This window comes from Podarcis bocagei (assembly GCF_964188305.1).
Source record: "Podarcis bocagei genome assembly, chromosome: 2".
Taxonomy (NCBI): Eukaryota; Metazoa; Chordata; class Lepidosauria; order Squamata; family Lacertidae; genus Podarcis; species Podarcis bocagei.
Window position 1 is genome coordinate 95,230,602 of NC_138126.1, and position 72,089 is coordinate 95,302,690.

The 72,089-nt window shown below is 43.2% G+C and overlaps 2 protein-coding genes across 4 annotated transcripts in view; both read right to left on the minus strand.

Annotated features, from left to right (window-relative positions):
• Positions 1–44,457: 44,457 nt before the first annotated feature.
• Positions 44,458–51,556, minus strand: LOC308579979 (urotensin-2 receptor-like). Of its 3 annotated transcripts, none has more exons than XM_081181081.1 (2): positions 51,330–51,556; positions 44,458–46,509 (listed from the first exon to the last, which is right to left on the minus strand). In XM_081181081.1, the coding sequence occupies exon 2, from the start codon at positions 46,339–46,341 to the stop codon at positions 45,232–45,234; it is 1,110 nt and encodes a 369-aa protein (XP_081037207.1). In that variant the 5' UTR covers positions 46,342–46,509; positions 51,330–51,556; the 3' UTR covers positions 44,458–45,231. The 3 variants fall into 3 exon arrangements, with proteins under 3 accessions (XP_081037207.1, XP_081037206.1, XP_081037208.1); XM_081181080.1 differs by having other exon boundaries at positions 51,145–51,556; XM_081181082.1 differs by lacking the exon at positions 51,330–51,556 and adding an exon at positions 50,959–51,114.
• A 4,934-nt stretch (positions 51,557–56,490) lies between these two features.
• The window catches only part of LOC308581997 (sulfhydryl oxidase 1-like), a 17,732-nt gene continuing 2,133 nt past the window's right edge, over positions 56,491–72,089 (minus strand). Inside the window, exons 3-12 of the mRNA XM_081184788.1 lie at positions 71,237–71,285; positions 70,129–70,234; positions 69,559–69,640; positions 68,486–68,631; positions 67,441–67,575; positions 66,531–66,660; positions 63,880–64,002; positions 61,509–61,653; positions 59,290–59,445; positions 56,491–57,898 (exon numbers count right to left, since the gene is read on the minus strand). Of these exons, the coding sequence (XP_081040914.1) occupies positions 57,741–57,898; positions 59,290–59,445; positions 61,509–61,653; positions 63,880–64,002; positions 66,531–66,660; positions 67,441–67,575; positions 68,486–68,631; positions 69,559–69,640; positions 70,129–70,234; positions 71,237–71,285 (1,230 nt within the window). The 3' untranslated portion in view covers positions 56,491–57,740. The remainder of the gene's footprint in view (positions 57,899–59,289; positions 59,446–61,508; positions 61,654–63,879; positions 64,003–66,530; positions 66,661–67,440; positions 67,576–68,485; positions 68,632–69,558; positions 69,641–70,128; positions 70,235–71,236; positions 71,286–72,089) is intronic.

A 72,089-nucleotide genomic window follows, 5' to 3' on the forward strand; every position in this document is an offset into this window, starting at 1 on the left:
TCTACTAAGGTGGTGGTCATATATTAAAAAGCCCTATGTATGTCCTCAGCTTTCGTGTGCTTGGTTTGTATTGCAAAAAGCCTAACAAGCCCTGACTGGGAGCGCTGCACAAAATGTGTTGGAGGGTAAATGTGCCTCCTGTGTTAGACTGAGAACTTCAGTAGTCCGAACCTCTAAAATTTATGGAGCAAATAATGGTGAGAGATTGTACTCAGCTTTCTCTTGCATGCTTGATTCCTCATTACTGATCAGGCTTGCTTTAAACACAATTGAGAATGACTAGCGAGGCTCAATGCAGTGAACCATGAAAAAGGTTCATTTGTCCCCTTTTCTAAGGAGTGATTTTTCTAAGGAGGGTTTTAAAGGGAGTGTTGACTCTTAATTCAATAAGAAGCTCACATTCTTTTTTTGTGTGTGGGTCTGATAAGCTTTTATTAGCCTTCAGAGCCATAAAGCATTTCTGACTTTTTAAAGCAATTGCACTGCAGTTATGCTTCCTGTATGCAGCCCCGGAGATACATTGTCCAAACTTCTTGTCTAGGCATTATATTTTCTCCCTTCTCCTCTTCCCCACATCTTTGGGATCTAGTTTATATTCACAGTCGTTGGCTCCCTTTTTCAGTTATTGAATGATACCTCAAAAGGCCCTTCCCCGATATTAATGTGGCAAAAGACTCATGCATCTTTCAGTTTCATAAGCCACAAAATGATCATTTGAACACAGGCACTGTGCCAAACAAAACCAGGATGCTTGTCACGTATGGAGGTACGGTGGAGTAGATATCCTCAAACGAAGGCTGAACTGTAGCTATTGCAATTAATGTAGCATGTATTCCAGTTGCTTGATTCTAGGAAAAGAAAATGTAAGCAGCTAACTAGACAGCTATGTCCTGTTTCTTCTTCTTCTTCTCACTCTTTCCATAGCTACTTTTTTTTTAATGAGGCAGATGACTAGCTTCACAGTGGAACCACCTCAGGGTCCACTTTAAAGAAGCTTTAGCAGTGCTCAGGTTGGCCATCTTTTCTCTCATTTGTGTAGTTCTCAGATTCTTTCTGGGACCCTTCACATGAATGCTGTAGACAGCATGTGTCTGATTCTGTGGTGAATTGTTTTGTGATTTGTTTTCTGTTTCCTGTCCTGTCCCGCCCCCAAAAGAAGCTCTCCTTTACTCTGTCCTGGAAGGAAGAAGAGGAAATGGGCACTGTTATCAGTCATTATTACCGTGTAACATTGTGCTACATTTTAAAATGCTACTGCTGCTACAAATAATCCTCTGGATTCCCCCCCCCCCGAATTTGCCTCATACTGTGCCTGAGGAGGAAGTGGAGACTTAACCATTCATAGCTTTTAATTCTTTTTCTGTGTTTCATTCTCCCAGAGCTCTATTTCAGTCTCCTGGACTACATTTATCATCTTTTATGCATGATATTCAAATGGGTTTTCATTCTACACCTGATCCAGGATGACATGTTATCTCAAATCTACTGCGTCTATAATTTAAGCCTCAATATTCTGTTTTCCATTACCTTCTATGGCTATGTTGGAAATAAAATATTTCTCTCTGGCTTGTTGCTGCCACATAGATCCTAGCCTAGGATATGGCTCTACGTATATGAATGACAGAGTGAAGGGTAAACAACACATCATTCTAAAAAAGAAAAGAACTACACTACACTACCAATTCCTGTTAAACAAAACCAAAAACACCATGAAAGCTCCAGAGGCTGTGACTGTGGAGCATGCATAGGACAGAGCTCCTATTTTATGTGCAAAAGAGGCATTTTGAGGGAGCTCACTTCCTCTCTGATTATCTCAGCAAAACTTAAAATCCAGCAACAGGAAGGTCCCAAAGGGTACTTTAGGGTAAATATGCAATAACTGATTATTCAAGCGAGAACTTAACCAGCAAACTACTCTTTGAGAAGCTGCATTTTCATGGTTGCAACATTTCCTACAGGAAGACAGCTGGCCCTGAAGACAACAAAAGGTGTTACAGTGGTACCTCGGGTTACAGACGCTTCAGGTTACAGACTCCGCTAACCCAGAAATAGTACCTCGGGTTAAGAACTTTGCTTTATGATAAGAACAGAAATCGTGCGGCGGCGGCATGGCAGCAGCAGAAGGCCCCATTAGCTAAAGTGGTGCTTCAGGTTAAGAACAATTTCAGGTTAAGAACGGACCTCCAGAACGAATTAAGTTCTTAACCTGAGGTACCACTGTACTTCTCAAAATACCACCATACAGCAATCTTCAGTGAAGATTGGTGCAAAGGATTCATTTAGCTTTCCTGTGATTCCCTTGTACTCTTTCAGTGCTCCTTTTGCAATATTATCCTCTTAAGAATCCTGATGGCTGGCTGCTTTTCTTGCTTTTCCTGGATTTAAATAAATCATTATTAGCTTTCATATCTAGGAACCTGCACCTTGTGACTTCACATCTGCTTTGGAGAGCCTGTAGTTTTAATTATTTTTCCTCATTTGGGGGCATGACTTCCACTTTTATAGAACTGTTACCATTTTTTTTACTTTACTATTTAAACACATTGTTATCTTTTTAGACTCATTCCTCTTAAAGAACGGAACATCCTATTTCTACCCTTTCAAAGAAATCCACAGCAGCCTTTATAACCTGGAGCTCCAGTAAACATTGGAGCCAAAGTAAGTGACCATCTCTGTTAGCAGCAGAACTTAAATTCCAGGCATTTTAGTGTGTAAATGGGGGACAGGAATGCAATTGCCCTGAATGTTAACATTTTATTCAGTGGGCATTTAAAGAGGAACATATCAAAACCATTAACTGAAGCTTATTTATTAGCTATTAAAATGTTAACTAGTAATGCATTACAGCCCCTAGTTACATTTCCAATTTCAAGTGCCTTCGCATTCTGTGGATTTGTCAACGCTTGGTGAATTAGGATGTGATATATCTACAGCCACCATCATGAGCTGGAAAATGGACTGAGTGCATCAGAGCTCTCAGGTGGGGTGGCAGCAGTGTAAAAATTAGAAGTCATCTACCCTTTAAATGCTATTTTTTGGGGGTGAATCTTACAGCTGTCTGTGATATATTGCCCATTCGTTTTGGTAGAGTTGGGATTCTGTCCTGACTTTGCATACTGTGGGAACACTAATTGCAGCCATTCAAATATTTCAACCAAATGCCTTTAATTTAGGGTTAGGGTTTATTTTTAACTGGAAATGAAATTTTCAGACCACCACAAAACAACTTGATTCCCCGCCCCCCATTTCCAGCCCCAGAATTCATTTTATGTATGATAAATAAATGAATTTTGTAACAAGCAGCATCAGAAAAGACATTCAATATGAATGTAATCTCCTTTGAAGTAAATAGGTTTTTCAATAACAAACAAAATACAGAATGCTGATGACAGACCAACATCTCATTTACTAGTGTAAATTCATGCAAAAGTTTGTTCAAATCAATAGTCCAACAAATGATAGGGGAAGGAATATTTTATACAGTGGTACCTCAGGTTACAGACGCTTCAAGTTACAGACTCCGCTAACCCAGAAATAGTACCTCAGGTTAAGAACTTTGCTTCAGGATGAGAACAGAAATTGCACGGTGGCAGCGCGGCGGGAGGCCCCATTAGCTAAAGTGGTACTTCAGGTTAAGAACAGTTTCAGGTTAAGAACGGACCTCCAGAACGAATTAAATTCTTAACCCAAGGAACCACTGTATTGCTTATACAAAAAGGGCTACCTATAGCAAGCAAAGTGTCATGGAATTATGTGACTCCCACCCTCAACCAGTCTGCACTTTTCTGGTAGCAATTCAATACAATCAGGAACGGCTAAATTTATTGTAAATAAAGCACCCCCTAGTGCAGAAGAGTCTCCCATCTAATAGGAAAGTTGGATGTTCTGTGGCAGTGGGCAAGATACACCACATCTCTTTACCCAAACAGAACATGTCTCATCCATAGAGTTTCATACTGCGACAATTGAAATCAGAACTACACACCATTGTGTATATCCAGGAGGCATTTAACCCTTCTCTCTGATAGCAATTGCAGAGTCCTAATGAACACTCGCTGCTCCCCACAGGTGGTGAATGGTGCTGTGAGGCTTAAACTCGAAAGCATTGCAGGTAAGCACTGACTCTTCTCTGGGGCTGCTGGTTGGAAGGAGAAAATGCAGGCAAATTCCAGGTGGGCACTCTTGCTGCAGCCCCAAATATTCCTATTCCATGCAGTCTGGTGAAACTAGGAGGTCAATCCAGTTCTTGCCACTTAGTAGCTCCTAGATCAGCTGGTGGGCAACTTGTCACTGAGGGAGGCTGCTAGGTTCTTCCACTGTGTTGCCAGACTACTTTGGCTTGTCCACTGCCCAAAGTACCGTATTTTTTGCTCTATAAGATGCACCAGACCACAAGACACACCTAGTTTTTGGAGGAGGAAAACAAGAAATTTTTTCCCCCTGAATCTCAGAAGCCAGAACAGCAAGAGGGATCGCTGCGTGGTGAAAGCAGCAATCCCTCTTGCTGTTCTGGCTTCTGGGATAGCTGTGCAGCCTGCATTCGCTCCATAAGATGCACACACATTTCCCCTTACTTTTTAGGAGGGAAAAAGTGAGTCTTATAGAGCAAAAAATATGGTATTTACATACCCTTCAGGCAAGCACTTGCCACAGCAGAAGATTAAGCTAGCTGGGGTTTTTTTCATTTCTCTGTCTCTTCCAACTTGGAGTTACCCAAGATGCATAGCGCATGCTCTGTGTTTTTTTATCTTTTTTTTACAGAGTGCAAATAAAAACAAAAAGGTATAGAAAGATTTTACAGCACTTCCTGCCCTGGTGTCATGTCCTTCCCTGGAGTTGTGCGAGTTGCTTTTATTCGTTCATTGAACCTGCACTCTGTGATGCACAACCAAGCACGTTTCCCCCCAGACCTTGCGTGGCGATCCATTCATATAAAATATCTCAATGGTCTCCATGGGAACTGTGAGCTGTGCAATGAGAGATGCTCACTGAACAAATACAGAGCACATCTGCCTGGGATCAAGAATGAGAGCTGCCTCCACAATGAACTGTGAAGCACAGCAGGTCAGCAATGAGTATGAATCTTCTTTAGGAGTCAGAGCTGTACAACAGACTTCATACAAAAGTTCCACTCTTTTCTCTCCAGTGGCATTTGTACCAGGTTAGAATGTGACCCTCATTAGCCCTCCTTTCTGAAAAGAGACAAATTAGTAAAACTCATTTTATCAAAGTGTCCATAAATTTTCATAATTTCAGGCTGCTGCTTCTGCCACATCTGACTGCTTGGGTCTACTAGAAGAGGGCAGAATGTTCCAGATTTTTCTGGCTTTAACACAAAGAATCATATACTTCAGTCAAAGGATTCTGAGGATTCTCCACTCCCCTGCATTTTATTTTTTAGTTAGAAGTAACGAAGAATAGGAAAGTGGCTAACACATACTGATTTATAACCTTTGTTGGCCAGTCTTTTCTCCAGCTGACCTCTGTTGACCTGAGCTGGACTCTTCAGAAGTTCTCACTTCACCCCACAATCCTTAATCCAAACCAGTTTTACTGTCCTCTTTTCGATACAAGGAAATCGAAGTATGAGGGCTTTCCAGAAGTGTAGATCATCTACATGCCAGGGCAGACTTTGGTCTTTCAAATTTCAGCATTGCCCTGTGGAAGGCTAAAATTTGGCTTCTCTCCCATCTCTCGCCTTCCGTTCTGCTCAATTCACTACATAGTTGTGACACCCTGCAGCGCCCCCTAGGCTCAGCACCAGTGTGGCAGAACACTGCCCTAAACCTGCCGCTGTACATACTTATATAAAATAAATGCAATTTAAAGCTCAGTCCTTTTGAGTGCTGGGCCAGAACTCCCATAGCAAAACTCCTTTTTCCCTAGGCATCCTCTTGATAAGGGTCATCATTTAAGAGAAAGCAATCAGATTTATTCATTCCAGGGACATTTCTTTGGATCTAAAGCAGAGGTGGGTAACGCCCAGCCTGATCTAGCTGTCTTGGCAATTTTTTCCTGGTCTCCCAAGACCAGGAACTCACCAGAGCTCAGTTCCAGCACCTCTCATTATAAGAGAACAAGGGAGGTATTCATGGTGAGTTCCAGCACCTCTTTTTCTAGAAAAATAGCACTGGGAGTTTCTATGATTATCTTCTGAGCCTACCTCTCATGCTATCACTGGCATGAATAATTCAGGGTTCAATTAACCCTGACAAAAATCGTTCAGCAGTTGAGCAAAGTTATTTTCGTGTTTGGCTGCTTACAGGCCTGATTTTAATTTGACAAATAAGCTAGGCTGATTTGCAGAAAGAAAAGCACACCATGAACTTTACTATTTGGCAAGGGAAGGATTCACCAACTATGGAGCTTTTACCTATTGATGCAAAACTGCTACCCCCTGAAGGTTCTTCAACTGAGGTGGAATAGAGACCATCAAAGAAACATCCACTCTAGAACTAGAATGAATATTTAGGCAAGCAATGCACTGATGATGAATTATAGCTCACGGAGTTTAATCCCTCACCATCCCTGTAGCAGTTCATTGTCAAATAGATATGTACAGTGGTGTTATACTTTATATAAGTGCTCTTATTTGAAAAGTGACTTGCCCAATTCAACAAAAGGCAGCTTTTCCAGCCAATAGAGCACCAACACAGAATCTGCAGAAGACATTTCTCAAATAGTAGAAGAGGTGTGCTTCTCAGGGGCTTGCAGCTATGGTTTTCTAATCCTGCTAATTTGTTTGTACTTCCAGTGAGAAGTGGGGAGAAGATGTAACTCAATATCTTAGTTACATAAAAATCTGTCGGTGATAACAGATGTGACAATTCACTGAGATCATGTGTTAGCCATAACTTGGAGCACCACATTTCACCTGTCCATAAATCAGACTTGATATTCTTGAAGTCAAATAGGCATACAAGGGCAGTCATGCTGAAATACATTAATTTTTCTCCCTCGTCCAATACTTGACATTTGCCAAGCGTACAGAAAGCACAGGAATTATATGCCTCATTCCAGGCAACTTACTAATATTCTCATTTTCCCACAGTTACAGAAACGATAACTGCTTGGCTGTTTTCATACTGCATGCAAGCCATTATAACCTGGATGGATGGAGACCCAAAAAAGAGCTTAGCCCAGAGACCAGTATGCTCTCCATGTGGTGGTGCTCTCAAAAACATGCTGCAGCAGAGCTTCAATTTGCTGGAATTCTGATCTGTAATGCCCTTAGGCGGTGCACACACTACAACTGCAAAGTACATTCTAAACTCATTCTGTCTTTCAAATAATTCTGGGCACTGTAGCTTACCCCTCATGGATTTACCCCTCCTGGCAACATTTAACAAACTACTGTGCCCAGAATCCTTCAAGTAAAAGAATGCGCTCCAAATGTGCTTTAACGTTATAGTACATGCGTAGCCCGAGTTTAAGATCTGATTGAATGAAAGTGATGATGATGGCTGTTTGCACCAGAGGGTTGGCCGTGGAATGGCACCAAGGATTTCTAATAGAATGATGAGGGGAGGAAGAAAGAGGGAGTACATTCACGTAAACTGCATCTCCATTGGGGAGAAACCAGGGGTATCAAATATTTGCAGTACAGCATTACTTTTTGTTATCTGCTGCCTAAATGTAATCCCCTCCGCAACTGCTTTAAAGGGATGCAGCCACAGGTTGGAATTCAACATCTGTGCTATTATAACGGCTCAAGTATTAATCCCTGCCAGGTGGAATAATCACCCCTCTTCTCTCCCTGAGTGCAGGTACATTTTACAGCCAGGTGTGCCCTAAAAGCTCATCCATCAACACCTAAAGCCCTCACATGGATGAGCTTTAAGAAACTGTTCATGCCGACCTTTACGCTTGTTTGTTTTTTAAGTGAGGAGCAAAGAAAATCCCACTGCACCCATCAACCTTATGCAAGAGTCTCAAACAACAGAGTGATCTAGCTCTCTTTCACCCATCTAGACTTGATGGGTGGTCACGAAGCTTCTGTGTGGCACTGTCAATCAGAGGTGGCTTCTTCATCTACAAAGCTGTCATCCTCCAGTGTCTTTGCAATACTTCCGTGCCAATTATAAACCTCCGTGGTAGAAATATTCTGCCCTGTTTTACCCATTAGAACTGTTCTCCAGTGAATTACAAAATGCAGCTCAGCTGAAAGCAATTATTATCCTATATGTAACCTGAGTGGACCATAATTACACTTGTCACTTAAGAGGCGGTATATAAATTGCTCCTTGACTGCTACTCTTCAGGTTAATAACTACCTAGTTACTCCCGCCCGCCCCCCTTTGCTCATGCAGGTGCACATATGCACACACCTTATGTTAGTGGCCTTTCTCTTTCTGACAGAAAAGTTTCAATTTGCCCTCTTTTAGTCCTGAAATTGATGAAATTTAGTCCTGAAATTGATGCTTTTGAATTATGGTGCTGGAGGAGACTCTTGAGAGTCCCATGGACTGCAAGAAGATCAAACCTATCCATCCTTAAGGAAATCAGCCCTGAGTGCTCACTGGAAGGACAGATCATGAAGTTGAGGCTCCAATACTTTGGCCACCTCATGAGAAGAGAAGACTCCCTGGAAAAGACCCTGATATTGGGAAAGATGGAGGGCACAAGGAGAAGGGGACGACAGAGGACGAGATGGTTGGACAGTGTTCTCGAAGCTACTAGCATGAGTTTGACCAAACTGTGGGAGGCAGTGGAAGACAGGAGTGCCTGGCGTGCTCTAGTTCATGGGGTCATGAAGAGTCGGACACGACTAAACGACTAAACAACAACAAAGTCCTGAAACATAACTATCTGTGATTACACTTCCTTTAAAATGGTCCACATGGTGCTTTACCAAACTGGATCAGTAGCACCAAGGGTGCCACTATAAATTTCAGTGACGGTGAGCAAACAGATTTCAGGGGAGATAACAAGATCGAGGGCTGCTACCAGGCTGCAGAAGTTGCTTTAAAGCCCAGGAGCCCAGACCAGTAAAATGATGGCAATTCTAGCAAGGTGTTGTTGTTAGATGCACTCATGATGCAATGCATGTCTCTGTGGTCCATGAAGGAGTCCCTAAGCCTCCAAATATCCTTACATGGACATTGGCAGATGAATAACTTCTCTCCAGCTAACATTTCTCTCTACCCAATTCATTCTTTCCGCCTAAGAACTAACCTTTGTCAGTTTGGGGCAGTCAACATGAAAAAAGAAGAAACTGAAACTCTCCTGTACCTGCCCTGTCTAGGCAAACCATTTTAGCAGAGATTCTTATGATCAACTTGAAATGGAAGGGGTATGTGGAGAACTGGGGTGCCTGAATTGTTCTAAGACAAAATGGCAGGAAATTGGTGGTCTCTTTGTCTAGAGGTTGAGGAGGAGGCAAGTGCCGCACACTGCTAAGAAGATTAGAGTGCCTGTAAGGAATTCTATAGCAAGTGCCTGGGTCCACTTTTATTTCCTTTGTGTCCCTTTACCTTTCAATTAAACACTTTATGTGATTTTGGCTTGAAGAGGTGATTGCATTACTTGGAAAGTACATTTTAAAAAGGAGCTGGTTAAAATTTATCCCTTCCAAAAATGAATTAGTTCCAGTTAAAAGTCTGTACTTTAAGAAAGTTAACTAGTTCTGCTCAAGGTCATCAAAATGACATATTTTTTTTAGTTCGTAGAAAGGTTTATTCTCAGTAATTTCTCCCCAGCATTCAGAATGTTATTAGCTGCTGTATGGGATCCAAAAGTAAATCAGGACCACACACAAGTAATTAAGAATGTCAACAAGTGAGGCTTACCCTGTTTAAATTTTGTCTGCTGTCAGCTGTTAGACACATCATTCCTTTTGTTCCAGTACTTGTATTTCTCACTGCAAGCTGCTCCTGTTGGAAAAAAATGTATCTTTTCATCAGGGAAGAGACAGGATGCTGTTGCATTCTTTACAGGGGCAATGCTCCTTTTCCGATTCTCCTCAAGCACACTGAGAGACTTGGGAGAAGGGCACCACAGGTACTGCTGCAGTCCCTGAGCAGCGTTTGCTTGCACTCTGAGCACCTGAGGGACAAACAAAATCCCTGATCAGATCTGGAGATGAGTTGGAGAGCTGAGTAAATGTTGCTGTTTTCCTGATCTAAATGCCCCCCATAGCTTAGATTTGCTCCACGGGTGGGGTATCCGATAGCTATATGGGGTGGGATTCAACTAATGAGTCCCAATAGCAGAGGTCAGTGCAAGATCTTCTGCTAGCACAGTGGGGCTTCACCCCTCTCCCCTGCCTCCCTGAATTTGGCTTGGGGTCAGGGTGGGGGTTGGAAGAACTTCTAGAACAGTGCATGGGGAAGGAGAGAGGATTGTTCTGACTGGTAAGCTTAAAAACATGCACTGACAGAACCATTTCCATGGTCTGATGTTGAATCCCTCCCATGGTGTCTTTATGCTTGCTCTTGAAATTATATGGCTTATAGTGTGTTTACAGCTGTAGTTGTATTTACAGTTGTAAATGTGTTTATATACATACAGTACAGATGATGAGTTAATGAACAGCAGCTGATCAAGTTCAGTAGCTCCTGGAATGAGTGCCTCTGGCCCAGAGATTTCTTTTACGCTTTTGTATTGACAAGCCAACCAGCTGGTATGATTATCAGTCTGTGCCTCAGAATTCAGATGAGAACCAGATGTGGTAAAAGACAGCATGTTCTTATGTGAGAAATAAATGCATGGCTTTGTGGATAGTATATAATATGGAGGGATGTGCTACTGTTCACTTCCTATGACAGGCCAGAGGGCCACGTGTGCTCAGTAAAGTGAAAAATGGGAACAGGGGTAGTTGTTTTGTTTTGCATCTCAGTCTCGGTTTATTTTCAAAAATAGGCCCACCCCTTGGCAATGAGACTATGGAGTAATCCTGTTTTTAAATTCTAAGCAAGCCATTTTCATGCTGGCTTATGTCATCACAGGTGGACAAAGTGTTCTCAGCAACAAGGCAAGGTTTTGTGTTGTAGCCAACCTCTGACAGTTTGCCTTTACCTTTGCACAATCATGTTCAAGATACGGATGCCAGCATTCTGTGTTTTCCACAGAGTTGGGCTTTTCTTTGTCCTGAAAAGCTGGCTTAGGAAGTTGAATCACAGGTGTATAATCACATACACATGCACGACACTTGTGGTGGGTACCAGCACCCTCAAGACAGGGCTGACATTTTGTACACACAATCTGGCATTAGGGAAGTCTGAAAACGAAGGCCTCCCTGCTTCAAATGAGGCCTGCCTCACAACAGCAGCCAACACTTCAGAGCAAGCCAAAAGACAGATGGCAGAACATTGCACTGCTGTGGGAATTCTGTTCCACCCTTTCCTACACTTGAATTGGCTTGAAATTGGGGACACAGGGATGTTTCAAGTGGCAGCCAGGAATGTAACCATTTGTAGGGAATGCAAACTGAATTTGCTACTCTGCAACTGTTGGCCTGTACACATATGTTTTACATACTGTTACCTAACCATCCTAACCTAACCATCCATGCCTAACCATCAAATCCCCGTGACGGGGTGAGCTCCTGTTGCTTGGTCCCTGCCCCTGCCAACCTAGCAGTTCAAAAGTACGTCAAAGTGCAAGTAGATAAATAGGTACCACTCTGGCGGGAAGGTAAATGGCGTTTCAGTGCGCTGCTGTGGTTTCAGAAGCGGCTTAGTCATGCTGGCCACATGACCCAGAAGCTGTACGCCGGCTCCCTCGGCCAATAAAGCAAGATGCACGCCGCAACCCCAGAGTCGGTCACGACTGGTCCTAATGGTCAGGGGTCCCTTTACCTTTACCTAACCATGCATGGGATGTGACAGTATTTAAAGCATGTCGAATGTGGGTGATTCTTGAAATGGAAAAGTGCTAGAGTCCACGCCTGCATGAAAATCTCAAATGCATAGAAGTTATCCTTTGTTTACTTCCCAGAGAGCGATTCTGAATAGGCTCATAAGCACAAACTTCACATAGTCTTAACACTAAAATATGTCACCAAAGGCCAATATTATGACAAGAGAGAGAAATCTACATTTTTATGATTAACATGATGTTGCCAATTTCATGAACCAAAGAAGCATAATATAATTTTTAAAAAATGGTGTTAGGAGTTTGGGGGTGCCAGACTCCTCTAAATTACCAGATCCAGTAAGTGCTAGAATTTAACCAAGCCTCTTGAACCTCTGGATCCAGCAAGGGTTCAAATAGAAACCAGGACAGTTTCCTGATAAGGTAATCATCTGGGAGATAAGCCATTTAGAAAACAAAGAAAATGTAATTGGCCATTTAAGAAAGCCAAGGAGAGTGGACTCTGTGTTACAGGGCAGCTGGGTGGGGCCCCTTCTCCAGCTTAGAGATAGAAGACAAAGTTTGAATTAGAATATTTGGAGTTGGCTGTGAAATGACCTAGATTAAAAAGGTTGCAGGCTGGTGTTGGCAAACTGGATAGAGAGTCAGAGCTCGATGGTGGATTTCTGTTTGCATTCAAAGTTGCAGCTATGGGAGAAGCAAGACCCTCATGGGGTGCCAATGCTATGAAACCCTCCATCATAGGCTCAGGTTGTATATATGAGTAAATAAATCAAATATCATAAAGACACCACAGTCTCTGCTATGCCTCTTTTCCAACAGGAAACATGAACCCTGAGCGAGTACCTGGAATCTTGCACCACTTGGAGATTGAGGTGGCACACAAGAATAGTATGCTCTAATTCAAACAAAAATGCAGTGTTCAGGAAGTTCAATGCACACTTCCACAGCTTAATGAGGAGCAACTCATACAGATGTTGTCATGGACTCAGATGGAAGATAATACTAAAGGGACAATCAGCTAACACTGAAGCTCATCTATTGCAATGGCTCAAGTCTCTGAGGTGAGGATACACAAGCAATTTCCCCCTTTCCCCCTGGGTACCACAGACAAAAATTGAGGAACTATTTCATGTACAAAAGGGAGCATATTTGCCAGTCATCTTTTTCCCCTGTTTGTTTGTTTTAAATCCTAGAAACAGCTTTGAGAACTAGATCAGGACACTGATGGAACATCATTGTTGTCTGCAGTGTTAATTGATGGAAAACCTACATATTTGTAAAGGTTTTTGCAGCAAGAGATAACACCACAGACAACATTTCCCATCTTCACTGCCATCTTTCTACCCCATTAACATAGTAAATAAAAAAAGCATCTACACACTGACAGAATTTCAATAGAATATGCCTCTTCTAATCAAGTCTTAATGGAAGTGCTGAAATTTCCATGTCAGTAGCACTAACTACCAAGCCAGTTCTATATTTTCCTTCCTCCCTGATTCATCCCATCTCTTATTAGCTCAGGCATGAGGGTTAAAAGGCAAGAGATGCTTGTCTCAGCAATTAAAATAATTATATCCGTTTCTGCTTTGAACTAATTTTGATGAATTTATTTAGAGAAGAACAAATTGGGAGATTAAGGACCATGAGCACCGGTGGGGGGAGGTTTGGGAAAGAGGAGAGGGAGGGTGCATGTGACAGTTTTAATGATCCTATTAAGAAGCCATTCATTCCAACATCCAAACCGATAGCCCAGCAACCTCATTAAGTTCTCTGGGAAAGGCAGATGTGAATGAAGATACACTAAGAAGAAATTATATTGCGCCAATGGAAGCTCTAATGTTTGTATAGATCTATCCGTGCAAATGCAAAAGCCTATTTCAATTAACGCTTTGAAGAGCAATGCAGAGACTACTAGCTAGAGACATTTATACCACACAGAATGTGCTCTGTGTGGGTGTTCCATAGCAGTACTGGAAGCATGATGAGATGCTTGCGGTAAGTTCAACGTGTGTTGTTAAGTGACACTGGTTTTCAACAGTCCCATCTGCACCATGATAGGTGGTAGTTTCTTGGGGTTTTTTTTTGTTTGTTTTGTTTTTTAAAGTAATTTAGTAGAAAAGATCCTTCTCCATTTATATTCAAAGAGCACAAGAGTCCCAACAGTGGGATGTTTAAAATGCAGTCAAACTAATAATTCATGTTTTGCTGATAGGCACGTGATAGGAGATGAAGCTCAGAGTTTCCCTGTAAACTTGCTGGAGAGAACTCTGTGAGAAATACTCCCACTGTCCCTGACAAGAAAAGGGTGTAGCCATATATTCTCCTACCTACCTAGGAACAACTTCTTCCTCTTTCCGCTCTGCCAGCAATGTGAGAACATCTAAGTCTGAACTCCATGTTCAGACTACATTTTAAACTAGAATTAAGTAGGTCTTCGTAACTGAATTACCATTTTAAGCCTGCCTGAACAAAGCTGCTGTATTTGTTACTCTTCAACAAGTATTCTGAGTGAGTCAATGTTATTTTTGCCTTTTGCAGGACTGTTTGTGTGTGATTGGATTTTCCTGGTATTTCCCCCTTTTCTCCACCTTAAAATAACAATCTGCCTTAAAACATCCTGGAATACTTAAACCTAAAGGCTAAAGCTAATCTAAGCTTTCTTTTAAGCGGCAAAGGGATGCACTCTGCTAAACTCACAAACGTGAGCAAGGAAGGTTAATATCTAATAAATATATCCAGTGCTTTTTTCTGGGGGTACGCATACCCCTAAATTAAGTTTACCAGATTTTTTTCAATGAATCCGGGACACTTTAAATACATACATACATACATACATACATACATACATACATACATACTACATGTTTGGGATGTTGGTGCTGCAGTGATGGCGGTGGCAGAGGGGTGTCCGCCACCTTGACCTCAACCACCCCGTTTCCCTTCCTCCGAGGCTTCTATCTCCCTTCTCCATGAGCCTGGCTAGCCCCTGAGTTGTTAGTTCTTCGGTGGTGGTGGCGGGGAAGCGGTGCATGGTGGGTCAGACGTGGAAGGCAGAGAAGGAGGGCCGAGAGCGGCAGCGGCGGGACTCAGGCAGCACAATGCCTCCCTTCCCATTGGAGCAGCCCCAATCCCATTCCTACTTGTGTGCAAGCAGGAGTGGGGCGGGGATCTCTCAGCTGTGAAGGGAGGCTTCACGCTGCCTATCAGATCTTGCGTGCAAGCAGGAGGGGACAGGGATCTCTCAGTCAGGCAATGGGAAGCCTTCCTTCCCAGCTGAGGGATCCCCACCCTGCTCCTGCTTGCACACAAGTAGGAGTTGGGAGGCTGCTCCGATAGGCAGCATGAAGCCTCCCTTCACAGCTTAGTTGCTGGGGTCAGGGAAGGTGGAGGCAGCCCGGAAGCTGCATCTTGGAGGCCCTGCACCACCATCATATGGGGACTTCCGAGCAGCTCCTGAAGCCAGCCAGAGCCAACAGCTCCGGGCTGCTGAGACTGCCGCTGGTGCATTTCCTGGGGACATTAGATGAAATCTGGGGACATTCTGGGGATGGAATTTGTCCGGGGACTTATTCACAAATCTGGGGACTGTCCCCGGGAAACGGGGACTTCTGGTAACCCTACCTTAAACAATTTGTGAATCTAAGTTTGGCCTCATTGAGGGGTAGTATTTCAATATGAGTAGGAAAATGAGAGTACCCCAAAACATTTTTTTTAAGAAAAAAAAGCACTGAATATATCTTCTCCTAGCATCTATTCACATCCCAACACTAACAGTCCATCTACTCTAGCATCTTGTTTTCCATGGCAGCCAACCAGATTATCTCCAGGAAGCAGCACATAGAGGCACAACTTTCTGCAGCAAGTGGAGATCAGTGGCACGCTGTTTAGCTATCATGGCTAATGGGTATTAAGCCTCTGCCAATTGATCTAACACCTTTTTAAAGCAATCTAATTCAGCAACCATCAACACATCTTGTGGTCATTTATTGTGCTGTGAAGCAGCTAGAAAATGCTGTATCTTCTGGCTGCAGAATGGGCTTTTTAATGAATGTGAAAGGTGAAAAGTAGAAAATAGAAGAAATTCTATTGTTTTTCTACACAATATTTAATCAGTAAGCAGAATCTGAAGCAGCCAAACACTCTCGGAATGGGGATGATAAACAGAGGCAATAAAATATTGAGACGTGGCTAGAAATCTTATGCTTTGTAATGAGACACATGGTGCATGAATAAGGCCATGACTATGTATCTTCGAGGATGGGTGTGATCTGTGGCTATTAGCCTCCAGTTCAATATCATATCATTTGTTTAGTCATTGTACAGAGATAGCACTGTATTATCACATCATACAAAAGCTAGGACATTTAAACCACAAAAGAAGGGCTACACTTTACCGAATGACTTGATAGTTCCAAAGTAGAGATGAGTGAATATGTCGATTTTGATTTACCGTATATTATTATTATTAATTAGATTTGTACAACACCCTTCATCTGGAGATCCCAGAGCCATTCACAATATAAAAATGCAAAATGAGAATAAAAAATAATAATAAAACAAGAATAAACCAATAACCTTCCTTCCATAAGCCGTATTTAAATACATTTAAAACACATTTAAAAAGCCATAGAATGTTAATCAGCCAAACACCTGGTTGAAGAGAAATGTTTTCGCCTGGCACTTAAAGATATATAATGAAGACACCAGGCAAGCCTCCCTGGGGAGAGCATTCCACAAACAGGGACCCACCTCATTTCTCCCTGTTTCTAAGATTTCCATTAAAGTTCAGTTTTCTACCTTTCCACATCCAGTTTGCAATATTTATTAAAAAGTTCTCATGAAAATCCATCAGCTTCTAAGACCAGATGAGACATGAAGGATGAAGAATGGAGGAAACACAAAGGGCAACTAGAATATGTGAGGTAATGTATGTATAATAGTCCCTCACAGTTGAAGTGAGCCTAGTTACAGGCTCTACCTGTAACCAGTTATCTCTTTTTAGGTGATTCCTAGCTAGGTAGACTTCAGTATTTTTTTAATCTATCGTTAGGAAGCTTGGATTAATTTTGCACCCTTTATACTTGGAGCTTCATACCCAGCATTGCTCAGGTATTCTAAGAAGGCCCCACCCTCAAATCAGTGCAGTTTTGAAATATCTGGTCCACCATATTGATTCAAAAGGGCACCCAACTGTGGAGAAACATAGAAGAGTTTGGATTTGATATCCCGCCTTTCATTCCCCTTCAGGAGTCTCAAAGCGGCTAACATTCTCCTTTCCCTTCCTCCCCCACAACAAACACTCTGTGAGGTGAGTGGGGCTGAGAGACTTCAAAGAAGTGTGACTGGCCCAAGGTCACCCAGCAGCTGCATGTGGAGGAGTGGAGACGCGAACCCGGTTACCCAGATTACGTGACTACCACTCTTAACCACTACACCACACTGGCTCTCCAAAAGACAAAGCTTGCTCACTGACATCAGGAACCAACATGAAAAATTTGGTTATAATATCTTAAGAGGTGCCCAAATGCCCAGTGAAAAAATAAACTATGTAGTAGATAATATTGAAATTAATTTTCCTTCTAGTCAAGTCAGGAGACTTGTACAATCTTTCTAACTTTTTACGTTCTGCTCTAAATAAGTAGGTTTGTGACACGTGCATGGATTAAAAAAAAAAAAAACTATTTAGAGGCCAGAGATGTCTGGAAAACAAACTTTATTGAATCCCTGATGGGAAAACTGTAGAATAAATGAGTCGCTAACATTGACTCACCATCTGTAAAGATAATTTAGTTGGTGTATGTCATTTGATGGCAAAGCTATTATTCAGTTGCATTCTCCAGGATACAGTTTCAGCACATATTATTGGCATATTCGATTTCTGCTGGCTTTCCATGGTGGCTTGAATATGATTCATTGGGTGGCTGTTAGCAAATTGGTAATGTCTCCTTAGAAAATGTAAAAAAATAAATAAAATAAAATCCTGTTCTGTCCTTTCATCAACGGTGCTTCCTTAAATGTATACGGTAATTAAGATACTTAGGGATGGATTGAAATTACCCATTTTTACATCAATAAATAAGCAAACCTTCCTCCTTAGGGCCTGACATGTTGAAATGTTCTTCTTAACATGAACACGCTCAGTGACCATGGAATGCTGACTTGGTGTGAGAGGTTGTAAAACTGTGTTTGTATGGAATATCCTAGAAGACATGGCTGGCTGGAACCCTGAGCAGAAGCACAAATTACTGCAACGTTGAGGGACAGATTCAACCACCTAGTTCTGTTAGCACAGTAGTGGACCTTGACAACTTAACTTAACATCTGTTAGCACAGTAGTGGACCTTGACATCTTAACTTAGAGCCACCTCTGGTTAGCAGAAGCCAATGCAAAGCCCCCTTCTAGCACAATAGGGCCTTCCACTCTCTCCTCCCCCAGCATGCCTGCCCTGAAACTCCTTTGGATAGTCAGGAGAACCCCCAGAACAGTGTGCGGGGGGAGGGGGGGAGGAGAATGGAGACCATTTTGTCAGTCAAGCCAAACTGCTTGCTCTGATGGAACGAGCTCCTTAGCACTACACTGAATTTCACCCTCGGTTGCATGCCTCGGTTGCAATTGTCATAATATTGCCGTTATGAAGCTCACTTGTTTTTCAACAAAGTTAAGGATAATTTATTTAATGAGATTCCACATTAAAGGCTAAACCACCTGGTAAAACTGAGTAAGAATGCCTTCAGGGCAGAACAAGGAGATTTACAAAAATCAGTTGTTGTTTTAGGCCAGTAATTTAATGCTATGCAACTGTTTTCAGGTAGAGAAGCCACCTTGTATCCCACCTTTCTTTCAGTGTGAATCCCAAGATGGCTTACAATATACAAATATACAAACAGAGTATCCAATTGGTAAAATTTGGTGGTGGGGCTCGTCAAACAAATACCTGGTGAAATACAAAGAAGTCTGTACTTGTATCTTAAAACTACTTACTGTGGGGACCAATTGTAGTTAATCAGAGAGGGAGTTTCAGAGTTGTGGGGGCAGGGTTTGAGGCTATGGAAATTCCCTGTCCCATAGCCGTGTGATCCATCAAGACATTCACAAGAGCATCTGTTAAATGGCATGCAAAATTGGTTTTGTAAATCAGCTCTCTTTCCTGGACTATGCTGATATTTTACAGCTCTAATCTATGATTTCCAGACCTTGAAGCAAACAAAATTGCCAGCAACAGAAACAAAGCCAATAGCTGCTTGAAGAGAAATGCTACAGACTATCACAGAGACAGACAACCTGGCCAATGCTTAAAGTTGTAAGCTTCAGGAACTGCTTGCTGGTTTTTCCCTCTGGGGGGTTTCTGCTGCAAATTGGAAGACTTTCAACCATGGATGTTGGTGGTAACTACTTAGCTACTTGTTCTGCTGGAGTTAATTATTATTTAGCTCGGCACGGTATATTTAAGCTGATTTTTACTGTTTAAATGCGGCTAAATTTCTCTTTAACTTTTTCAACCAAAGGGGGCTGTAGGCTGAGTGGTATGGTATCTTGCACGTTAACCTGGGCATTTGGAGGGCAGAAATGGGAAAGCAAGGAAGAGGAACCTGGTGGTTTAGCAAGCTGAAAGCTGATGGCTTTGGATGTTGCCATCCTAAATGAATACTCTATTCATTTTTGCAAACAGTTCCTGATACTCTTGGGAAAAGGGGATAGGAGTTGTGGATCTCAATCATTTGTAAAACTTAAGGTGCACAAATTGCTAGAATATTGTAATATGTATGCTGCCTTCCATTCTGAAACATAACAAGCCTGTGGCCAGTGACTAACTTGGTAAGCATTGGTAGACAAAGAGGCCTGAGGACCAGAGCTTGTCAGTATAAGAACTCCATTCTACCTCCCAGGATGGCTTAGCTGTGGTACCCGATCTGATATGTGCATGACTGCACACATGCGCATTGCGTTGAACCTGGAAGCGACCCGGAAACATCACAAAAATGTTACAAAAAGGGGTGGAATGTGGCGGGGGCCGGGTGGAACAGGGTGTTTGCATGCTTTTTCAATGGTGTTTCAAATATACATGATTTCAGTTAAATGCACAGTGTCTTGGAACATAACCCCTGCACAAATTGTGAGTTGCCGGTGATGGAATTTTAAAATGTCACAACCATAATTAGACTTGACTTTGTATCTCATGTTGAGTTGGGATGAACTAACCAGTCACAAGTTCCAGCATTTAAAAAATGTAGAATGCAGAGATAAAAAGGAGATGGATTGCGACAGATGCCTGGAACAATCCAGAATTCCTGAGAACAAAGAGAACAGGGGAGTAGAAGGTTTGGCCGGCTGCCTGCTTCTCAGGGTAAATTATACACAGACACCAAATTCTTTCCAGTGCTTACAGACCATGACATAAACCTTTTGGAGCTTGGATGTATGCTCTTTCTTGCTTTCTTTTTGCCATCTGCTTTCTCACTTCAGTCTTCAGAATCAAAGGCTGCTCCTCTTTCTGTGGTTGATTTGGGGAAATAAGCTGTACCAAACAACCCACTGGAGACTCTGAGTCAGGAAAAATACTGGAGTAAGTGTTATGATTTTTTTTAAAAGCCATCAATGTGCTGCTAATTGCACTGCTTGGCTAATGTACATTCCTGTTGTATCACTCCTGAGATTACAGTATTATTATTTTGACATAGTGGTAACTCTACATATAATGGAGGGTTTTATCCAATGAAGCTGTTCCATTTGCACAAGGATTTCTGTTTGCTCAAAGGAAATTCCCATCTGTCTCCGCTCCCCACAAAATCTGCTCTATGTTAGGAGAACCCCTAGAACAAATTTTAGGAGTTGGGAGGGGAGGAGTGAGAGGGGAAGTTCCATTGCACAAGCAGAAGGCCTTGCATGGACAGAAAGACATGGTTGGATACAACCCAGAATATGTGAAGATTTTCATGAGATGAAGAAGTTATCCCTCACTTCCCAGAATGCATATGCAAGACCAGCAGACAGGGGCAATTGTTATGGCGAATGTGCTCGTTTCCCCCCCTTGGTTTCCTTAAATGAATTTTAAGCTCTTATTCTGAAAAAAATCAGGTTCATCACACTATTGAAGGCTGGGTAGTTGACTTTGCTCCCCGCCTAGTGGAAGAAGCTCCTTTGGTTAAAAGGATGCCTTGCCTGTTTCACCACTTGTTGACTTCTAGGGAACAGAAGTTGTGGAGGGTTGTTGTTGTTGTTGTTGTTGTGCATTTCTTTGACAAGTCTAGGTTCTTTTACTGCAGAGTCAAAGGAGTCAGTTTTCACTGTCTTTGTGTTTCTGTTGACCTTTTCTTTTAGCTCTCATGATCATATCAAACAACATTCTGCAATTCAGGTGTTGAGGTTTGGGCTGGGATGTTTTGTGATACAATAGTCGGATACTTGGAGATGGCTTCTTGAGGTTTAAAAGAGAGTCCTGCAGGTTTAAAAGAGACTCTGTCAGCAAGCAATCCTTAATTTCTTCTGCAAAAGCACCATCCTGTCTGAGACACCTAAAGCCAGCAATCGCTAAACCTGTCACATGAGAAAAATTCTGGAATAACTTTTGCCAGCTGGTGATCACTGAACTCATGCAGAAGTAGAAAAGCAGAAGCACATCAAAGTTAATAAATGTATCTTCCACCTGGCAAGAGAATACAAGTATAATCCAGAGACAGGAATGTAAATAAAATGCCCACAGCACTCCTATGAGCATTAGCCATTGTTTATTTGAAATAATTCTATTCCCTCTCCCTTTTCTTGTGCAGTTCAATGTGGATACAAACAGGAATGAAAACAACAAAGGGTGACAAAATATAGGGACAATAAAATATAAGGACAATGAAGCATAAGAATATAAAGGGCAATTTACTGGTTTTAAGTTTCAATTAAAGACTATGCTCCTATTATGATCCAGCCAGACCCTTCTCCTTCCATATGCAAAAGTCTTGCCATTTTGTTAGCATTTCCGCCAATACTGTCATTCATTTCCCTACTGACAATGGAGCCAACACATCAGGTCTCCAAAAGCTCAATTACAGAACACAAACCATTCCAGATGATTATGGTATGCCAGTTTGAATTCTTGACAGAATATAAATATTTATTAATATCAGCAAGAATACCATTTTTAAAATCACCATAAGTGGTTTCTAGCCCAATCTCTTAATAAGAAGCACTAACCTTTCTGTTGGCCAAAAGGGTGAGCTCACCTGCAGATCTCCACTTAAAAACTGGCCAACTTATCTAACTTACTTTAGATATTTTTTGTCATCTTCACAATTTGTAGTCCAGATTTCTGGGAGGCGGGTATCGTATTTCTTATGGAATGCTGAAAAATTCTCCTCAGGGTAGCAAGTATTTCAGCCAGTAATGTTCCAAGAAGGAATTTCTAAGTGGCTTCTAACCCATTATTTACTGTTCTGAGGTGGAGCTAAAAATGATACACTTGGTTGTCCAAGAAGAATGGTACTCATTTCTCCCCTTATTAAATTTAAATGTGTATCCTCTTTAAACGACTCCTTGCCAGACCCAAAATCATTTGACACAAAACCTTATGGAGAACCTTACTCATCAATGATAATTGATTTGGTGATGGTAATGTCTCCAGACTTCTTCTTTATAATCTACAGTTTAGTATTTGAACACCAAGGAGTCAGAACTAGATCTTTTTTGATTGTTTGTTTCCAGACAAGTATCTGTTTATGTTTCTCACATGCCTCTAAATTAACTTCTAGGTAGGTTATTTCATAGTAAAGTAGGGAAGTCATATCTCTATCAGGAGATTATGCTCACTAGGTTACATTTTTTCATAAAATATGTGCAATTTCAAAACTTGCGAAGTGAAGGAACTACTTTCCTTTTGAAAATCTTGATAATGAATTCATGCAACAGAAACTATTACAATGAGATGGAAATCCTAAAGACTGATAATTTAAATAAATGTGGTTTTTCTGAGAATAAATTGTTATTGAGGGTTTGTTTTTTAAAGCTTATACAGAGGCAACCCAACAGCCAAGGGCCAAATATATCCCTGTATTATTTCTCTCCAATAGACTGCAGGACCTCTTAAGAATGAAAGTGCCATGGTGTAATGTTTTGTTTTTATCATAGTTATCTTTTATGCAAGTGCCAAATCACTCTTTATTTGTAGGAACTTCTATACCACTTGAAATATAAGACACCAGAGCAGTGGACTTTTTAAGACGTGTAAGTGTATGCAAAATAAAATATAGAAAAATAGTGAAGCATCTTCAGTAGTATGGACAACATGGCTGGGTCACACTGCAGGGAAGGCCTAGGTGAATAAGATAGCATTAAGCAATTTTTTTGTGTCTGAGTCTTGATGGCAACTACCCTCATGTTCAACAGTTGTCTCCTCCACAGACAAGATGGTCAATGTGATTCTCTGCTGCACTGGCAGGTGGTTAATTATCTGTAGGACAGTCTAGGAGAAGATCCAACTGGTGTAAAATAAGAGCAAATCCACAAGTAGATTTTGAAGGTGGGCAGTGAAGAGTTAACTGAATCTTCAGATCCTGGAGGCTAGGGATCTGGTCAAGAAAACATTGTTTAAATGAGAGCTGGTTTAATTAACTCTTTTAATGAGCAACCAATTATTTAACTTCACCTTTACCTGAACAGCCTGAATATCAAGGTACTGATAAGATCACATTGTGAAAGAAGAGTTTCTAAAGAACGGCAAATAATGGCTTTATTTGATAGCAGTACAGCTGCTTCTCTACAGAGGATTCAATTCCTCCTCCTTCCTCCACTGAATTTCTATCTTTAGCCAGGAACAGCTCATTCCAAGCATCTAGCAGTTCTACTCGTTATAGACCTTCATTAGATGGTAAAATTTAAAAACGGGTCACAAGATCAATTTCCTCTAAATGCCAAGTTCTCTTCCAGAAAATGGCACACTTGTTTCATTTGTATTTTCAAGAATGCTAAATCAGTACCACAATAATTTAGCACGGATATATTCCTATGAAAGCATCGGTGGGCCTTGGCAGTTATCTCAGAGAGGCTCAGGAGTTTCTTCCTGGTTCCAGGGCATTTTTTTCCTAGGTCAGGACAACACAAAAATCTATTCTAAAAGTTCTCTTTTCTCCTAGGTCATTCTGACAAATCTCAAGAATTGTTACATGATGGATGAAATGGAAGATAATTTTGAGATAATCGTTTTCAGTGTTTTTCCCCTTCGTGAAGCTACTGTAGAAATGTATCCAGAGGCAATGTGTTGACAACATTTACCTTTCCCCACTTCTTGAGACTGGTTCTTTGTTTTTAGTCTGGGCATATGCTCCTGCAAGTTGCTGGCAGGTCCGGAGGGGTGGTGGTGATCGCTCTGCTTGCCTGTGATGACCTTTCTTCTCCTCTTCCAGCTGATTCCTCCTGTTTAACTTTTGTGGCCTTTTTACCTGCCGACCCTCAAGCTATTCGTCATCCAGCCACACAAGTAAAAGGTTGCACTACACAGCCTTTGACTGCCTTGCAAACGCAGCAGTTGCCTACAATATCTCTGCTTCCTGCAGAGGGTTTCCAAATGTTTTCCTGGGGCAGTGCATAATCTGAGAAGGAGTGCCAAGAATTTGAGATGCCAATGAGGGAACACATAGATGTAGGGGAGCACATTTGCGCTCAGTGAAATTTCTTTGGGCTGGAGGCCGTATTTGTCAGCTGTTCACTTTTCTGGTTGTCCAAGTACAGTGGTACTTCAGGTTAAGTACTTAATTTGTTCTGGAGGTCCGTTCTTAACCTGAAACTGTTCTTAACCTGAGGTACCACTTTAGCTAATGGGGCCTCCTGCTGCTGCCATGCCGCTGGAGCACAATTTCTGTTCTCATCTCATGGTTTCTAAAGGCCACAGCTTTCCATGTTCTTGACTGGGCATTGTAGGGCATTACTGGGGATGAGGGAAGTGTATCAGCTGTGCAGCCTAGACCACCTGACCTAGACCAAGCTGGAAAGCTCAGTTGGTTAGAGCATGGTGATGATGATAATGCCAAGGTTGCAGGTTTGATCTACAAATGGGACAGCTGCATATTCCTGCCCTGCAGGGGGTTGGACTAGATGATCCTTAGGGTCCCTTCCAATTCTACAGTTCCATGATTCTCTCTCTGCCTCATCATTTCATGTAGGAGAAGAAGCCATAACACTTTCTGCTTTACTAAAAAGGGAGAAAGACACACAAATATGTTACCAAACCATTCAGAGACACAAATTAATCAGTCTTCCAGATATAGTTGCAGAAAGAACTTTATTCTTACAAATACGTTTCTAAGAAAAAGTTTGGCTAAGTGCCTCTAGCTGTGAAAGAGATGGGATTAATGAGCACGACTTGGCTTCCCCATGCATCTCTAACGTTCCAGCTCCACATACAACCCTGTTATCTGGTAATTAGTTAATGGGAGCTTATGCTAAATGTCTTTGCCCATGCAGACAGACTTTCCCACCCACCATCAGTGGTATTTTATGTACTTTCTCCCCCAATAAGAAATGCATGGAAGACAATAAGAGCAATAAACTCTTTCTTTGCCATCTCCAATTCACTTTGGTCACATCCACACCATACATTTCAAGGACATGGCTACCCTCAAGGAATCCTGGGAACTGTAGTATACTTCTCACAGAGCTACAGTTCCCGAGATTCTTTGAGAGAAGTTATGTGCTTTAAGTGGATTGTTTGGTTGTGGCCTTTGTTTCTACATTGTCTGGTGTGGGCAGCTCTTAATTTTTCAGCTGAGGCTGCCTATACACCATACCTTTGAGGCTGCCTATACACCATACCACCCCCTGGGCACTGTAGTTTACCGTGTGACATCATGTACATGGTGCAGTGAGATGCCACACCACAGGAGGCCTGACAGGGCTTCCTGCAGCTGTGGGAAGGCCCAGCAAGGCCCACCACTGCAGCAGGTAGATCCATTGGTGCCCATCGTAGCCATGGGAAGGCCCAGCAGGTGCCACTACAGGATTGCAATATTGGGGGCCCAGTCCCCTCCTTGAAAATTTGGGGGTCTCAGCCTCCCACCCCACAGGTGGGTGCCTCTGGTGTGAGCCTGAGTTGGCAGGTGTCATTTGTGTTTCACTTTTGTCACACAGAACATAGGGAAAGACTTAGGCTGCAGTTTACACACCACTTCACACCTGAGTACCTGGATCAAAACTGATGTAATTCCTTGATGTCAAGGGACTACTGCACTGAATTTTGCATTACAAATTTGCTTGGAAGTAAATCCATTTTAAATCACTGGGGCTTAGTGCCAGGTAAATGTAGCCGTGTTGGTCTGCCATAGTCAAAATAAAAAAATTCCTTCCAGTAGCACCTTAAAGACCAACTAAGTTAGTTCTTGGTATGAGCTTTCGTGTGCATGCACACTTCTTCAGAAGAAGTGTGCATGCACACGAAAGCTCATACCAAGAACTAACTTAGTTGGTCTTTAAGGTGCTACTGGAAGGAATTTTTTTATTTTGCCAGGTAAATGTGTATAGGATTGGTGCATAAATCTCAAATCCAAGCATTCTAGACTGTGGGTAGTGTACGCACTATGTAAAAAACCATATTGGAGCAATGCTTGCTAGACACACAGAGGGAAGCGACGAGAAGAATGGGCAACTGTATTCAGCTGGGCTTTCTGCTTGAGTGCCAGTCTCCTCTCACTCTCACAGACAGGTATTTCAGCTTTGCTCTTGCTGGAGGCATAAGCCAAAGGGCACAAGGCTCTCAGTTGGAGGCCACCCAGGGAAAGATGGTCTTCCTTTGCATTCCGGATGAGAGGTGGATGACGAGGATCATCTGAAGTGCTAAGGAGAAGTGTAGAACCATTGGCATGCTGCAAGGACTGAACTCATGGTCATGGTGATATTGATGCTTGTTTTGTGTCTTCTGCCCTATGTGTGTGTTTTGTGGTTCCCCTACTGGTGTTGTTTATTTGACATGAGGTAGGGCTGCTCCGTACTATGTGTGGTATGGTCCTGTGTACACAATAGTTGAGCTCTACCCAACAGTAAGTGCATACTCTTTCACACTTGTACCTATGTAGAGACAGCTTGTGCCTGCGTTCAGTGTAGTATGTGAAAAAGCCTATTGGCATTCCTATATTGGTAATGTGACTCCATAATAATGGGATTTACTTCTAGGGTTCAACTACTTTCTTCTGCTTTCCATCTTTTAAAAGTTCAGCTATCTTCATCAGCTAATGGCAATGATGGCAACGTCCCAGAACAATCTAATGAGCACCTCACTTCATCTACTCCCAAAGCGGCAGAAAGTGGAAGAACCTGCGTTTACAAAAAAGGTTTGGAGTCCATCAAAGAGCAAAAAGCATTTGGCCATCGTAATTTGGCTTCCCAAAATCTTCACTCTCCCTATAATGGATTTCTATGGTCACTGCTTCCTTGTAAATTAAAAACAGAGAACGATGTTTCAAATGCAGTCTTGCAGAAACGTTGCAGTGCCCAGCTCAGCAAGTGCAGAGAATAAAGACCTTTTAAATGCTTTCCAAATTCAGAGATAAATGGGTTGAGCAAATAGAACTGAGAAGCTTTCAGATCAGCTCCAGATCAGAAATTCAGGCTATTATATATAGTAAACATAAATGTGAGAGACAAGACTTACTTAATTCAGAGTCAATCTGCCAGCTTCAGCCTGGGCTTTGCTAAGGCTAGGGCTATAGCCAGCCTCACTGTGTGGTAGTTTGGCTAGCAGAGCTAGAGGAAGAAAGTACGGTAGTTGTTTTAATAATATGGTTTCACTCTTGATTTCGTTGGTTTATAAAATAAATAGTGACTGAGATGCAGCACACATGGACTTTGGGCCTAGAAAAGCACATTTCACACAGTTGTTTCTGAGAATGACTATTGCTTTTAAGTTGTTCAATGTAGGCTCTGCTTTCTCTGACCCTTAGTGAGACGGACACTGCTCTTACCGGTACATTAAATGGGGCTTCTCTCAAAAGCTGCAGAGGAGACACAGAATGTACAACGATCTACCTCTAATCAGCTTAAGGTTTCAGGACTGGAAACTGTCTTGGTCTGGTGCAGTCGGAAACATTGTTTTGCATTATCCTATGTACATAAGCATGGAATGTTGCAACATCTATTCTAGAGTTGTCAGCTGAAACCACAAAAACCATAGATGCAGGAAGAAAGAACTTGCCAAGAATTAATCACATCTCGCAAAGTCCTGTTCTGTGTTCTCCACTTCACTTCAGAAAAAGGAAGTAGCTGTCAAGTAACTTAGCCTGTGTGTATTTTTCTTTCACTGAAAAGAGCACGCTTATAAATATCCCTTCGGCACCTGAGAGTGATGCCAAAGATAATTGCATGCTCCTTTGCGCCTGACGCATGCAAGTGGAGTGTGCACCTCATCCATCTCTTATCACAGCAACACAAGAGGCTGTTCCATATTCACAGAGTAATGAACATAATAAAACTTTTCAGGCCTTTGAGGCATTTTCTAGCATGCCATGGAGATGATGGAAAGGGACCAGGGATTTCCTTAATATAATAACATTCTTCAGCAAATGCCATCACTATAATGCCATCACTATAATGACCTTTGTGGTATCTCCTGGTCTGTGCTAGCCAGCTAAGTGTTACTTTCCTGAGTGAGGTCCATATACAATCCACATAAGCTGAAAAAAAAATCTTAGTCTTTAGCCCCAAACCCTTGCTGACTCTTTGATATCATTTCCTAGTCATTTGCTGTGTACAAATGCAAACTCTTAAAAATGCCCCCCAAAATCTTGTGTCTGCATGTGCATGTGCACACATTCACACACATGCACACATGCAGCTCCTATTCATTTCAGTGGAGTTCCCTGGTGGAGTCTGACTCGCATTCATGGCAGAGATCAGGGTGGTTGGGATTCCATTTGGATGTTCTACTGTGGGTACCAAAATTACCCGAGCGAACCTTGTTTATGAATTGACACCCTGTCGCTTGCAGATGGATGCTGGTAGAACCAGTTTCCAGGATGTTGAGTGGTTATTGTAGCTGAAGGTAGGGATGGTGTCAGTGGGGCCCACAATGATGCATGCAAAGTCAGACTGGGTGAATGGCTTTTTCAGCATTCTGTCATTACAAAGCATGTAAATTCTGTTCCTGATCATATGGTGACAGTCCGTCCCATCAGTAGAAAATTTGGCATGGGAAAATTACTTTTCCGCTGGAGAAGCAACGGTTTCTCTGGAGACTTCTCATTTTGCTGTTGTGTTATTTTAAGATGCCAAAGAGCTCCAATGGGAAATGCCAGCAAATTGATCTCTGCTCCGTTTTGTTATTTGTTAATTTTAGTTCCAGGCAGGCTGTGTCCCCGATCCAAGCACTGGAGCATTAATCTAGCCTTATTAAGGTTTATTGTTGAACAAAGTGGGCTGAACACAGCTACCCTGCTTCATGTTTAGTAAGGGCCAAAATAGATGTGTGCTTAAAAGATAGGCAGTTATAGATCTTATTTCTCTTTAATTCAGGGGTGGGGAACCTCAGGCCAAGGGCCAAATGCAGGCCTCTTTATCTGACCCTTGGGATCCTGCTCAGACCACACCTACTTTCTCCAGGCCACACCTCTCGTTGGCTTTGCATTGCAGCCTCTGTTAAGTGCTTTTTCCTGGCTGGAACTCTAGCTTCTCTGGACAGACAATAGAGAGGGGTGTGTGGAATGGCAGTCCCTTCCAAATCTATACAGTAGCTCTGTGATTCTATGAAATTGTTGTGGAGCTCAGTGGTGACAAGTTCCTCCCCCCTCCCTATTATAGAGAAAAGAAAACTATCTACATTTGTTTTTGCAGATGACATTTTTTTGTATTCCCTTACACTCAGGTGGGTTTATGTAGTAGGCTGCTAGCAACTCTGTTTTGCAAAAAGAATTCACTGTATACTAATTATTCTAAAACTGAGGTGAGTGCTTTTGAATGCAGCGAAGGAGGATTTTAATCATTCAGTGTTTTGGGAATAAATAAAAAATCACTGATATGATTTTACTCATCTAGTGTTTTGGGAATAAATATTCCCAAAACACTAGATGCATAAAATCATGTCAGAATCTTATTTGCCAGCTCAGGGAATTGTAAAAATTATTGCAGTGCTGCTAAACAGAAGGTTCAGTTGTCTGTATAGCATCCAGTCTGAGGTTCTGGAGCATCAGTGGATTGAAATATAAACTTAAATAAGATCTAAACTTTAAATTTTTTCCCCCAAAATCTGAAAACAACATTAGGCACATCAGAACTCTGTTTCTAGAAATGATAATCCAATTAAACTTTTTAATGACTTGACTAACAGCACAATCCAAAGCATATTTACTCAGGAGTAAGTTCCATTTCTCTCAAGAGAACATTACTCACTGATAAGGGTGCTTAGAACTGCAGCCTGCATTAACATCCCAGGTACCAGAAATATTGACTTAACAGAGCGATTTATTTTTCCAATAATGTTATTGTTAAACAATATTGTGGGGATATTGTTTTCGTTTGTTACTATGCTATGTAACCTTCCTGTGATCCTTGGATGAAGGGCGGTATAGAAATTTAATAAATAATAATAACATTTGCCCCCAGCAAAAACTAGAACATGGTGTCCCACACAGTACAGAAATAGCATTAAATGGAAACTTACAAACTCAACTAAATTCAACCCTGACTTACAGTGTGAAAACCCATGCAACATAACAGAGCAATGCTTGCAAGGGGTCAGGCCGATCCAAGCAGCAAAGCCATTGCTGCATCCAGAGCCCTGCCTGCTTCTGTTTGTCAGGGTGCAAGGTTGGGGTGTGGCTTTTTTGCTGTGCAAGCTCCTGGCTGGTGCAGCAGAAGGGCCTCAGATGGGTCCATCCTGGAACAGCTTTGGATCCAGCATGCCTAATTCCAACCACTATGCAGTAGTTGGTCAAAGGTATGCCTTCATTTGCTAATATGAAGGAGTACAATACAAAAGGGAGCCAATTCTTTGCATTTTTGCAAGACATGTGAATTTCCTCCCACACTCTACAGCACTTACTGCTGTGAAAACTGTACACAGTACACAGAACAAATACAGTTGTGCCTCTCAGTTTGCCCTTTAGTTTTGTCACCGGCACTTATTTATTAGTGTTACTGTTTGGTAACCAGGTCATCATTCGATTTTAAAAAGATAGCTTTTAAATGAGCTCATATTGAGGCATGGTAGATGGATGAGTATTTTACAAATAAGCATTTTAACTATTAACTAAAGTGCTAAAGGTGGGGTGGTCGAGGGTTGCTGGCATAGAGAAGTGCAGCTGCTGCGACCTCTGCTGTAGCAGAAGCCCCAGCTCTGTCCACAGCAGCTATTAGAAAGCCCACCCCCACATAAGGCATTTAAAGGTTTTTTTTACACTGCTTTTAATATTGTGCAATATTGCATTTTTATATTACTGTTGTGTTTTAATTGTTGTAACCTGCCGTGGGACATTAGGGTGAAGGGTGGCTATTATTACAGTTGTACTTTGGTTATCGAACACCTTGGTATTCAAACACCGCAAACCCCAAAGTAAGTGCTCTGGTTTGTGAACGTTTTTTGGAAGCTGAACGTCCAACATGGCTTCCGCTTGACTGCAAGAAGCTCCTGCAGCAAATCAGAAGCTGCGCTTTGGTTTTCAAATGGTTTCAGGAGTCGAACGGACTTCCGAAACGGATTAAGTTCGAGAACCAAGGTATCACTGTATTATTATTATAATTATTATTATTATTAGGCAGAATGGGACACCTAGAGATTTACAATCCTAAGTCCCATGGTTCCCTGGAGGGGGCCAATCATCAGGAATCTGGGGTAATGAAAAGATCCCCAGAAGCCAGCAGAACTTCAGAGATAGGCGAGGAGAAAGTGGGCAGTGCGTGCTGAGCTGCTCTCGTAACGTTTACAGTATTTCTTCTAGTCTATGGACCTACTTATACTTGGATGGTTCTTCTCTCCTTGTTGGCAGTGGGATAATTCGGAAATGCATTGTTCCAAATTCGACTAAGCGAAACACTTGGTGAAAATACCTATCGACCAGTTTTAAGACTGAACGATTCTTCATCTGTTATCGTCTCTTGCCTGCAATCGCTGTAAGGGCTTAGACATCCTTTGCATTGCTATCTGCAGTTCTAATCATGGAGCAAAACCAATCCCTTACTCAAGAACAGAGTACCAGTGACTCAAAAGAAATCCTAGATGCAGCAATTAGGTTTGGAAAATACTGCCTGTTCTTGATTTATTGGTCTCAACAACTCTTTGGCACAGGAAGCTGTACAAAAAAAAATTGAGGGCATAACAGTGTATTTTGGCATAAACAAAGCTCAGAAAATATGGGCTGACATCACTTGAAGCTAAACTGTGGAAGTAATGTGATCAAGCCAGATGGCTGTCCACCCTTTTGGTCATTTTGAAGCCTGCACTCTCAGTGTATAAATGAGATAGGTGAGCTCCCCAGCCTGATTGAGACTACACATTCTGTGCCTAGAAGTTGCTCCTCCTGTTAATTCCAAGTGTGTGGGTTCTGGTAGGGTTTATTATTATTATTATTATTATTATTATTATTATTATTATTATTATTCTACCCTTCTCATCTGGCTGGGTTTCCCCAGCTAATCTGGGCGGCTTCCAGCAAAACATTTAAAATGCATTACATCAGTCATTAAAAACTTCCCTAAACAGGGCTGCCTTCAGATGTCTTCTAAATGTCATATAGTTGTTTAAATAATAATAATAATAATAATAATAATAATAATAATAATAATAATAATAATAAATAATTTTATTTATATCCCGCCCTCCCCAGCCGAAGCCGGGCTCAGGGTGGCTAACAACACTAAAATAGTACAACATTCTAAAAACATTATAAAAATTAATTAAAATCAAAATTGATGGCAACCATAAACTAAAGTTCTGTAAAGATTGCCAAAGGAGGGAGTCAGGCTGCACCATGACCAAAGGCCTGGTGGAACAGCTCTGTCTTGCAGGCCCTGCGGAAAGATGTCAAGTCCTGCAGGGCCCTTGTCTCTTGTGACAGAGCGTTCCACCAGGTTGGAGCCGCAGCCAAAAAGGCCCTGGCTCTAGTTGAGGCCAGCCTAACCTCTCTGTGGCCTGGGACCTTCAAGATGTTTTTATTTGAAGACCGTAAGTTCCTCTGTGGGGCATACCAGGAGAGGCAGTCCCGTAGGTACGAGGGTCCTAGGCCATATAGGGCTTTGAAGGTTAAAACCAGCACCTTAAACCTGATCCTGTACTCCACCGGGAGCCAGTGCAGCTGGTATAGCACCGGATGAATGTGATCTCGCAGCGAAGACCCCATAAGGAGTCTCGCTGCGGCATTCTGCACCCGCTGGAGTTTCTGGGTCAGTCTCAAGGGCAGCCCCACGTAGAGCGAGTTACAATAATCCAGTCTGGAGGTGACCGTCGCGTGGATCACAGTGGCTAGGTCAGGGCGAGAGAGGTAAGGAGCCAACTGCTTAGCTTGGCGGAGATGAAAAAATGCCGCCTTTGTTATAGCTGCAATCTGCGCCTCCATAGAGAGGGAGGTATCGAAGATTACACCCAAACTCTTAACGGACGGTGCTGGCACTAATTGCACCCCCGCAAGAGATGGGAGTTGCCCCCTCAATCCCATATCGTCCCGTCCCAGCCAGAGGACCTCTGTCTTCGAAGGATTTAACTTCAACCGGCTCCCACGTAACCATCCAGCCACAGCTTCCAAGCATCTGATCAGTGTGTCTGGGGCCGAGTCAGGATGGCCATCCATCAACAGATAGAGTTGGGTGTCATCAGCATACTGATGGCAGCCCAGCCCAAAACTCCGGACAAGCTGGGCGACGGGGCGCATAAAGATGTTAAAAAGCATCGGGGAGAGTATCGCACCCTGGGGCACTCCACACACCAAGGAGTGGCGCGATGACAATTCCCCCCGAAGCGCCACCCTCTGTCCCCGACCAGAGAGAAACGAGCGCAGCCATTGAAGGACTGTGCCCTGGATCCCCACGTCGGCAAGGTGGTGGTCCAGGAGTTCGTGATCGACCATGTCGAAGGCTGCTGACAGGTCTAGAAGAATCAGCAGCCCTGACCTGCCTCGATCCAGCTGCCTGCGGAGATCATCTGTTAGGGCGACCAGAGCCGTCTCGGTCCCATGACCAGCGCGGAAGCCAGACTGGAATGGATCCAGAGCCGATGTTTCATCCAGAAACCTACCAAGCTGTTCAGCAACCGCTCTCTCAATCACCTTACCCAGGAATGGAAGATTTGAAACCGGGCGGTAATTGGATAGATCTAAGGGATCTAATGATGTTTTCTTTAAGAGCGGGCGCACCACTGCCTCCTTCAGTTCCCCTGGGAATGTCCTGGTGCCAAGGGACAAATTGATGATATTCCCCCAGGGGGGCCCGCACCTCGTCTGGACACGCTCTAATCAGCCAAGACGGGCACGGGTCGACATTGGTTGGGGATATCCGGTCAAAGTGGTCCAATACTGGACCCGAGGACAGTCGAGGGGCCTCCAGTTCCTTTATTGTATCCAAATTGGCAGGGAGGTCATGGAGGAGAAACAGGACCTTCTCCGCAAAAAAGCTCACAAATGCCTCACAGCTGTGTGTCAAATTGTTATTTAAATTTGGCTGTCCTTCAAGGGACGTTAAAGACCGAATTATACTAAATAATTGCGCTGGGTGAGAGCTAGCGGATGCAATGGAGGCCGAGAAGTAGGACTTCTTAGCGGCCTTCACTGCCATCTCGTAGGTTTTCATAAAAACCCTATAAGATGTTCTTGAAGCTCCGTCACGGGCACCCCGCCATACTCGCTCTAGCCGTCTGAGGTCCCGCTTCATTTTCCGGAGCTCCTCGGTAAACCAGGGAGCCCGGTTTCTGCGGGGTCGCAGAGGGCGCTTAGGTGCGATCTCATTGATGGCTGCCAGGAGCTGGGTATTCCAGCCCTCAACAAGCTCAGTCAATGAGTCACCAGGGGGAAAAAGGTCCCGCAAGGCTTGACGGAATCTATCAGGGTCCATCAGCCTCTGCGAGCGAGCCCAAATTGGCTCGCCACCTAAGCAGGGTGGGGGTGGAACGTCAATCCTGGTTTTCAGAGCGTAGTGATCAGACCATGGCACCTTCATCGAAGGAAACATGATCACATCTATACCGACGCCAAAGATCAAATCCAGCGTGTGGCCTGCTTGATGTGTGGGGCCCGAAACAAACTGGGAGAGCCCTAGTATCGCCATGGAAGACACCAGGTCCAGAGCCTGTGAGGAGGGAGTGGCATCAGCATGGATGTTGAAGTCCCCCAATACCAATAGGTTAGGGAACTCCAAGGCCCAGCCGGCCACCGCCTCCAGCAGGCCTGACAGGGTGGCTGCTAGGTGGCCGGTACACCAGCCAGACAGCCAAGCTCACCTCGGAGCCCCACACTAGGCTAACACATTCAATGCCGGGGATCGATGGTGATGGTAGAGCCCTGAAAGAACAATCTTCCTGGATTAATAATGCCACCCCTCCCCCCCCGGCCCACAGTCCACGACTGGTGGAGGACGGAGAAACCCGGGGGCGCCATCTCTCGTAAGGTAACAGTTTCCCCTTCGCGCACCCAGGTCTCCATCACACAAGCCAGGTCGACCCCCTGCGAGGTGAAGAAATCTCGCAGGGTGGCAGTTTTGTTGCCTATAGACCTGGCATTGCACAACACCAGTGACAGAGGTGAGTAATCCTTGCTCACCCTACCCTTGTCTCTCAGGATGGGGCGCAGATTGGAAGGGGTACGAGCATATCCGTATCTTTTTTTTTTATAATAATTTTTATTGCGTTTTTTTCCAAATTACAGATAGAAAAGAAAGAACATAGACAGTAAAAAGAAAGGAAAAAAACAGAGAATCTCGACCGTTTCAACAACTTATTTCAGAATTCTATCGGACTTCCCCACATCTCCCGCATAATGCATTCTTAACAATAAAATTATCAGCAAATTATAACCTTGTTTCATATGTTTCTTTTTTACTTTCAATTGCAATTTAAGTTTAAATCCCTTGTTTTCCATTTACTCTTAAAATATAACATATTGTCATTTTTACCCATTTAAACCTTGATTCTTTCATAAAAATTATCCAATTTCTTATATAAACCACTTTTGTTGCTGGGGCTAACATTCCAAATCATACGGCGTCTTAAGATTCATATAACTTATAATACTTTTGCAAATAGTCCTTAAATTTTTTCCAATCCTCCTCCATAGCTTCTTCTCCCAGATCTCGGATCCTTGCAGTCATCTCGGCTAGTTCCATGTAGTTCATCAGTTGCGTCTGCCAGTCCTCCAGTGTGGGCAAATCTTGAGTCTTCCAATGCTTAGCGATAAGAATCCTTGCTGCAGTAGTAGCGTACATGAAAAGAGTTCTATCCTTCTTTGACACCTTCTGGCCGACAATGCCCAGGAGGAATGCCTCCGGTTTCTTAGGGAAAGTGTATTTAAACACCTTTTTTAACTCGTTATATATCATTTCCCAGAAGGCCTTCACTCTTGGGCAGGTCCACCAGAGGTGAAAGAATGTCCCTTCAGCCTCCTTACATTTCCAGCATTTATTATCGGACAAATGGTAAATCTTAGCAAGCTTGACTGGGGTCATATACCACCTGTATACCATTTTCATAATGTTTTCTTTCAAGGCATTACATGCCGTAAACTTCATACCGGTGGTCCATAACCTTTCCCAGTCCTCAGACATGATGTTATAACCAATGTCCTGAGCCCATTTTATCATGGCTGATTTAACTGTCTCGTCCTGAGTGTTCCATTTAAGCAGCAAGTTATACATTCTCGATAATAGCTTGGTCTTTGGTTCTAACAATTCTGTCTCAAATTTCGATTTTTCCACCTGGAATCCTGTTTTTTTATCTAGCTTAAAAACCTCATTAATTTGGGCATAATGAAACCAATCTTGCACCTTACCCTTTAACCTTTCAAAGCTCTGCAACCTCCAGTTGTCTCCAATGTTCTCTATTATTTCCCAATATTTCGGCCAACCGGCCTCCATATTGGGTTTTTTCCGAGCCTTGGCCTCTATTGGTGATACCCACCTCGGAGTTTTGCTTTCTAATAAGTCTTTGTATTTTTTCCAGACCATAAATATTGCTCTCCTGGCAATATGGTTTTTAAACATTCCATATGTTTTTGCCTTGTCATACCACAAATACGCATGCCAACCTAACGAGTTATTAAAGCCTTCCAGATCCAGGACATCAGTGTTTTCCAACAAAATCCAATCTTTCATCCAGCAGAAGGCTGCAGCTTCGTAATATATCCTTAAGTCCGGCAGGGCAAATCCCCCTCTCTCCTTTGCATCAGTTAGTATTTTAAACTTTATTCGGGGCTTTTTGCCCTGCCAGACAAATTTAGAAATATCCTTCTGCCACTTTCCAAAACATTCCACTCTGTCCACAATCTGTAAGGCCTGAAACAAAAACAACATCTTTGGCAAAACGTTCATTTTTATAGCTGCGATTCGGCCTAACAAGGATAACTTCAGTCTTGACCAAATTTCTAAATCTTTTTTAACTTCTAACCAGCATTTCTCATAATTATCTTTAAATAGATTCAGGTTCTTGGAAGAGAGATTGACCCCCAGGTATTTCACTTTTTTAACAATGTTTAGTTCTGTTTCCTTCTGAAACTCTTCTGTTTCAGTAGCTGTCAAATTTTTCCCTAACACCTTAGTTTTTTGTTTGTTCAACTTGAAACCCGCCACCCGACCAAATTTCTGTATCAGTTCTAAAACTCTTTTTGTACTAGATTCTGGCTCCTGTAATGTTAAAACCAAGTCATCTGCAAATGCTTTCAGTTTATATTGTTTCACCCCGACCCGTATTCCTTGTACCTGCCGATCCTTCCTTATCATGTTCAGCAAAACCTCCAGGACTGAAATAAACAATAAAGGGGACAGGGGGCACCCCTGACGTGTTCCTTTCTCAATCTGAAGTTCTTCTGTCACCACATTGTTCACTATCAACTTAGCTTTTTGTTCGGAATAGATTGCTTCTATTCCGTTCTCAAACCCCCTTCCCACTCCCATCCCTTCCAAGTTTCTCTTCATAAATTTCCAAGAAATATTGTCAAAGGCTTTCTCCGCATCAATAAAAATTAACACTGCTTTAGTGTTGATGTTTGTTTGTAAAAGTTCCAGAATATCAATAATGTTCCTGGTGTTATCAAACAAATGTCTACCAGGGAGGAAGCCTGCTTGGTCCTTATGAATTACTTCATTTAAAACCTTTTTAAATCTATTTGCCAAAATGTCTGCAAATATTTTGTAATCCACGTTCAGGAGTGAGATGGGACGGTAATTCTTGAGTTGAGTCTTTTCAGTTTCCACTTTAGGTATCAGAGTGATGAATGCTTCTTTCCACGTATCTGGTGCCCTCCCTCCCCCCATAATCTGGTTGCAAACCTCCACTAATGGTTGTGTCAAGTAGTCCTTTAACATCCTGTAGTACTTGGAGGTAAGTCCATCAGGGCCTGGAGATTTGCCTAACTGCATGTTCTGTATGGCAACCTCAATTTCCTGTTGTGTTATTTTACAATTCAAGATTGATCTCTTCTCTTGAGATAATTCTGGTAGGCCATTATCTTTCAGAAATTGTTCTATCTCAGTCACTTCCTCAGGCCCTTGGGTGTACAGTTTTTTGAAATATTTCTGGAAGCACTTTCTAATTTCTCCTGGTTTCTGAATATTTTTTCCTTCCACTTCTAGATTGGTAACATAGTTTAATTTTTGTCTCTTTTTCAACTGCCAAGCTAGCAGCTTCCCACATTTATTCGCAGATTCAAAAGATCTTTGGTTCATTTGTTTAATTTTCCATTCCACTTCTTGGTTGATCAATTTCATATATTGTGACTGGTGAAATTTAATTTCTCTTAAAGTCTCTTTTGATTTTGGATTCAGTCTTAATTTTTTCTCTCCGGCTGATATCTTCTCTAATATCTTATCCTTTTTCCCATTCCAAAGTTTTTTCTTGATCGTATTTTGTTGTATCAGAAACCCTCTCATAACAGCTTTACTTGCGTCCCAGATTATTCTTTTTTCCACCGAGGTGTTGAGGTTAATTTCAAAGTAGTCCTTTAAAGTTTTTTGGGCCTTCTTTACAATCTCTTGATCTCTTAGCAGGTTGTCATTCATTTTCCATCTGAAGGAGTCGGCAGTAGTAAATCTCATTTCTATTTTCATAGCGTTATGGTCGGAGCATGTCTTTGGGCAGATTTCTACTCTTGTGGTCTTAGGTGCCAGACCTCTAGTTGTCCAAATTTGGTCGATTCTTGTCCATGACAGATGGGCCTCAGAAAAGAAAGTTCCTTCTTTACCTAGGGGGTTTCTCGTCCTCCATAGATCAATCAAATCCATATTGTCAGTTAGTTCGAAAAAAGTCTTTGGTAGTCTTCCATCTTTGGTCAAGTTCTGGTTCTGTGACTTATCCATATAGGTAGAGACCACCCCATTCATGTCTCCCATCATAATGATGTTAGAATAGTCCAGATAATCCAGTAATGTCTCATGAAGCTTCTTGTAAAATTCTGATTTCCCCTCATTTGGTGCGTATATTCCTAATATCAAGACTTTTTCTCCTTGGATTTGTATTTCAATTGCCAGGATTCTTCCTTGTTCATCTTTAAACAAAAATTTTGGTGATAAATTCTCTTTTGCATAGATCACCACTCCTCTCTTTTTAACTCTGTCTGATGAGATAAATTCTTGGCCTAGTCTTTTGTTTATTAACACTTTCCTGTGAAGCCTGGTCACGTGGGTTTCTTGCAGACAGATTATATCCAAATGTTCCTTCTTCAAAATATGAAAAATCCTTTTGCGTTTTTCCGGGGAATTTGCGCCATTAATGTTCCAACTATACAGCTGTAGAGACATCCTGTATTAATCTGTTGTTGCTCTTTATGGGGTGTCTTCTTTCTTGTCTAAATCCGAGGGTGCTGGCACTTTCCCAGACTCGGGTGGAGGCCAAGGACCTGCTGTTCCCTTCTGCAGGTCTTCTCCGTGGTCGTGTAGAAACTTCTGGCTATCCTCTTTCGTTTTGATTTTAATCTTCTTTCCTGTGTAGTTGAATGATAGGCCTTGTGGAAACTCCCACCTGTATGGTATTCCGTTGCTTCTCAAAAGCCCAGCTAGGTCAGTGTAGTTTGATCTGAGATCCAGTAGTTGTTTAGGGATATCCTTGTAAATTTGAGCTCTTCTGTCCTGGATCTCAAGTGCCTTATTAAAATGTAGGTCAAGTAGTTTGTCTCTCTCTTGCTTGGTCCTTAAGATGATCAAACAGTCTCTAGGCCTGTCCTTCCTGGCAACTCTTCCCAGTCTGAATGCAGTTGTTATTTTAAAATCTGAATCTTCTTCTATACCCCAGAATTTAGAAAATTCTGCTGTCAAAAAGCCAGTCAAATCCTCTTTCTCAATCTCTGGGATAGAGCGTAATCTCAAATTATTTTCCCTGTTTCTCAGTTCCACCATAGACAGGTAGGCCTGCTGGTCACTAACGTGTTTGCAAAGCGGCCTTACTTCTCCTTTCAATTCATCCGCTTTCTGGATTGCTTGGCCTGCTTTTTCATTCGCCGCCTCGGCCAATTTCCGATTTTCAGATGTAGCGTCCTTTAGACTCCCAATATCTTGTGAGTGCTTAGCCACCTGTTCAGAAAGTTTAGTAATTGAAGATGTAGCTAGGTCAATTTTAGCAGTTTGATCGTCAACCTTTTTGTTCAAAATTGCAAATTGTTGTAGCATTTCCTCTAAAAGAGTTCCAGATCCCCCTGCTGCCATATCCTCAGTTGTTGGCTGTTCAGCTTCCTTAGATGGAGCTGTTGTTGAGGGTACAGCTCCCTGTAAAACAGCAGGGACTGAAGATCTGCGAGCCTGGGAAATCAGAGTTGTTTGTACTAATTGGCCTTTTCCTGCTTTCGACGCAGCTCTTGTTTTCGGTGGACCACTCATTCCACACCTGCCTTTGGATTCAAGGTCAAACTGTCAAATGTTCCATAAGAAAGACAGGCCTCAAAGTAGATAACCAAGCCACAGAGAGTCAAAACAAAGTTGGTTCTCAGGAATTTGTAAATCCCAAACTCCACTAGAGGGAGTGTTGTTACAGTTCAGGAAAGAAGGAAGAAGGTTCAGTCGCCATTAAAGTTCCTGCAGTTAAGTAAATTAACAATAGTCCTCAAAGAAAACTTTTTTCCACTGGCAAAGCCCTTTCAATATTGTCCCAATAGTTTATCTGAAGGTGCAAGATACAGTTATTTAATTGTATCCACCAATGATGCCTCTATGTATCCGTTTCAACTTTGTATATGTATCCGCAAAAGAAGCTTTTTACCCCCTGCAAGCCCGGGACTGGGGTTTTTAAAGTTTTAAAAGTCCAGTAAAGGAGAGGATCCTCAAGTAAAATCAACACAGTAGCAGATAGAAAAATAAAAGCTTGCCTTTCCCTTCAGTTACCAACTCCACCAGACGCATGAAACTTCCCGTCTTTAAATCCCTTTTTATTGCTTCCAGCTTGTCAGTTCCTTTGCCTTTGATCTCTAAGCACTACCGGGAGACGGACTTCCTTTTTCTCGTCTCCCGCTTTCAGCCAAATTTTTACTTTGTAGTCCCGAAATTAATACTCTTCCTACTCACGAGTAGATGATTTAGAGTCCAATTCTTAAGGAAGAAAGGTCGGCGCTCATCAGCAACAGCCGCGCGGCTTCACTCCCGCAGAAAGAGCGATGAATCCACAGCACCGCTTCCCCTCCGCGCTTCCGGACCCCCTTACGGGGACCCTTCTTCGTTTTGGGGGTCGCTCTAGGTGCCCGCCGGATCCCACGGCCACGAGCTCGCTCTGCTCGTGGTTTATCTTAATGGGTCGTCGCTTTGCCGCAGCGAACGACCCTTTTCTGCGGAGCCCCTCTTCGCAGCGCAAAGAGGACCGCCATTACTTATTTCGCGCCGCCTCCGGAAGTCGAGCATATCCGTATCTTGATCCCCTTCGCTTATGACGTCTGCCCCCACCGCCATACCTCCCTCGCCCCTCCACGGTAGGAATATCCTTGACATCTGATGGGAGGGCATTCCACAGGGGGGGGGAGCCACTACTTAGAAGGCCCCCTTCCTGGTTCTCTGTAACTTCGCTTCTCGCAGTGAGGGAACTGCCAGAAGGCCCTCGGTCCTGGACCTCAGTGTCCAGGTTGAACGATGGTGGAGACGCTCCTTCAGGTATACTGGGCTGAGATCGTTTAGGGCTTCAAGGTCAGCACCAACACTTCGAATTGTGCTCGGAAACATACTGGGAACCAATGTAGGTCTTTCAAGACTGGTGTTATGTGGTCTTGGCGGGAAACGTAACCTGTGGGAAACATTCTTTGAATACTTAAGGTGAGTTTCTTATTATTTCAATATTCAAGGCCTAAAACATAGAGCTTCAGCTTAGTAAACCCAGTACTATGGGGTTTGCAATGTTAAGCAATATGCATCGAGGAACTCATGCTATGCTGTTAAAGAGCATGTAGCATCTAGACATATTGTTTGAAAATTCTTTTGGATCTCTTTTCTCATTTACTTAAAAAAAGACCCTACACTGTAAGAAGTGCAGTCCTTCATTCTTGGTATTCTTAACTTGACCTTCAATTCTGTTCCTTGGCATTCCTCCACAGGACTATGGACAAGGATGTGAGAATCAAATGCCTGATCATAGAGGAAAGAGGTGTGCATTGAAACCAGTGTGACAGTGGCTCCCAAACCTTTTACCCCATGAGCCACTTGAAAATTGCTGAGGGTCTTGGCAGACAACTTAATGACCTTTCTGCCCGTTTCAGGATTTGTAGCGCAGTGTGTTAGATGCTACATGAATAGTATCTCCACTGCTTCTTCCCCCTGCCCCCTCCTTGGATTGCATTTTATGGTATTGCAATCTGAATTCCTCAGAATTGGCCCTTCTGAATGAAGCTCATGGACCCCATTTTTTAATCCCCTGTTATAAGGAGCTCTTGTAATAGGGAGGTTGTGATGCTTCTCCAAGTTAGTGTTTTCACTACAACCTTGCTGCATTTGTTGACTTTGAAACATGCTGGGAATGTTCCCCCTGCGGCTCATCATCCAAAGCAGTCTTATTCATGGGGGGGGGGGGACGGGCATCTTTTGCAAGAGATAATTTGTGTGGAGAGGAAGTCAAGAAGGAAATGGTGAACGACACTGCAATTCTGCACCTAAGGGGCCACTCAGAAGAAGTAAGCCCTATTGAGTTTGGTGGGACTTACTCCCAAGGAAGTGTATATAGGGTTGCTGTCTAACACTCTTATTCCTAGTTAGACACACATAGACACACATACATTCACCTGCACACACTGTGTGAATACAATGGAGCACCCTTCTTCCTGTCCCACAAAGAACTGAAAAGCAGAGGTGACATGCTGACATTCCTGCCTTTTATATTCTGGGGGAAAGCATGAGAAGGTAAAGGCACAGTCTTAGATGTTTGAATGTAGATTCATTTTACCAGAAATAACCAACTGATAAGGTGCAATAATTATTTTGCAATGCCTTTATCCAAGCTATTCATCTCCGCAGCCAAGGAGGCAGGCATCTCTTTTGTCAGGCTCCAGTGACTGTGCAGTGAACATTTCACCGACTGGGGCTGCAGTTCATATTTTCAGTTCTTTAAAGTGAGTTATGGTGAAGAAACCATTTTCAGCTCATACATTCTCCACCCCCCTGAGCTAAAAGAGAAATACCAGGAATGTGGGGGGCAGGGAGGCAGTGGCGGTAGTGTAGTTTGTGACTGACAGCTGTAGCTTCAGGCCAGAAAATTATTTTACCAGGTTTCTGCCATTCTTTAACTTCAAGTATGGCTTTGTGTGACTGATTAACCATGTTTACATGGATACTTAGTGCTGACAGCTTCTACCCAGCTGATCTTGAGATACAGAGAGGAATGATCTGGTGTAACTCTTAAATAATATGTTCTGACCAATAAACATCTGTATCAAGCATATCATAGAATCACAGAATTGTAGAGTTGGAAGGTACCCCGAGGGTCATCTAGTTCAACCCACTGCAATGCATGTGGTCCCCCATCCAGTTTGAAACCCTACCCAACCCTGCTTAGCTTTGCAAATTTGCTAGCAAAGCTGCACCTGAATTGTTGCCCCTGCCTCAACAAAACTGCATTTGTTTGGCATGTTTTGGCTTGACCCTGGGTAGCTCTAAGTCATGCCTCTCATAATGTCATCATGTCATGTTAGATTTGATATGATAAGAGAGATGTGGTTGGTTGAAAAAGGCTTTAATGAGGAAGAATTGTGCCAGCCAGCTATTTATTTACTTGCATTTCTTTCCCACCTTTCTCCCATCATGGAATTCAAGGCAGTGTATATGTGGTTTTTCGGCAATTTCCCATCCAGGCATTGAGCAGACTTAGACATGCCTAGCTTCAGCAAGCTGCTGTCCTCGTGTGCCTAGCTACGGAAGCTGAGGAACCTCCTTGGGTGTCTGGGTGAGGTAGTAGCAGGGCAGCTAAACAGAGTAAGAAAAGTATCTTGCGCCCAAACCTGAAACTAGCCTCAATGTACTCAATACCATTTCCCCCAAACTCAACTGCTATGTTGGTTCTCAACCCCAACAAGACACACATGATCACAAACTGAAGTTTTAGTTCTTTATTGATTTCACTTATTTCCCCAAACAACTGCTTGGGTGATATACTTCAAAACAACAGTAATAAAAAAAAAAAACTTTTGACAAACATTGGTTCAATAATTTAAGTTGAAATGTCATGGGATAGTTGGGGTGTATTATATGTTTTTTGTGATTGAGTGAGTTCACCCAAAGTTACATCTAAGGCAAAAAGCAGTGGATTGGGAACTCTAGGAGACATAAGAGGCAACTCTTAGGGGCTAAGGTCCCATTGGCTCCTCCAATAAAATATTTGAGCCCCTCCCCCAAGTTGATGGGCATTGCCATTCAAATGGTGCGCACACACTGTGTCTTGTGATTGATTGTGAGGGGCAGGGCTTACCTGGGCCCCTCCAATATTTTTTTGAAGTTGGCACCCCTGCTAGAAGATCATACTCTTAAGTCAGGACATGTCTATTTTATGATACCCATTTGATACTTTGCATTGCATCCAACGGAGCACTAAGTGAATCTTCTGTCAGCACAAGGATTTTTGTGAGTGTTTTCCTCCTCCCCATGCACACCCCCTAGATCTGTTCTAGGGTTTCCGCCAAGCCTCTGGGGGAGAAGAGGGGGGAAAGACCTACTGTGCAAGCAGTGATGCTTGTGCTGATGGAACATTTTAGTTGAATGCCACCTTTGGTGGTTCCCTGCTTCTCTGCTTTTGCCATTTGACAACACAGCAGCCTCTCAGTCCAGGCTCCAATGAGGCTAGCCAGTGCTTGGAGGTGTCCCTCCCCCCTTCAGGGACTGCTGTTTCCTCCAGGAATGGGAGGGAGCACAAAGGTCTCTGTGTAGTGCTGGCTGCTTGTGGACCACGATCTCCCAGAGATCCTCTGGAACCTGCTTCTCCTCTGGAAGTAGCCGCCGCTGCTGTTAAAGGATCGCTGCCTGTTCCTCAAGTACTCTTTGTAGTTTTTGGTCAGCAAGGTGTAGAGGAAAGGGTTGATGCAGCTGTTGCTGTAAGTCAGGCACGTGGTCAGGTAGTTGATGTTCCTGGTGGCGTTATGAGACACTGGGAGGGGGTCGATATATTGGGAGAGGAGGTGCCATATCCAGAAAGGCAGGAAGCAGGCCCAGAAGACCAGCACGATAGTGAAGATCAAGTACAGCACTTTTTGGTTGGGCAGCCTCTTGGTCTCTTTCAGAGAAGTCGTTTGGGACACCCAGTAAGTCCTTGCCAGCCGGATGTAAAGATACCCGATAACAACCCCGGGACCCACAATGCTGGTACAGAAGAGGATGGTGATGTAGATCTTGTAGGACAATTTGCTCCAGGTAGGGAGGCAGATGTTCTTGTCCTCTCTTACAAGCTGGATCATGATGAGCATCGGGAGGGTGAGGAGCAGAGACACAACCCAGATGATGACGGCAATGCCTTTCCGGTAGCTCTTGGACCTTTTCACAGTGTCCAGGGGCTTCAGCACTGCCAGGTATCTCTCTGTGCTCATCACCATCAAGGTGAAGATACTGGTGTGCATGGTGAGGAAATCCAAGCTGAAAAGGATCCGGCACCCAGCTTCTCCAAAATACCATCCCCTGGTGAAATATGTCCCGACAATGAAAGGGATGGTGAGAAGGTAGAGTAGGTCTGCTAGGGCAAGGTTGATGATGTAGATGTACATAGAGGCAGAGTATCTCAGATAGTGGCACATCACCACCAAGGTGTAGATGTTGCCTGTCACTCCAATAACGCACATGATGGAGAGGATAGTCCCGATGGTGCAGGTGGCTATGAAGTCCTCTGTGGAGGCCCCATCCCAGGTTGTATTGTAGGAAATGTTGGGGTTGCTTCTGAGTAGGTTGCCCTTATCTGTGCCCACCCTCACTGTTGAGGAGACTGTGTCTTCCATCCTCTTAAATGATCTAACTCAGCAGCGCATGAACAGTGGAAAGTGAGTTCTTCTCAACTGGGTATTCCGGACACCATAAGGAGGGCAGAGCAGGCTTCATTTTTCAGCTGTTATCGCTTGTGCCGAAGCAGAGGCAGCTTCCCCAAAGTTTACACCAAGTGGTTTATTCTAGAGAAAGGACATGAAGAAACAGTGTTAGGGTAGGGAGAATCACAGAACGGGAGGGCTGCAAAGGTGGAAGTTTCAACTACAGTCTAGATTGTGAGTCTGGATAAGCGACAGGGTTGCAAACTGGCAGGCAACCTGAGTTTCATTAGCTAGTTAGGAATTTGGCCCCTTCTCATTCTGATTTTCTGAACAGCTAGTCCAACTCTCTGCATTCGTAGAATGAGAGATTTGCTACCTTAGATACCTTAGATGCCTTAGGTGCCACCAGCAGATTACAGACATGTGCACTGTCCAAGGTGCCCTATAGCAGGGGTGGCTCCCCCTGAGCAAATGTTTTTGGTCCTCCTAGACCCAAGCAACTTTTATGGTGATGGCAAGAGGGAAAGCATTATAATAAACATGGCTCACTGTTCTCTCCTGGAGCACCCTCTGCTCATCAGACCCTCATCAATTGTATTTATATGTTGTGATCTTTGGATGAAGAGTAGTATACAAATTTTAATAATAATAGTAATGCTACTACTAATAATGGGACGCGGGTGGTGCTGTGGTCTAAACCACAGAGCCTGGGGCTTGCCGATCAAAAGGTTGGTGGTTCGAATCCCTGCGACGGGGTGAGCTCTCGTTGCTCGGTCCCTGCTCCTGCCCACCTAGCAGTTTGGAAGCATGTCAAAGTGCAAGTAGATAAATAGGTACCGCTCTGGCGGGAAGGTAAACGGCGTTTCCGTGCACTGCTCTGGTTCGCCAGAAGCAGCTTAGTCATGCTGGCCACATGACCCAGAAGCGGTACTGCCTCAGCCAGTAAAGTGAGATGAGCGCCACAACCCCAGAGTTGTCCACGACTGGACTTAGTGGTCAGGGGTCCCTTTACCTTTACCTTACTACTAATAATAATGCAATCAGCAGAGAGGGGGGATTTGTGTCCCCATCAGCTGAGAGGAGGGGGCTTATTGTCTCCTCCCCAGACGACAAATGATTGATCTGATGAGCTGGTAGGGGATGATTTGCCTCCCCATTAGAGTGCTGTGCTAGACAGAGAGATTTAAATCTCTCCACTCACCCCAGGATTATTATTATTTTTTCCTCCTTAGCCCAGCACTGCAGTGGGGATGGAAACCAACCCACTGGTCATCAGGCCAGTCATTTGATGAGGCGGGTGAGAACCCTTTCTTCTGTTAATCTGCACAGATCAGCTGAGGAGGGGGAACGTGTGTGTGTGTGTGTGTGTGTGTGTGTGTGTGTGTCTTTTGTCAAACGGGTATACATGTGCACATGCAAGAATGTGGGATAGTCACACCTACTGCTGGCATTCAGACTCCAGAGTGTTGGCCAAGGATGAATGCAACTCTTGCAAAAAACCAGCAACAACATAAGGCAACCACCCTGGCTCTATAGACGAAGAATACATTTTACTAAATTGAACCCCAACAGCCTTTGGTAAACTGTTCACATTCTTTAATAATGAACCACCAGTAATGAATTGTATTTCTATGTGGCTAAAGAAATGGCCACATGATTCAGCCTCCATTTTTAATGAGCCCAGGCTGACTTCCAGGCTTGTCATCAGGTGGCAATTGCAGGCATGCTGCTACTCAGTGGTTCGTCTTGGCATAACATTCTCATGTTGAACCATCATTTATAAGACAGGCACATTTTCGAAACCTATGTGTACTGATTTGTTTTCTATCTTTTTTAAAAAATAGAAGACATTGGTTGGAACCCAGTCAAGAGTTTCTGATGCTTTGGCTGGTAATGGCGCACTGGCAGAAGTGTGCAACTGGGGTTCTCACTGCCAGTTTCCTACAACTCAACCTCCACAGTCTTCTCTTAAAGCCCTCTCAGCAAGAGTCCCTCATCTCACCTTGTGGCAAAGAATTTCACCAATTTGTTGCACACTGTATGAAGTTGATTTGTGGGATTGGCTACTGCCACAAAGTTGGGTGATGGTTTCAGAAGGGTGTCAAAGTGACAAACGCTAGAAAAAGAGGTCTTGTCAGCCTCAAGAATCAGACGGGCTGCTCAGAAGAACAGCAGGGGAGGGCCATTGCCATGTGGCCATCAGCTTTGGCATGGTGGGGAGCAGGATGTTAGATGAGAATATACCAGTGATCTTGTCCAGCGAAAGTGATTTCCATGTTCACCCCGAACAGCAGAGGTCTTCTGTGGGCACATTTGGAATTTTGAGATGGTGTAAGGTGGACTCACAAAATGAATGCTGCAGGACATGGTATAGCACAAAAGTGGATGCCATGTGGGGCAGGATGCAACATCAGATGGCTGCTGTGGGTGGCATTAATGGCTGTCACACCTGAAAGAGCAGGAAAATAAAAAATGCCATTGGCATGCCCTCCCTCATCACCTGCCCCCTATCTATAGGCAGCACGGAAAGGCACCTATACCATCTGCCACCACTCACAGAGAGAAGCTCTTTGCACCTTGCTTCTTTCCAGAAGAGATGAGCTGTTTGGTGCCCAATCCTGGCAACCTATGAAATGTGAGCGTGTTTAAGGGTGGAGGGGTGTTTGATGTAGGAGATGCTCAGCCAGTGCAAACAGGCAATGAGCAGGAAGAGGAAAGAGGCTGCTATGCATTGTGGATTTCTGAAGGCATATTTATTGAGCCCTTTCACATAGGAATTACCAGAAGAAACATACCATGTACAATTGACACCAAGTCATTTCTGCAACTGCATAGTTGGATTTTTGTGGGGAGCCACTGCGACCACAGCAATTTAGCACAGAGAGAACACGTCACCAGTGCAAACCATGTTTCCCACCATGATCTTGTACATCGGGGGGGGGGACCTGCGGCCCACCAGATGTTGATCGATTCCAACTCCCATGATCCCTGACCACTGGCCATCATCAGTGGAGTCCAACCACATCTGGAGAGACACAGGTTCCCCATCCTGGTTGTACATAAATGGGACAAGGTTGCTTGGAGAAAGAAAGGATTTTAAAATTGTGTGACCTCACCCTAAGTTCACATTTAGGTCCAGTTCACATAAATGTAGGCAATAATAAGTGATTTTTTAAATGGTCTGTACTGCCCGATGTTTGTTTTTGCATTTCTTAACAATGTTTCCTGAGAAGGCTGAAAGCGGGTCACAAAAATATAGAATCATGCATGAAGTTTTGACAGACCTCCAAGACAAATTCGCTCCTCCCCACACTCTCTACTGATTTGCAGGGGGGGGAGGGGCACCATTAATATATTTTGTTAATATTTCTGAGGAACAAATGATAACAAAGTCCTTTCAGGCTTTTGCCATGAAGGAAAATATCTGTGCTGGAGACAGCAGGTGTTGAAAGTGTCACCAGCCTGGCTTGAGCACAGATCTGCTGCCCAGCACCCAGCACAATTCCTTATGTTACAAAGCAATGTGACACAGCAGGGGGCATTTTTGTCCAGACTCGGTAAAGGGTAACATTTTAAACTGAGGCTTGGTTCTTAACAGACGTGGAAGGAGGGATTCAAATTATCTTGGAACCACACACTTCTAAAGTTCCTCTATCCTTAAGACAAACAGTTCAGTCTTCATCAAAGAACAGGTCTGTGAGGCACTTCAGGCAAATTAGATCAATGCATTCATAGACAAAAAGACTGAGACCCCCCGTTTGCTTTGATGCATATAGTACTACTCCAAGGATTCAGGCAGCCTAGTCCTATGCCTTTTACCTGTAATATAGCCCCACTTTGTATTCAACTTGCAGCTTTGACAAAATGCAAATAGCATTGGTTGGTGAGCTATTATCAGTATCATAGCAGGTATGGAAGGGAGATGTAACTGTTTCCTCCCCTGCTGCAGTACTGAGGAAAATCCTTCTTCTGAAACTGGTATTTGTTTTGATGGTGAAATATCCCATTGGAGTCAAATTCCGCACGCGCGCGCGCACACACACACACACACACACACACACACGCTGCACATTCAATAATAACACTTCTAATTTGACCCAAGATATCAGCCCTAGTTTAGAAGTGGCACAAAGATGCTACTTCTAAAGTACCGTATTTTTTGCTCTATAAGACTCACTTTTTCCCTCCTAAAAAGTAAGGGGAAATGTGTGTGCGTCTTAAGGAGTGAATGCAGGCTGTGCAGCTATCCCAGAAGCCAGAACAGCAAGAGGGATAGCTGCTTTCACAGCGTGGCGATCCCTCTTGCTGTTCTGGCTTCTGAGATTCAGAATATTTTTTTTCTTGTTTTCCTCCTCCAAAAACTAGGTGCATCTTGTGGTCTGGTGCATCTTATAGAGCGAAAAATACGGTACATCTTGATGTGTGCTCAGTTTGGAAACAGGCTAAAAACACCCAGATGACAACGTACCTTCCTAACAATGAGAAAACACAAAAGATGCTCCTGAGCTGAGGGTAAGAAGAAGAAAAAAAGACACAATTTTCATCAGCATGTCAAAAATGAGGTGCAGGCACACACAAGCACATACATACCATGTTTGCATTTTGATATCAACTGCCAATGCATAATGCAGCCTTCGGAGGCATTAAGAAATAAAAACTATCCTTCCTGACCTTCAGCTACATCTTACATCTCAAGTGACCAGCACACACATTTCAAGGAGTTGCCCCAGAAAGATACATAAATCCCATCCAGAAATGGAAATTCCAGATCCAAACCTGACTTCTGTGAAATTCCAGCTGATGAAGTTTCTTCTTGCGTGAGTGGAGTAAATAAATAATGGGTAGCTTGGTGAAAATGTCTCCAGAGGATCTTCCTAGACACGAGTAAACGGTGCAAAACCCAGTGCTCAGAGCATCTGGGATGACTGTGTGAAAGAGAGCGAGAGAGCGAGAAACCTCACTAAGTATGTTTGAAATGTGTGCCCTCCCAATCCTTGCATTCACTTATGCCTGCTATTTATGCTGCTACCCGTGACGCTCAACATTGTTGGACTGCAACTGCAGCAGGCGAGCTAGCCGGAATCCTCTCTCATTTTTTTTTTTTTAAAGAAGCAGCATTTCAAAAACCAAAGCTGGTTGCTAGCCCAAGAGACAGCAAGCCATGCATTGCACATCAGGACTGTTTCTTCCTGACTGAAAGGGCTACTTATATACTCCTTGAAACATTCTTAGCCTTTCCCCAAACAGATCTCTGTGTAGGGAGGGGAGGGGATCCAATATTCTTTGCAGAAGCTTGGGAATAAAAAAAAAACAGGTCTGGAGTTTGTGTAAGAAAGGGTTAAATCCTTCTGGGGAAGGTGCCAGCGGGAGACTTGGCATTGAGATTTAATTCCAAAAGGGAGCTGTGAATTTGTTTGGGTTGGAGGATTTATTGACAGCTGATCTACTACTCGGGTATCATAAGTGACACCTTTAAGACATGCTGTCCTGATGATAATAAACAGCTGTCCAACTTGTTTAGGGCTCTCTGCTAATTTCTCTTTCGACTTGGGATGACTGTGGCAAACTAAAGGGAAAAAGATGAGCGGACTGATTTGAAAACGAAAACTTTTTAGGACTGGGAGAAGCTGCTTAATGAAGATGGGAAAAAAAGGAGCTGAACGCAGGTAGGGGCTGCAGATGCCGGGTCAAATCACTTGTTCCCATTCCTCTCCTTCAAGAAGCATTCATTGTTGACAGAATCATTCTCTGTTGGACCCTTTCCTGGAAGGTGGAAGGTGGAACCTCTCCTTATACTGCCTCATTTTAAATTATTAAGCTTTGGAGCCTCTCAGAGTGCAGAGCCCAAATTTTCACAATAGTGCACTTTTCTGTAAAACTTATTTGTGGACTGATTAATAATGATCATGTTCAGATGTGGAGGTGTGTTATACTGGTGTGAGGATACACATGGCATGACATAACAGTGACCGATATAAGAATGGTGCTCTTTTTTCACAAAGCATCAAATTTATACTATATTATTGACTAATGCAAAATGATAATTTTCAAATATTGCGGAATGTGTGGTATTGCAAATCTGTACATACAAATATGCAGCCAATTTAAATAATTCTTTTCTTTGAGAATGGTATAGCAAACAGTGAGTAATATACAACACAAGATATGAAGGCAATTCATAAAACCCTTCGGAACACCAGGGTAGTTGTGAAAAACCCTACAGTTGTACTTTATAGAAATGTTCAACAATATACACATCTGCACAAATATTTGAAATTGTATGTCTCTTAGCTACATTTAATATTTCACACGTTTGTAGAAATGAAGTGGCACTTTGGGCACATGTTAAAAAGCTACAAGGGAGCAGTTCATGGCAAGTGTGGGGAGCATCTGCGAGGGTTGTTGACAGGGGCTTGTATAGTCCATCATCTTTCTGAATCCAGCCCCAGCTTGCTCTGAAAGGAAGGGCAGGCTTGGACTCTATAGCTCTTGGGCAAAGTTAGTTGGTTCGGCTAAGAAATTGGTTGATTTGTGGGTTAGCACAACAAACTGTTGAGCCAGTCTCTTGGTTGCATCCATTGTTGCCTCACTTCAGTCTTATTGTTAACACATCTTCATAATCCAGGGCTGCCATATTTCAAACAGTGAAAATCTGGACAGAAAAGTTGTTGAGCTTTTTGGGCAAAATCTCTAAAAAAAGAATGCTGTTTTTGAGCTATTTTTATGGAAAAACGGCAAAAATGACATTGCCGACACTGCCAAGTCATAATCTAAATTATCAACCTATGTGTGTCAGTATTAATACAGTGTGGTGTGAAGCAGAGTGGTAACTTAATGCTTTGTGCTTTGTATTGTATATAGTAACTAAGCCCTGTTAAGGTGCAACTTGGTATTTCCTTTATTGCCCACCTGAGTCCCAAAAAGAGCCCCATGGCAAGACCATCCTGAAATTGGAGTTGCCTCAATGAGCCTTGACTCTTTCTTCCATGTTCTGCTCAGTTCCTAGGTTCTCTTTTTCCTTTTCATCTCACTGCCTCCAATTGGGAACACTGCACAGGTCTTCTATTCACTCATTTTGATCTGGTCTGTTGGTCTTCAGTGCTTAAGGCCTTTTCATTTTAACTTACCCTTGAATCTGTTGGGTACATTAATTAGAGAACTATATGTGAGCAGGGGTGGGGGGGATTTAAACTTCAGCACAGCCATTAATTTATAGAGCAGCCTGAAGACATCTGTAAGAGGGAGTGTTAGCAGTGGCTTATGACTATTGATGTGTCACAAGCATTTAGTTCTTAGGAGAAGTACTGAATATTATTATACAAGTGTTATAATTTGTGGCAGGGGGAGGAAAGCTGACAGAAAGTACATTTAAAAGCACCGGGCATCACCAGCAGAGGCTGATCTTTTCAAATCTATACATACCTTTTAAAGCCAAATAGAGTTAACTGCATTCTGAGTGGGTAACTGAGATGTAATAAGAATACGGGCTTAAACTGGTGGGAGGAAGAGCTAGTTTAAATATGGGAAATAGTTTGCTAACAAATCTGGACTAGAAGAAGTATTTTATGGTTTATTTTGTGTGGCTTTCTAACATTTGTTACAGGCAGCAAAGCCAAAAAATAAAACATTAATTAGCAACAAAATATCAGTAGTAGAGGCACTTTCACCAGTATAGCCATCCAACAGGGATAGCTTTGGGTAGATAGCCTTGAATTTGTGCAATGGTCATAGACTGGCCTTTTAATCTCCCTCATCCCTCTTGCTACAGCATCATCATTTTGCCTTGGCCATGTCATTCTGCTTCCTCAACACCCTTTTCCTTCCTGTACATGCTTGGATCTTGATTAACACTGGGCACGGTTGTCATGATGGTGCAAGAGCTGCTCGCTCATTAATGTGTGAGATTCACCTGGAAAGAGATGTAATCCCTTGCCTGCTTAGCTCTGATCCGAAGCTTAAGCCAGCATTTGCAAACCACTCATAGATTGCTTCACTGTGCTTCAGTAGAACCAAATTATGCCAGGCTAATAAGTCTTTTCATCAAAGCTCTCCTGTAGTCTTTGCAGCAGAAGCAAACTTGTCATTGCTGCTGTTGGCATGCCAAGGGGAAGGGGAAAGGTATGCGATAACATGATTGCTACACTGCCCTCTTTTGAGCTGAAGGCATCTCACCTGCTCGTATGTTTTGTATGTAATAAACTGTGGAGTGTTGCTAAAAAGAGGAAAAGGGGGTCTCCAAGCACCTTCCTTGCCTAACCACTACAAACCATTCTCAGACCTGTTAGGATTTCTGAGTCCTTAGCCCATAGCAGAGATTTTTTTTAGTATTAGGAGGGGTAAAAAGTGTTTCTGTGTCCACATGTGTGTTTCAAACTACACTGGTACCTCTGGTTAAGTACTTAATTCATTCCAGAGGTCCGTTCTTAACCTGAAACTGTTCTTAACCTGAAGCACTACTTTAGCTAATGGGGCCTCTTGCTGCTGCCGCACCGCCAGAGCCCGATTTCTGTTCTTATCCTGAAGCAAAGTTCTTAACGTGAAGCACTATTTCTAGGTTAGCGGAGTGTGTAACCTGAAGCGTCTGTAACCTGAAGCATATGTAACCTGAGGTACCACTGTATATGAAACTGATATTGTGAAATAGAAGATTGGTTTTATGTGTTAGCAGAAATTGCAGTGGTTGGTTCTAGTTACTTGGTTTCCTTCCTTGCTGGCTTAAAAATCACCCTACAGCTCCATTCCCATTGTTTCAAAGTAATATAGCAACAAGGGAAGATGCCTTATTCAAAGTCGGGCAATTGGTCAATCTCGCTCAATATAATCTACACAGGCTGCTGCTGGTTTTCTCCAGGATTTCACACAGCGTTACCTCTCAGTCCTACCTAGAGATGCCAGGGGATTGAACCACGCAGATGTTCTACCGCTAAGCTATGGCAGGAACCCCTTTGCAGAAGATATGGTAGCAAGACAACCAGAAGATGGCAGCTTCAATGATGCAGAAAGGCATCAGCTTCACTGCCAGTTTCAGATGTATCTGCAGCACTTTGGCCAGCCTACATTGGGCAGGCTGATGCTTCAATTGCATAGCAACCATGAATCAGTTCTAAAACAACAACAACAACATGGGGAGGACAGCACCAAAACCACAGGCATTTGAGGAACTGGGTTCTCCGTTAAGAGTGAGTGAAGGATAACAGTGCTGCAGAGACAGGACAGCAGGGAAGCAGACTTTTGAAAAGCCCCCTTTCTCAGGATATAGTGATCTATACGTTGTCTCAACCTTCTCTTCATGGCTAACAAAATGCTAGAGGGCACCTAAGGTTGTATCCAACTTTGGTCCTATTCAGATTAGACTCAATAGAAATTAACGGCTAACTTAATGGGTAGGCTTTCGTTGGATACAAAACCTATTAGCCCCAAATGGCCAGTTGTCCATTGTAGTTGTTTCAATGGCTGAAAGCCCAATTTATGAAAATTTGCCATCATGGATTAAAAGGCCACCATGGATTTAAAACACCCTCCCCAATCAATATACTTATTTTTTTTGTTTATTGTGCTATTGATTATGCAATACAGCACTACTATGGAAACAAGAATTTGGAGAGGGAATTCTTTCTTGAAGCAGTGAGTATTTTTGCACAGAATATTTTTACACTATCCTGACCAGAGCTGGTAGTAGAAATATCATCATTAAAGAGGCTTTTTTTTTTTGTCTCCAAGCAGAGTGTCTTTCTGATTTGTCCCGTGCCAAAGGATACGAACTTTCCTGCTTATTAACAATGCTCCCCTAATGCTGAGATTTACTTGTAAAGGGGAACGCAGAGTCTGTCTACTTTTCAAATATTTGACATCATGCCTTCTTTTCAGATCTCAAGAGTCTAATATCCCACTCACACAAACACATTTCCCCCCCTATTTACATCAACTATCAGGATCCTTCTTGAGCTCTTTTAGTCTTTAACCCCCCCCCCGCCCCCAAAAGCCTCTTGAATCCTTGGATAATGGGAACTGAACAATTCATTGGAGAGTGTGTGCTGACTGCCCTTGGCAGACAAGGGTCATTGGTTGGCTGTGAATACAAAATCCTTGTTTCAGATTTAAAAGCACAAAGGGTACTGCAGATGTGTTGATGCTCTTTTTAATGAATTCTATTGTCAAGTGCCTTTTCAGTAAGTTATAGAAAAATAGCCAAGGAAGAAAAAATGTTGGGTGTGTGGGTCTGTAAAATAATACTTAATTTTTATAGGGCTGGTCGTGATCTTTTCAGAGGGGAAAAAAACTAACAGAGCCAAGAAAGTGACAGGATGCAACTCTTTTAAAAAACAACTTTTCCCCAATTACAGTGTTCTCTGTCCAATGAATATTTCAAAAATACCATTTTGCTCCTGCTCCCAAATTGGCCACAATAACATACATACAAAAACTACATATACAAAAACCAAGCAGAGGGCCTTCTTGGTAGTGGCACCTACCCTGTAGAATAGCCCCCCATCAGATGCCAAGGAAATAAACAACTATCTGACTTCTAGAAGACACCTGAAAGCAGCCTTGTTTAAGAAAGGTTTTAATGTTTGATATTTTATTGTGTTTTTAATATTCTGTTGGGAGCCGTACAGAGTGGCTGGGGCAACCCACTCAGATGGGCAGCATACAAATAAAAAAAATACTATTACCGTTGTTGTTGTTGTTGTTGTTGTTGTTATATTTTGCCCTCTGATTCTTGGAGGAGGACTATAAAATGTCTCCATATGTGATCAGAATGCTTCCAGCTAACTGCTCCCAAGGAGAGACTATAAAATTTAAGAACTCTCTCAAGCCTGTGGTGTCAGCATAACTAAAAAGGCTGTTTCCTTGATCACCAGAACCTAATGGATCTCAGATGACAGAGATGCCCATCAATTAACGTCAGAATATTTTATTCACCACTGGGCAGGTTCATGTGGAAGTAAGTGGCCAACTTCTCACTTGACAATTTATACTTTTGTATAGATATGCAAAGGCTAAGCACACACATGCTTACATGTTGTGAAGGTCTGTCCTAGATGGACACAGGGAGGTCACAACCTGAGGCTACTGAACTGCTTATGCAAATATTGCAGCATGCAGTTTAGTTGCTCACCAGCGACACAAGGTAGCTGCACACAAACTCAAAAGCCTCAGCAGCTCTTGATGATCTTCTGTGAAGGTTTGCTTATTTTTGCTGCCTTGCTCAGGTAAAAGCAGCAGTCTAAAAGTGCAGTAGTCGGTGCCTTCTATCATTTAGGGAATCAAGCAATATGTATCCTGTTTCTTTGGGTGGTTTATGTGTGAGTAAATTTGTTTATGTGTGGTTTTGGTTTGAAGGTAGCATTGAGGTGTTGGTTTGGGAAGCCCTAGGAAATGTTGTCCATTGAGAAATATTTCTTGAGGAAGTTCAAAACAGCTGCCTTTTTCCACATAGTTTTCTCATTCACGCTTTCACTGCATGATGGACACAAGTCTTGGGGAGGCCACAGGGTCCTGGGAATTTCGTCGTCCTTGCTTTCAGCACCTATGCAATGTAAAGCAAAAGTGAAGTTCAATATATTACCACCACAAAGCACAAAAGGACATTCTTCTGTAGTCGAAACTGGTTGAAACTGAATTGTCTTCCACACCAGCTGCTGTTTGTAAAACTATGTTTGGCATGTCTAAAGTCTGGCCTGGGGGTGTAATCTGCTCCGTCATCAAATCTTGCCCTCTTTGAAAAAAGTTTGGACACCCCTGTACTATGTGGATGAGTGGCATTCTTCAAATGAAAGAGTTTGCTTTCCTTAAAAAAAGGGGGGGATGGGGAACCTGTGACCCTCCACATGTTGTTGGATTCCACTTCCCATCAGCCCTGGTGTGCACAGACAATAGCCAGGGATGATGCAAGTTCTAGTCCACATCTGATGGGCCACAGGTCAGAGACATAGTTTACAAAGTTTGAAGAAATCTGATTTTGAAGAGAGAGAGAATGATGTAAATAGAATGATAGCTGCCAACACTCAGATTTTAACTGGTTTGCAGTGCAGTTCTGTACAGTTTGTACAAAACTCTAGTCTAGTCTGGTACAAAACTCTAGACTGTAAAAACAAGGCAAAAATTAAACCTATTAAATTCTGAGAGAAATTTAAGTAGGGTATTCTTGGATAACCCTTCTATCTAAAGAACATATACATAACAAGTTGTTGCAAACATAAAGGACATCAATGATATGCAAAAGTACCTGAATAAATTACAGGAGAGATAAAGTCTTAAAGGAAAATCTGAAAGAGTTGCTATAGGAGAAGACAGGAAACCAGGAAGAATAGACATGGTCAAAGACTTTTGCTGCAAACATACACATTTTTCAGTCAGATTTTGTAACTGTTTCAAACAGAGAGTCAATAATGATTAATTATCAAAATGACGCTGTTGTTAAGATGTGTTCTAAGATATTAAATGTTCTTAACTATGGAAAGTTTATGTTTCTATGAAGAGCTGCATTGGTGCAGGTTCATATTTTCAGCAATTCTTTATACGTCTCCTTTCTAGTTTATCTTTCCAAGATCTCAGTTTCTCCAGAGGCTACAGATGCTGACAGCAGCAATAAAACCTGTGACTCAAGATCTTGCCCTTCTTTTACTTTCTCCCTCCTTTATTCAAGGACATGATTAACTTAGGTCCATTAATTTCAATGGGTCTACTCTGAGTAGAATTAACATTGGCTACAACCTCTAGAGACTATTTTTTTGTTATTAAATAAGTCCAGTATGTAATTATATTAAAAACAAAGCAACAGAGGCAGATGGAGGCAACTAAAACAGATAAACAAAGGAGAATGTTGTAAACAGTCACTAAAAAGAAAACCCCAAAGCCTGAGTTCAACAGGTATATCAACTGCTGCTGAAATGAAAACAACAGAGGTGCCTGGCATACCTGTAAAGGTTGACCACAGCTGAAAAATAGCCTCCTCTTGGTCCTTCACTTCGGTGATGAATTCTGCTGGCAAACTTGCAAAGCGCTTTGCAGCCGGTGAGTAAAAATAGAAGTTCGTCATGAATTCTCTTGCTGCAGGAAAGACTTCTGATGATGCTAAGGGAAGGCAGAACAGAGAGAAAGGACAAGGATGTTCACCATGAGAATCACAGATCAGTAAGGTGGTGGTGGAGGAAATTGGCTTGACCACACATACAAAACATCTCAGGCCTCGCAAGGTGAATTCAGAAACAGGCTCTTTTCTTTCCTCAAGGACAAATACTTTGCAGCCACCACAGATCACAAGAGCAACAAGGTGTGTGGCAAGTGCTTTTCCACCTCTACTCTTGAACAGCAATGGTTGTACTTCATTTCTGTATCCATTCACTTCTGCACTGTCCACACCACACTGCCAAACACTATTTTTTGTAGCTGAGGGAAGCACAAGGGAAATGACTGCAGAACCTTTTCCCTGCCTGCCATTCTGGACAATACTTCTGTTAGGCTGAAGGGAAAAGAGGCAGAGCCATGCACCTGGCCTCCCTTCAGCCATGGGTGAGAGCTGTTTCCTAGTTCTGCTGGATCTCTCAGCGGCGTTTGATACCATCGACCATAACATCCTTCTGGACCGTCTTGAGGGGTTGGGAGCTGGGGGCACTGTCATACAGTGGTTCCGCTCCTTCCTCCTGGGCCGTGTCCAGAAAGTGGTGGTGGGGGATGAGTGTTCAGACCCCTGGGCTCTCACTTGTGGGGTGCCTCAGGGTTCTGTCCTCTCCACCATGCTTTTCAACATTTACATGCAGCCACTGGGAGAGATCATAGGAGGTTTGGGCTGGGTGTTCATCAGTATGCGGATGATACCCAGCTCTACCTCTCTTTTAAATCAGAACCAGTGAAGGCGGTGAAGGTCCTGTGTGAGTGCCTGGAGGCGGTTGGAGGATGGATGGTGGCTAACAGATTGAGGTTGAATCCTGACAAGACCGAAGTACTGTTTTTGGGGGACAGGAGGCGGGCAGGTGTGGAGGATTCCCTGGTCCTGAATGGGGTAACTGTGCCCCTGAAGGACCAGGTGCGCAGCCTGGGAGTCATTTTGGACTCACAGCTGTCCATGGAGGCACAGGTCAAATCTGTATCCAGGGGAGCTGTTTACCAGCTCCATCTGGTACGTAGGCTGAGACCCTATCTGCCTGCAGACTGTCTCGCCAGAGTGGTGCGTGCTCTGGTTATCTCCCGCTTGGACTATTGCAATGCGCTCTATGTGGGGCTACCTTTGAAGGTGACCCGGAAACTACAACTAATCCAGAATGCGGCAGCTAGACTGGTGACTGGGAGCGGCCGCCGAGACCATATAACACCGGTCTTGAAAGACCTACATTGGCTCCCAGTATGTTTCCAAGCACAATTCAAAGTGTTGGTGCTGACCTTTAAAGCCCTAAACGGCCTCGGTCCAGTATATCTGAAGGAGCGTCTCCACCCCCATCATTCTGCCCGGACACTGAGATCCAGCGCCGAGGGCCTTCTGGCGGTTCCCTCATTGCGAGAAGCAAAGCTACAGGGAACCAGGCAGAGGGCCTTCTGGGTAGTGGCGCCCGCCCCGTGGAACGCCCTCCCATCAGATGTCAAAGCGATAAACAATTACCTGACATTCAGAAGACATCTGAAGGCAGCCCTGTTCAGGGAAGTTTTTAATATGTGACATTTTAGTGTATTTTTCATCTTTGTTGGAAGCCGCCCAGAGTGGCTGGGGAAACTCAGCCAGATGGGCGGGGTACAAATAATAAATTATTATTATTATTATAAGCTTACCTGGAGGGACAACAGGAGCCTGGTGCAGTAGGAGTGCAGCAGCAGAAGCCCATTGGACTGTGCCCACACCACACTGACCTCTCTGCCACCTCCTTCCTCCCCCTCTGGGTAAGCAATAATACGGCTGAGGGGAGGCTATGTGTCTGGCAGATCCCCTTCCCCCCTTGTTGTAATGGCACAGTACCAGAGGCCCCTTTTCAAGATAAGAAGAGGGCTTTCCTCTTCCCCAATTTTGGTAGAGGGTTGGTGGGCCACTAGGCGTGGCTCTGTGAGTCTGATCTGGTTTGCCACTCTCTGCTGCCATAGCTCAAACAGTACCTGGAGGTTAGCTAGAGCTTCAATATGAATAACCAAACAGAAGGAACTTTGCTTACAGTTTGCCCCATCGCTTTTCAGTGCTTCCTGCACTGCCAGCAGGTGGAAGATAATCCGGAGAGAGCATAAATAACTTTCGAACCCGGGTATGTTTCCTTGACATCCCACACAGTCTGGAGTCTCTGGAAAGCTGGCATTCAGACCCTGAAAAGCATGAGGAAGCTCTTTTAATGTAATAGTATAGTGGAGGGTGAGCTTTGTCATCACTCCTCATCTTCCCTCTGTGTGTGTGTGTGTCACTTGGCACATTGTTTTTTTCTTGTTTTTATTGAGTCAAGAAATCTGATACAAAAAAGGAAAATATCCTGAAGAGAACAGAAAGAAGAGGGAAAGAATATGCATATCATTCGCCCTTTCTTCTGCCTTCCAATATATTGTGTCGACTGAGCAGTTCTTGTTGAAGCATCAAAACAAAAAGGAAAGAAATTATAAATGCCACTGTTGATCACTTACGGTAACTTGTGGTTCATGGGCATAATGCTGTGTGTGTGTGTGTGTGTGTGTGTGTGTGTGTGTGTGCGCTTTAAAGTGAAAAATCTCATTTATAATATTTGTAGCTAAATTGTATCTATATTCCTTATTTTTAATTTACAAGGTGACCTGTGGGAGGGGAAAGGACTATGTACACAACCAAAAGCAACAACTCAATTACAGGAGTAGGTATGAGAAAGTACCGTATTTTGCGCCCCATAAGACGCTCCGGCCCATAAGACGCACCTAGTTTTTTGGGGGGGAAATAAAGGAAAAAAATTATTTCCCCCCCAGGCGCGGGGCTGGGGCAGCCCGAGCTTCCCCCGACCCCAGCCCGCAAACAGGCAGCTCTCTGCAAGCCGTGGGAGCCCAGCGGTGGTTCCCGCTGCTTGCGGAGAGATCCGCGAAGCCTGCACGCGCTGGGATCAGCGCGGGCAGGCTTCGGGATGCCTGCAACTCTCCCCAAGCAGCGGGACCGTTCCCGCTGCTTGCGGAGAGATCCGCGAAGCCTGCCGGCGCTGGGATCAGCGCGGGCAGGCTTCGGGATGCCTGCAACTCTCCCCAAGCAGCGGGAACGTTCCCGCTGCTTGCGGAGAGATCCGCGAAGCCTGCAGGCGCTGGGATCAGCGCGCGCAGGCTTCGGGATGCCTGCAACTCTCCCCAAGCAGCGGGAACGTTCCCGCTGCTTGCGGAGAGATCCGCGAAGCCTGCCGGCGCTGGGATCAGCGCGGGCAGGCTTCGGGATGCCTGCAACTCTCCCCAAGCAGCGGGAACGTTCCCGCTGCTTGCGGAGAGATCCGCGAAGCCTGCCGGCGCTGGGATCAGCGCGGGCAGGCTTCGGGATGCCTGCAACTCTCCCCAAGCAGCGGGAACGTTCCCGCTGCTTGCGGAGAGATCCGCGAAGCCTGCCGGCGCTGGGATCAGCGCGCGCAGGCTTCGGGATGCCGGCAACTCTCCCCAAGCAGCGGGAGCATTCCCGCTGCTTGGGGAGAGGTCCGCGAAGCCTGGAGAGCGAGAGGGGTCGGTGCGCACCTACCGCTCTCGCTCTCCAGGCTTCAGCGAAAGCCTGCATTCGCCCCATAAGACGCACCCACATTTCCCCTTCATTTTTGGAGGGGGAAAAGTGCGTCTTATAGGGCGAAAAATACGGTAGCTATTTTCACTGCCTTATATTGTATTATTGTTCTTTTTCTTGTCATTTCCACATTTTTGCAGCTGTCGAAGACGTGATGGGGCGGGGCACAGAATGCATATCATTCTAATTCAGATAAAATCTCCTAGTTTCTCTATTTCTCTCATTCATCAAATTTTGTGTGTAATTATTTTAGCCTCTGCAATTTCCCACACATCCCACAGGATATAATTTCCATCCTTTATATTTTGACACCACAACAATTTTCTCTGGTTTTTATTTTTGTTTGTGTCTATAAGTAAGATGAATAAAAAAAAATAAGAAGATTGAACAGCTCTCCACATTCTCAACTAGAATAAGCTAAGTCTATGAAGATATTCTTTGGGTACAATCTATGTTTCTCTCAGTCCAGGCAGTGATGGTTTCAGTGATGGTCAGGACCTGACACACATGAACGTGAAGCCAATGTGGTGCCTTCAACTACAACTCCCATCATCCCTAACGATTGACTATGCTGGCTGAGATGGGAGATGTGTCCAAAACAGGCTTCTGCTGCCATTGAACATTCCCCATAGAACCCCTGTACCTTGCAGAGGACATTCCACAGCAAATATATAGAAGTTTCTTGGCACATGGTGGTGTGGGGAAAGTTCTCTGAAGATAAACGTTTAAAAGCTACTCAGTTAGAAATTCTGGAAAATGGGGGGTTGGGGGAAGAGATGCCATAGACACAACTTGGCTGGAATCTCCTTGTTTAGTTCATGTACCTCTTTTGCAGCCTTTAGAGCTTCTATCCATTCATCCCGCGAAATATTTATCGACAAGTTGGACTCCTGCCACACTTCCAGTTTGTGAAGGTAGTTGTGGACCGCAGAGCGCTCAGGAAAATACTGAAACAAAGCAACAGGAAACAAAATTAACAAGAGGAGCCCAGTAAACTTCTACCTGTGATGGAACTGAATGAAAAGTGGTGTTGTAGCTCTGTAGACTATTCGCTGGGCTATGTACATACTGCAGGGTTATGTAAAAACAAAATACTGGGTTGTACACCACCAAGTCATCCCCAAAGAGCAAGGATGTCAACCTGCATAATTTGACTTCCTCTCTTTGCCCCCTGCCCCTACAATGTGCTCTCGGGGTTCTACCAACCCACTTGGGCAGACTGGGGAGGGGCATGAGAGAGCAAATTGGAAGTTCCAGTGCATTTGCACTCAAGGGAGAATTTGGCTGGACACAGAGTTCAGGTACTTGAGAATCTTAGTTTTTCTTTCTTTCCAAACCCCAAACTTCCTTTGTACCCAGGTAGGTGTATGTACTAGGAGCTCAAAGGCACAATTTAACTTTAAATGAATGCCAGCTTGACACACTGTATAAACCAGGAATCCTGTTCCCGCAACAAAGGAGCCAAGGTTAAGCAATCAGCCGTCTTGAGCTGCTATTATCAGAAAGCTGATTAAGTCCTTGGATTTAACTATTCCACCAATACCACCTTTTGGAATCTACCTTCCAGGTAGAAAGACAAGGCGCTGGTACCTGAGGTAACCCAGGATGATACAGTGGTCCGTGGTGCTGAAAGTGTCATGCCCCCACCATTATTTATTAAATAAATAAATGTTGCTGGGGATTGAACCTGGTGCCTTTTGCATGCAAAGCAGATGCTCTAGCACTAAGCTATGGCCCTTCCTCACTCCTGTTAAGACTCTCCTGGCACCAAAAGTTGGATATCTCCAACACGAGGTCCAAGAGCACCTGTGTCTGCTCAGGCAAAGCAAGGTAGACAATACAACCAGAGATTCATTCAGTCCTCTCTTCCATGCTTTACCCAAAGACTGGGTTCATACATTGCAAGGAGTTATTCTCACCAACCCTGTTGGGTTTTTTTTAATCAGGCACCTTGCCATGCAACCCACACACCAGAAGCATAGCATCAACCATATGTTTAATTCATCACATTAAGCAAAGAAGAATTATGTTAGAGCAGTAGGGACCCTTTCTTTCCCTCCAGGTGTCTCTGGCTCCTGTTTCTTGCAAGTGAGCAGCTGCAGTAATTCAGGCAGTTGCTCAGTAGCTTGGATGCTCAAAGCCTCTAAGTAGATCAATCAATCTGAAACATGGCTTGCCATCACAGCATGAGGATACAATACAGAATGTTAAAACCACTCCAGTGTCACAATGCAACTTTCTCTTCAATAGTTCAGCAGACAGACACCTCCACCTGAGCTATTCTTCCTCTGTTGTCTCTCCTTCTCTCTGCAGGTTAATTTGCTCAGATTTGCAAGCTCAGCATGCTCAAAATGGATTAGGAGCTCACAGAGCCTTCTCTGAAGAGCAGCAATCCATTTCTTAGCCTAGTGATTTTTTTTTCAGGCAACTCAGTCAATAGCTCTGTGATCTCAGCCCACAACCAGGAACAGGCTCACAATCCCTTCTAAAGTTCCCAACAACTTTTCCCTTTAATCAAACCACGCTGTTTCAGAGGAGGTAGTTTAAGGCCTTCCCTCTAGAATGCTGACTCACATCTAAGCAGCATACCAAGCAGGAAACTGTTCCCTAGTCTAGCCCAAACTCCCATAGTTCTTTTGTATTCTCATCCTAGTATTAATTTTTTTGCGGGGGGGGGGGGAACCCCACTGCTAGATTGTATGCAGGAACCATTCTACTATTTACACTATGTCTTCCTTCAAAGCCTTACGTTGGTGTCCAACTTCAGGTACAAACTCTCAAAAATGGATTTTTTTTCCAAGTAAGAAGCTCTGAGTCTGAGATGGAACTCTGATAGATATATGACGTTTATATTCTGCATGTAGTTGCTGACAGGGAGACAGACAGAGAGAGAGAGAGAGAGAGAGAGAGAGAGAGAGAGAGAGAGAGAGAGAGAGAGAGAGAGAAGGGAAGAAAGAGGGAAAGGTAACTGAAGAAACAACAGGTTGACCAGGGGATGGGCTGAGTGGGACAACAGATGGAGAGGAAATGGGGAAACTGGCTTGTTTTAATTGTGTGCAGAGCAACCCTAGGAAAAGTTTGCTTGCTGATACCGTCCACTGCAGAGTTTCAAACATAAAAGCCACTTCCCCTCTCAAACAAATCTGCCTTTAGCTAAGGGAATATCACAAGGCTAGGCCAAAATTATGCAGGAATGCAAAAGAACAATCTTACACAGTTAAGTTTTAAACTTGACCATGTCAAGCCTACTTCAGAAACTGTTTTCCTCCTCAAAACATAGCTTAAAAATAAAATAAAATGTGACAAGCATAGTTTTTATTTACTGCCCCAAAGGACCAAGTAATCGCTCACAGAGAACTTTTGAAAATGAGAGAGCCCAAAAGAAAATTAAAATATCTCGCAAAACGTTCAAAAACGGAGTCGCTACTATACCAACAACAGAGAAGCCTGGATATACCATATGTAGAAAACTTACCTTGGCCAGTATATGCACATACTGCTTCAATGCAGAGAGCCTCTCTTCAGTGAAGTTGGCTAAACTTACTTCAATTCTGTGCAGGCTGCAAAGCACAGCATACTCCAGGTCAGCCATGCACAGCTGTGTCCTGTGACAGATAAGAAGGTGGAAAGATAACCTCATCATTGAAGCAGCCATATCATCTATATCACAAGAGGGCAGACTTCAGGGGTCATCTGTGTTTTTACCAGAGATGAACCAATTGGAACCTAGTGCAAAAGACACCCTAAGGAATTTTTAGGCCTGGAATTTGGTTTTTTGAGCACCAGAGCCAGAGGCGTACCTAGGGGTTGACTAGGTTGGCCCCTGCTAAGGGCACAGGCCTAGGGAGATGCAAAAATTGCACCTCTCCACTCTGTCTTGGCTCCTTTGGCAAGGTCGCAAGTGACAGGGGATGGGGTGCCAAGGGCACAAGGGAGCCTAGGTATGCCTCTGACCAGAGAAGAATGGAGTTAACAGCCCTTCCACAGAACAATCCATTCCTAGTTTCCTTAAGCTTTTTTCTATTTCCATAGCATCATTTATGGTAAAGAGAACATTTTGGTTTTGCTGCTGGGAGTCAGAAGTCCTTGCCCATCTATTGGAAGTTACCTAGAAATCTATTCCACTCCTGATCTACCCTGCAGGAATCAGGAACTGGTTCAGAACCAAATCAGGGCCCACTTTGGCACCACCTGGACCACAACTCAGGTTGCTTCTCAGGGACTAACAGAGTCATCTTCAGTAGAAGGCCGCCTTCCCTTCTGCTCCCAAAGCTGTGCCTGATCAGCTACTGAATGTTCACCAAGTGTCAAGGATGACCAGTGTTACATAAATGCAGTGAGAACAGAAGAAAGTGGAGGCTACTAAAATGGCTCTTGCTTCTTACCTGTCTGCTACCTCCCAGGAGTCAGGGGTAGCCTTTGTTTCTGCTATTGGTGGCTTAGAAGTGTCAATGATTTCTCTCTGGACCCCAGGTAGTGTCCGCAGGAAGTCTGTATAGAAGGATCTTGAATTATTTGCCCTGTGATGGAAGTAAAATATGAGAGGAGGCTCTGCTCTAAGATGGTGGGCAATTCTGACCTTCTGATGCAGGAGGTCTCGCTTTGCTACAACGCCATGGGCCATGCTGGCTGAGGCTGATGGGGGTTGGACTCCAGTCGCAACTGCAAGTCACCATGTGGGCCATCCTTGTCCTAACCCATTTCATGCAGCCCCTTCAGTTCAGCTGTCATAAAACCTGTTCAGCCCCCATTTTAGGTATGCAAGAGAGAAACAGTGCAGGGCACTCCATTGTGTAGCATCAACATGCACCTATGCACACAGTTGCACTGCCAAAAAAGATTTTGTGTTAAAGAAGTCCAAATCTGCTCCCAGAATGAGATATACCACCCATTATCTAAAAACCGAATTGCTTAATTGTGCAGAATTATAGGGCTAGAGCAGATCCTGTCAGGTTGCAATTTGACATGCAATTCAGCATATGCAGTATGATATGGACCATGTATTTCCCCAGCAAAAATTCCTGATGCACATCATTGATTTTAGTGGCTGAACTTTAGTGGCCACTGAATTCCTTCAGATGATGGAATTTAGGATCTTTTAGTTTAGAACTCAAGACACACAGGCCCCTTCTGCACTATGCATTTAAAACAGTATTATACCATTTAAAACTGCCATGGGTTCCCCCCCCCCCGAAAGAATCCTGGGAGCTGTAGTTTGTGAATGGTGCAGAGAGTCATTGGAGACCCCATTCCCTTCACAAATCAACAATTCACAGAGTTCACAGGCTGTGTAATAGGAAGACATAAGTAATTGCTCAATGGGGTTTGAAGGAATGTAGCTTATAAATCATATACACAAGCACCATGAACACTGTTATGCAAAAGCAGCTCATATATGTATGTTGATTATGGATACCAGCAGCAACTCACAGGGGGATGGGTGTGCAAGGGCCTTTGCTTGAATACAGGAAGCCAGAAGGGAAGGTGGTGACCTTGCATCTAGTCACTAGCTCCGCATTGCTCTTCAAGACTCTCCTCACAACAATGTTTTCATACTGGGCCATGTCCAATATGACCTAAGATCAGAAGTACACATTGCATTACGAATGGAGTTGCTCTTTTAGATTCACAAGCAAACCATCTACCTTTCCTCCTCTTAATGCTTGTCTACCAAGTGATCAGATCATCTCTGCTGCATCTCAACAGAGTTTTAGTACCTACTCCCTTGAAGATGGTGCCGCTCTGGGTAACGCGCATGCCTCAGATGGTTCCTTTACAAACAGCTGAGGGTGTGGAAGGGCAGAAACAGCAGAAGACAGTGTCTATGCCCTTTTCTCCCAGAGAAAGCCCAAGATGGACCAGTTAACCTTTCCTCACACAGAACTATAAAAAGTATTAACTGCTTACACTGTGTAGACGTTTAGGCAAGAACTTTACAGCTGCCCGTTTTGTGTGTGGGTGTGCTACCCAAGTGGCCTTTGTAAAGTAAATCTGCAAGTTTCTTAACTTCTCATTGAAACTGAAGGCATTTTAATCCTACAACAATCCTACAATTAATGTGAGTAAAAGTTACTTGTCTCTAGCTGGTGACTTATTTACAGAGTTATGCAACATGCAAATCTAACATATTTACAAGCCTAATATCAGGCTTGTATCTGGGGTACACAGACTTCATGCATAAGGGGGTTTACTTTGTTTTTCACCAAACTCTTGAGATCCACCAACTGGAGATAAATTTCTGGACTCATAATTCTTTTATTTTGAGGATCAGAACTTAAAAAACCTCATGGTCATAATTCCATAATTCATTCCCAGTTACCCTAATCTTTCTTCATCCAGCAGTATAATTTGGGCTCATCTTGTTGCTGATATTGTTAAACTGCCCATAATCCAAAATCCAAAAACTTTGCCATAATCCAAAAGCTTTGCTGATCTACTGTGAATCACACAGATCTAGATCTGCTCTGTCCAACCCTGTTTTTAATCAACCAATTAAAAATCACCTCTCTGCCCAAAAAGGAGTCCTCCCCCTCGAATATCAGGGCCACCTTGCTTCCCTGAATGGAGTCAACAAATTCTGTGGTACTGTAAAATAGCAAAGAGAATAGCATGTTAAACAAAATTTGGACAAAGTCCCACATCAACATTCTTTTCATGCAAATACTGGTCCTCCCAATAGCTCAATAGTTATTCCTGGGCATAAATCATGCACTGATCCCTTGACGTAATTGGATTTGGCATATTGACATGTGACACTGTGGGAGATTAGAAAATTAAAATGTCTTTTTAAAATTTATATATAAAGGCATTTATATACTGCTAACCTGTGTAAAATATCAAGGCAATGTAACAAATATTCAATAAAACATAACACATCACGAATGATTGGCTAATCAAGAAATGTAAACAACTGTCTGCATAAAAGATCTGCCAAGCCTGAAAGTCAATAGTAAATATGCTTGCCCAATTTCTGCTGGAAGAGTATTCCATAGCATGGGACTGATGACACCAAATACCTGACTTCTTAACATATTTTGTGAAGAAATTGATTGAAAGATGCCTAAAATATTTACCTGAGCGGAGCCAACAGTGGGGCGTCAGGGGACCACCAACTACTTAGATGACTCTCTGCAAAGGTGATTATGGCTTCCCTTAGGCTCTGAGGGTCATCCTTAATTTCTATGAGGGGAGGAAAAGGCTGATCATAACTCTGAGGACAGTCATTGTGCATTCTCCAACCCAAACACCTCTCACAAACAGATGCCACGTGCCAGCAAAGGCTGCTTGCAAGCCAGATCCAATTTCTAACACATTTTGAATGTGAGCTTCCCTTTGGCCTTTAAACTTTATTTATAAATATTTATATCCTAATCTTTACCTCAAAATCTCAGGGCAAGGAACGTTTTTTAAACAAACCCATTAAACAATAAAATCACTATTCACACCAAGTAAAAAAACAAACCCTGAACAGCAGCATCTTTAAAAATCCCAAGCTGAACACTAAGAATTTCTAAAAGCTTGAGTACACAGCCATGTTTTAAGGTTGCTTTGGAACAGAAACTCTGAGAAAAATAGTGCTGTTTTTTTTAAAAAAAAACAAACAAACCATCCCTAAAATATAGTTACCACTCTGACCTTATCTTCTCTATGGGTATTGGGTTGTAGGCTGTGTATGCCTATTTTGGTTCTAAAACACATATCAGGAAGTCAAGTTCATCTTGCCTTCGGGACCAGAACATATATTCCTGTGACTCATCTTAACATATATAAATATTTGTGCAGTGTGCATGAATTTCCAATTTGCTAATATATTCCCATACAGGAGTGTGAACTCCAAGCTGCTGATTGTCAGAAGAGTGGCAGGCTATTCTTTTAATTGCTCACTAAATGTGAAACATCACAAAAAGAGAAAAAGTAGGGAAGGCCAAAGAGATTGTGTCTGTCCTAGCTATTTGCACTGATAACCACCCTCCACCTTGGACAACCATGGCTCTGTAAGGCTTCCATGTGATCATGTGTTTCATCTGGGTGGAGAATGGGGAGGAGGGAGCAAGAAGCTCAGTTCTCCCTCCAGCTAGTCGCAGCCTAGCTAATTAACCTCTGACCCTCACCTCAGCAGTGAGAGCTCTAGATTCAAATAAATAATTATGTGAGGTTTAGAATCAATTTCAGGACACATACCTTCAAGCTTTATGCCATCGCCAGCATATGTAGAGGATGGCTTTAAAAACTGGAAGAAAACAAACCAGCGAGTTAGGTTTTGCTTTGGGCGTCATATGTTCAAGTCTGCTACAGCACGTAGGGCAGGCACCATACTGCCTAAGCACAAAGGTTGCAAGTTTGGGACTGCACCCATCTGTTTAGAAGTTCTGGCAAGGAGGATGAACTCCTTTTTGGACATTTTGGTGCTCCTGGATTCTTCTGGTGGTGACTAACTGGATTGCTCTGGCGGCCTCATCTCCTTCCTCTCTTCTTTTCTTATATTGCTTTCTATTTGTTATTGCTGCATATTGCAATATGTACATAGCAGTTGTGAATGTTGCACATCCATAAGGAATGTACAGGGCCAGGGTCAGGGAATGGTAGTGTCAAGGACCCTAGGAACCCAAGAAGAGCAGCGACACCACTTCCTCCTTGATCGTCTGCTGCCTGCTCTCACTTCCATATGGAAAGCGTAGGGACAGTGGGACCCAGTGCTACTGCTGCCAGTAAATAAGTTAGACCTCTGGTCTTCAGAGTGCAGCAGAAGGTTATCTACAATAAATGAATGACCCAGGAAGGTGTGGATGTATAAATGAATACATTTGCCTTTTGCAAAATGTTATGGGAAAACAAGAAAATCAATCAAAAGGTATCCTCACAGTGTTGGCATAACTTCACCATAGACTGAAACAGAGCTAACATTATGAAAAACACAAAGTGATTATCTTTTGTTACAATTTGAGACTATTGCTCATATAAGGATTTCAACAGCTTTTGAAGGAAATACAGAGATATGAAAAAGGAGGAAGCCAGTATAGTAACACTGGAATTG

Excerpts from the sequence above, each read along its gene's own strand:
- LOC308579979 (XM_081181081.1), bottom strand. The coding sequence starts at position 46,341 with ATGGAAGACACAGTCTCCTCAACAGTGAGGGTGGGCACAGATAAGGGC.